The following is a 72089-nucleotide window of genomic DNA, read 5'->3' on the forward strand; positions in this document are numbered from 1 at the left end:
AGAAGTCCATTTTTACACCCAATAGAGTCAACTGTTTGATATTAAAACTGTCCTAAAAAAATACCTGTGTATAGAGTTATTGGTTTAAAACACAATAAAATGTGTTTAAAATTCTGTTAAAACACTGAATAGTTTTTAACTATAAAACCTGTCCTTAAGGTACATCTCGTATATATACAAATCAGATAATTAACATTACTTGGAAGAGTTACAATTAACATTGTCAAGTGTTTGAATGTTAGGCATTGGAGTTAGAAACAAGGGGAAAAAATCCCATCATTTTGTGGGAATATGATTGTGTAGGTCTTTAATAATATTGAAAGTAATATATATTATTTATATTTTTATAACTATAGGTTTTAATAACTAAGTTAAGCTTAGAAACACAAATGTGGCACTAAAAGGACAGGGAGAGGAACTGTGCTTGTATCTTCCTTATCCTTTCCTCTCAGTCTCCCCAGTCTGAGAAAATGGTAAGTCTTCTAGTAGTTTAGGACAAAAACCATGTCGTGATAACTCATGCTTCCTCTTCTCTCACATCTAAACCCTGAGGAAATTGTTAGGTTCTGTCTTCAGAATATACCCAGAATGTACTGTTTCACACCAGTTTCCCTGCTATCGCCTGTCATTTGTAGCATGAATTATTACAATATTTAATCCTTAAGTGTTCATTGTTTCAATTGTTCATCCATCTACCCATCAATTACTAATAAACAACTTCTTAAATCAGACAGTTTTGGGTACTTAAGTACACAGAAATTTCCCCTTTTGGCCTTTACAAAATGAATACCTCTTATTCATCCTGAGGTAAGGAATTATTTTCCAAGTTGAGATTCTAATGATTTGCTTCTAAACCAAACCAAACTGGAGAACTCAATTAATGTCATTAGGAATATTCTGACAGATAACTATCAGTAAATGATTTTTGGCATATAACTCAATAATAAAAATAAATGAACCACTTTGCTATATTACATTCTTTTTGCTATATTAACATTCTTTTTACTCCCCTCAACTTAAATGAACAAAATATTTTGGCCTCTATATCTCTAAGAATGAAAAAGAAAAAGAATTCATGCTGATCTTTCAAATTCTAGCAATAAATAATATTCATTCATGGAAACTTAAGCTAAATAATAAAAGCCCAATCTCATTAAGAAACACATTTCAATATTTTTATAATTCATAATTGTGATTTATATTTTGATCAGTTCAGACTTAACTTTTATAACATTAGGATCACAAGATATGCAATAAATTTAAATATACACCTTTTTTTCTGCAAGAAAGTGATAACCAATAAGACTTTCATGCCTAAAACCACATTACATGAATAGATTTCCGTAGGTGAGAGTTTCTCAATAGCACAGCACTATTGACATTTTGGGCTGATTAATTCTTTGCTGGAGGTTGCCTTGTGCAATGTAGGATGGACTCTTTTCACTAGATGCCAGTAGCCCTCATACCCTAGTGACAACCAAAGTGTCTCCAGATACTGCCAAATATCCCTTGGGAGGCAACAGCCCCTACCTGAGAACCACTGCTAAGGGGATAGAACAGCAATACAATGTGAAACTTTGACTATTAAATAGTTCACTTTTTAATAAATAGATGATGGGTATCAAAATAGTGAAATTTAATTTCATTGCATACCCTTAAAAGTGATAGATTTTATAAAATGACATTTACAATGCACTAAAAATTATATTATTTCCCATTATTTAAATTTATGGGGAAGAACTTTGGATGTTAGCTTATAATCCAATAGCCAAAAGTATCCTGTAGTTTATAGGAGATGTACTTTAACTTACTGATCTTTTCCAAAGCCCAATAAGGTATCTTTAGAACACTCTAGGTTTATCTCACAGAGCTCTTAGCCTTTTTATTTCCTTTGAGGAGTGTACTAAGTTCTTGAATACTGTCTTTCTTGATAAAAATCTAGAAAAGTTAACTGAAAAGATTTTCAGGGCTTTTAAACAAATGTAAAATATTTAGACAAAAAAGCAAATACTTTTCAAAATTCAACCTGTATGGACCAGTAATCGTTTTTATTTTCACTCTTCAAATGATGCCTATATAATTCCAAGGATTTGGAGGTTAAGAATACTTTAAGAACTCCAAAGATCTTCTCCATACATAGAAAAAGTACCCCTTGGTCCTGTTACCAGTCACCTAAACAGTCTCTTGGTATGCCCCAATTAGTTTAATCAGTTTACTGGCAAGTTTGCCAATGGAATCATTCACTCTAACTATAAATATAAAAATGTATGTAGTGTTTTTGTTTTAAAGCAATTCCACATAAATTATGTTTTTCTTGAACACATCTACAGGACAGGTAGAAGAGACGCTAGAAGAAATAATGCAGTTAAGTAATAACTTGCCTAGTTTACATTCAGCAGCAGAGCTGACATCTCCAGACTAAGCACACCCAAGTCTTTTCTTAAGAAATCCTCATTTTAAATTCTGCTCATAACTTTACACTGTATGGAGTTTTGGGGTGCTTGAAAACAAGATAAACCAAATTACTGCCAAAAGTGGCAGGAAGTCTTTAGTTTTAGCAGCAAAATTTCTTCAGACACTTAGACAAGGCTTGAAGACTAAATCTTCCAATTTGTCTGTATTTAAGGTAATATCATTTAAAAATCACTTCTTTGTTGAACATGTTGAATTGCCCAGATTTTTTTTTGTTTTAATTCTTATATTACAAAGGCCAAAACATTAACCTCAATAGTTCTTGTAAAGAGGATGGCTCTTTTACTATCAAATAACTGAGAACAAAATAGAAAAGTGAATTTGATAGTCCAGTATAGATGTTTCTCATTAAGCCCCTGTAGAATTGCGTTACTAGGGTCTTCTAAAAATCTGTTGAGTCTCTAAAATAAATTCGGTTAAGAGCCAGGTCCTTAATACCGTATCAGGAACCACCCATCCTTCAGACTAACAACTGCTCATTTTAACTGAGAAGTAAAATGATTTAAACTCATTTTATTATAGCGCTGAAACTATAAAGCATAATTATATATTCGCAGCTACTGCTGAAGAGTCCGAGTCGCCTAAAACTTGTAACAAAACAAGGCACTGTAGTTTAGCATTTCCGAGTTATTTTTGCAGTTGTGGCGTAAATCTGAGCCAACGTGCCTGTGTGGAGCACCAAGAGGCCCCGGGTCCTACGGCGGTACAGCCACGCGTCGTGGCCGGTGGGGCGGGCCAGAGTACGCCGGGGAGGAGTAGGTGGACCCGCCCTCTCCGCCCGGACCCTCGGGGGCGGCGCCGGGAAATGTACTACGTCGAGTGGAAGGAAACAGCTTCAGGGACAGGTTGGGAGGGCAGGCGGGGAGCAAAGCAAACCTGCCAACTGCTCAGCCTTGCTTCTTCCCAGCAGTTAGCGCAGCACTCCAGGCGACACTAGGCCGCGTCAGTTCCCTTATTCACCCTACTTTCCCTTTGAGGACTTCGATTTTTCCATGCTCATTCAGGAAAATTTAAGATGCCTACACAGATATGATATGACAAAGATGAAGTCTCCAACCAGTCCCCCACAACTCACGCCTTTTCCACGTTTTCACCGCAAACCCGCCTCCAACACAGAGGCGCCCGGCCCCCTAGGGACGCGAGCGCCAGCCAGATGAACCCCGCTCCCTGGCGCGCGCTCCACCCATATAAGGCGCGCGGGGGAGGGGGCACGATGCCCTGCCCAGTTGCCTCCGCCCCGCGTGTGCGGCATCTGGCGAGAAGGGGTTGCAGTAACCTTCCGCGAGTCATTTCTTCTTTTAGTCTCCGGTAAAGGACCGTTTCTACAATGGCAAAAGCCAGGCATCAGTAATCAACAATCACAAAAAATCAACTATTAGTAAAAGCATTTCACCACCAGAGCTCGCGAGTTTATCCCTCCTGCAATAACGCGAGCTCCGCCCCGAGGAGACAGCCCCAAAGCCACCCCCGCGAGCCTGCGCTTACGCTCTCCGGGCAGCGCGCGTCCCGCTCGCTCCGCCCCGCTAGCCCCGCCCCACACAGCCCCTCCCCCGGCCCCGTCTCTGGAGAGTCAACGCGTACGAAGTGGGGAGTGCGGCGTTTGGGACTCGCGAGCACCTCATCCTTCCCACCTTCCTACACTGTTGCTACTTTTCGGTGTGAGACATTCCAGCTTCTCTTCCCCTTCCGTGAGTTCCTCCTTCCATCTCAGAGACCCTGCTGGCCCCACGGGCGGCCACCGCTGCATCTCCCGCGCCTCCAGGGTGCTGTGCGCGTGCGCGCGGGGGCAGACGCGGGCGCGTGGCCGTCGGGTCCCCGCGCTCCCTCCCCCTCCCGCTCCTCTATAACTTGGCTGGCTCGGGGGAGGCGCCGCCGGAGTCGGAGGGCGGGGAGCTCGGAGGAGGGAGCTCGAGAGTTGTGGAGACTAGTGACTAGCAGAAGTAGCAGCCTGCTCTGGTAGGCTCCTGGCCGCTCCTGGTCTCTCTCACACGCCTACTCCGCCTGCCCCAGCCCCGCGCCCTTGCTCCTTCTCTGGTCCGGGGCCTCTGCCAGTCGCTCTCCGGACTTCGGCGCGGCGGGGGCGCCCCGGGGGTGCCCTCGCCCTCCGGGTGCGGGCAGAGGGCGGCGGGCGGGATGTGGCGCCTGGTGCCCCCGAAGCTGGGCCGCCTGTCCCGCTCGCTGAAGCTGGCGGCTCTGGGCAGCCTGTTGGTGCTGATGGTGCTGCATTCGCCGTCGCTGCTCGCCTCCTGGCAGCGCAACGAGCTGGCCGACCGGCGCTTTCTGCAGCTCAATAAGTGTCCGGCGTGCTTCGGTACGAGCTGGTGCCGCCGCTTCCTCAACGGGCAGGTAGCGTTCGAGGCGTGGGGTCGCCTGCGCCTGCTGGACTTCCTCAACGTGAAGAACGTCTACTTCGCGCAGTACGGCGAGCCCCGCGAGGGCGGCCGCCGCCGAGTGGTGCTCAAGCGCCTCGGCTCGCAGCGCGAGCTGGCGCAGCTCGACCAGAGCATCTGCAAGCGGGCCACCGGTCGGCCCCGCTGCGACCTGCTCCAGGCCATGCCCCGCACCGAATTCGCGCGCCTCAACGGCGACGTGCGGCTGCTCACGCCGGAGGCGGTGGAAGGCTGGTCTGATCTGGTGCACTGCCCCTCGCAGCGCCTGCTGGACCGCCTGGTGCGCCGCTACGCAGAGACCAAGGATTCGGGCAGCTTCCTGCTCCGTAACCTCAAGGACTCCGAACGCATGCAGCTGCTGCTGACCCTGGCCTTCAACCCCGAGCCGCTAGTGCTACAGGTAGGCGTGGAGCGCGACCGGGGGCGTCCTCCCGGGAGGGGCTGCGCGGGAACGGGAGTCGTGAGAAGTGGCTCCATCGGCTCTCGTTTGCTCAGTTTGGCCCCGGCCGAGCTATGCCAGCCTGCGGGCGTGGCAAAGGGGCAGCGCCGGGGAGTGTGCCAGATTGCGGAGGGTAACCCGGCTGGTGGAGAGTCTTCTCTTGTCACCTAGACCCGGGCGCTTCTCGGATATGACTGCGTATCCCTTCAACGCCAGAGGGAGCGCGTCTCGTACGATCCCAAAATGTCTCTCCAGCGAGTTTCTTCAGCTCTCCCCTCTGCCTTTTGCTTTTATCTGCCGGGGTTGCATTTCCACGGCCCAGTCTGTTCGCAGGTTCTTGGACTTTTAGTTCTTTTTAGTGTTTCTTCACCGCGTTTATTCTCCCTTTTAGTGCCCTGCATGGCTGGCCTAACTTCGGCCCCAAAGTCTCTTTGTTTTATCCTTTAGCCTATTTACCTGGCAAATCATTGAGGCTCCTAATTTGGGGACTAGCTAGGGAAAATAAAGGGCAGAGAATGGAGACTGTGGTCAGAGGTGGAGTTAACTGATGAGTCTTGCTTTAGGCAGAATTAGGAAGAAGAGAAAGTTAAGTTTTCGTTGCACTTGAGTCAGGGAGGGTTTAAGGCCAAGACGGACATTTTCATCCTGATCCTGTGACCTGCCCTATTTATCTGGTATTTGGCAGCAGAAAGGAAATGAAATGTTAGGCCAGGGCGAGAAACGGAAAGGAGGATTCTCACCTCTCCTCTAGTTCAGTCATTGGTTCGCTCTTGACTTTATTTTGAAAATAAACGTGCCTTTTAGGGGACTAGGTTGAGATCTTTTTTACTGGTGACAGCAAAAAAAGAAAACAAAACCTTTAAAAAAAAAAAACTGTTTACCTTTGGATTAGTTACTGAGTTACCACACGTTCCCACCCGGCTTTAGTGCGGTGTCCTTGGATAGTGGTTACAACTGTGGGTTTGTGATTCCTTCTGATAACCACAACCCTGTTCCTTTTCCATACCAGTTTTGCTGTAGTATTTAAAATACAAGGGAGGAAATAAAAAAGACATAAAATCAATCACAAGTAATTTTAATATACTTCATGCCCTTTCTACGCTGCTAAGAATGTCACCGATAGCTGGGGGAGTTTGTACAGGGTTATTTTATAAAATCTGAAGCGCACGTATAGGAATGTGCAGTATTCATTTATGTTGCTTTCTTTCCTCAAGTTCCGCTGCCCAACTTAGCTAAGAGAAACCAGCTTCGTTTGATTGCTTCAGCCAAATAATTTTAACAAAAATATTTTGCCTCAAAACTTTAATGTGGGTCTTGGTAAGTTTTAAGGTATCATGGGTTGTATGTAATGGGTAGAATTTAAAGTACAGATTATATATTAAATACTCCTCTCGTTAACAGAAAATGGTATATAAAACTGGCTAAACATCTACTGAAGAAATTATTTGGTAGTTTTAAAGCTAGTCATTCTCTAAAGCTTAAGGTCATATTCATGATATATACATTTGATCTGACACCTTTTTTTTGTTTTGTTTTAATTTAAGCTACCTCTTTGAGAAATGTTAGCAAGAATGGTTTCTGGAGAAGGGTTTAGTGTGTAGTTTGCTGAGTAGTCTGTAAAAATCTCTGGAACCCAAAAATTTAATAAGGGGCTATTGTAGTAGTAATGCACATTTTCTGCATTTATAATAGTGGCTACCCATTTAAAGATTTTTATCAGGTAATTCTGAGTATTGTTGTACTAGAAAGAATATTAAAACTTATATTTTAAGAACATTATGCATTATGTGTCAGTAATTTATAAACATGGCATTTGAATCCTCGAAACTTTGGCATTTGATTTGTACTAAAGAAGATCTTTATTTGGGAAGCTTTTCAGTTTTTCAGTTTGAAGTTGTCTTGGCATATTCAATTTACTTTATAGCTGAAATAGTCAAGAGTGCTCATGCCTTCTTATTAACTCTTCCTCAAACTTTTTCTTCCTGTTTTTATCTTTAGTGATAAACAACTTTTGAAAAAAAAAAACCCGTATATTCTTGTAATTTAAATTTAGTGACAATTGCTCTGAGGGAGTAGGTAAATGGGTTACAGGTAGGATAAAAGTTTGTTTTTAGTATGTGAGGAAATATATGTATCAACATTGTTGACTGGCATTTGTAAATTGCATTTTCAGTTTAGGCAACCCAGTTCTATAGTTAATTGCATGGTGCGTGAAATATGAAATACAAATTTGGGGTCTTTAGTACCAGTCATATCGATATGTTTATTCTTTTTACTTGATGAACAAACAAGTAGAATAAGAAGACATATTTTTTATATAAGAGATCTTCATAGAGCTGTTACTTTGTTTATGGAACCACTTCATCTTTGGTAAAAACTAGTGAGTTAATAAGTATGAACAAGGTAATAGAGGTTTGATGATATGAAACCACTAAAATAAAAGGAATCTCAAAATTCTGTGATAAGTACAAAGATCGTTGCACACACTAAGTCAAATCATGTTCATCATTTTTTGTTAGCTAGACAAAAGTATAATATTTTAATATTTATACAGGTTTCTATAAAACTTAGTGGCTGTTTATGTTAGTTTTGGGATATTAATTGATTATGGTAGAAAAACTCACTCAAATATGACTCTCTTTGTACATATGTGTTGGTTCATGTATTTTTAAAAATATATTTGAGGATATAAATGTGTGTTTTACAGTTTAAAGAGGAACTCATATATTTTTTTTTCCCAGGAGAGGGAGCTACTAATTGAATTTTTGGACATTTGGTGACAAACTAGATTTTTCTTATCTGTAATTGTTCAAAAATTAACTACTTTTGAAAATAAGTCTTTTGAGCTGACATCATCAAACTGTTTTTAACACAAGTTCCAGTGTGGTAAACATGTTTCCAAAATAAACATTTAAAAATCTCCTTTGATAAGGTACTAATGAAAGAACTGAAAAATAACATAAATTTAACCCATTAAACTTGCCTCTTCTGATTTTAAGAAACAATAACAAATTGAAGTTTCTGTTGTGCTGGAAAGGATGCATGAAAGGTATTAAATGTCTGTAACGTATATAACACACATACCTTATCTAAGGATATATGGATTTGTAATATAGAATTCCATTTGAAATGGTATGAAAGCACAAATCTCTTCCCATTGTTGGATAGTTTTACTGGCTTACAGAAACTTATCTAGCTCTAAGGAAAGTTGTTCAGTAGTAGAATTACCTTCTGAAAAATTTTGTAAACATCAAGATAATGTGAGTACCTTTATCTTCTACCTTGATACCTTCTTTTCATCCTCACATTTTTACTTCACCAAGAAGCGTATTTTAATTACAAGTATGCCACAGCCCTATGAAAAAAAATTGGGTAGAGGGACTGTTGATATTATATTGTGTAATAGCATTCTTGGAATATTCAAAAGTTGACGTGTTGAAATATTTGGCAGGATGGCAAGATGTATTCTGTTATTGTATTGGTAAATTTTCTACTAGTGTTTGTACTTACCAGTTTTTGAATTTATAAAGGTTGTGTGTGAGAGAGGAAAAAAACTGGATTTCCTGAAGTCCAGACTATATCTCTAACTTTATCACCTGGAGATGGTGAAGATGGTCTTGTTTATGGAAATAAAGAAAGCTCTTGATTGTTTAGTTTTACTATTATATTTATAGAATTTTATTTGCCTTATGTTTTCTGAATCATGGTTTTAAGAGAAATTTCTTATTTTTTACAGTATCATTATTTAAGCTATGCATTTGGGGACTTGGTCCTTGCTAGGAGTATGGATTGGAGACCAGATAGAATAGATAGATAACCCTGTTTCACACTTATATTCCTACCCTCAAATTTTTATACACATGAAATCAGATTAAAACAAAACAAAACCCAGAGACTGCCTTTAAAGAAAAAAAATATGGAGGTAAAGGTTTCCAAAGATCTTGTGGACGCTATAGCATCTATAAAGGATATTCCAGACTTTGTCTCAGAAGTTTCTTTTTAAGCAACAGCTTAAGGAGCCATCTTCTTCTTTCCCACTGGTTGTTGCTGTAGTAACTACATTCTCAGATTTAGAGACTTCAGAGATAGTTCTGACTAGGGAGTTCTGAGAAGAGCACTTTTTTCCTAATAAATTCATGAACTTTAGAGGATTGCCCCCCCCTTCCTTTTTTCTGAGTTTCCATCAGAGGTTTACTTTTGACACTAGAACATCCCTTCATGAAAAAGCAAACAAAAAATAATTCTGTGTTCCTCAAGTCCAAAAAAGGATGCTTGTATTTTGGAAAGGCTGTAGAAATCGACAGTAACCCTTAGGAAAGCACTACTTCCAGATCAGTAGAGCAAAATCATTTGACACCCTGGTCTGTTTTCTGGATTAATCCATATCTTTTGACTATTATTAATTCTGAGATTCTTTCTGTACTTTTGTGTAGTTGTGAACTCTTTTTTTTTCTTATTTCCATTGCATGAGTCAGCACATGTTCCTCCAGCATGTTGGTGAGGAATAGAAAGCTTACTTTTTAAGGGGTGTGCTTTCTGGATGTGGTGTTCAGTTTTTCAACAAATCTCCAGACTGGTTTTTATAATCTGTTTTTCTGGCTTATTTCCTATATTGCTATCATTGCTGCTGATTCTTCACAGAATGCTGACTTTTTTTCTTTTCACCCATGTGTGTTATATTAATAGGGCCTTAAAATGTAAGCCCTACATTTTTTACATATACAGTGAACTTTAGTAAATGATTATAGAATGTCTTAAGATTGTAAATTACTAGTGTAAGATGAAAAGAATAGTTATTCATCCTGGTCATAAACCCTGAAAGGCTTTACATTAGTTATCAAATCTTTTATCCAACTTGTATGTCTTTTTTAAAAATAGATTCTTGATGTGAAATTATCTGTGAAATAGTTGGAAACTCTTTGGACTTAAAAGTCCTAGACTTTGGTCAGAAGGACACAATTTTATTTGTTCATTTTTGTAAATAGTCTGTTTTAGGGCATTTGGATGGAAAGGATCTTTCTAGGCAGCAAGTATCTTACTGTGTAGGAGATATGTGTATAAATTATTAATTATAATATAGCGTAATAAGCCCTACAAAAAAGATACGTACAGTCTATTGGATGACTTATTCAGGGAGGAATATCTGTGTGTATCTTCATAGGAACGGATGCCAGGGAAGATTCCACAGAGGAATTGAGTTCTGAGGGATAAATGGGATTTTGCCCATAAGCGGGGTTGGGGGACAGGAGGAGTGATGGATGCAATATTGAGATAGCATTCTATACTATGGTAATTAGATGGCATTGAGCAAGTCACTTAATGTTTAAGAGCCTGAGGTTTTTAATCAGCGAAAAGGGAATGTTAATATTTATACAACAGGATTGTTTTAAAGATTAAAGGAGATAGGATTATTTAGACAATACACACAAAATATCTTTAATTCTAAAATTTTTTTGCAATATATTATTTTGTAAATCATTTTATTCTATTTTTAGACAGCTTCAGTAGTTGCAAAGTTCTTTAGTACATTATATTGACATATATATAGACATATGAGAAATACATAAATTTTATTTACTCTTCCTGTGGCAAATGGTCACACACGTCATCACCCCCTCCCCCCCTTTTACATATGCATACATCATAAATACCTATGTGGCTGCTGCTTCAGTGTAGTTTTTTTGGAATAGTAATTAAAAGGGGGTTTACAGATTTGTCTTATATGAAGTATGATAAATAGAATGAATATTGTAGGAAACAAGATTTAAATAAGGTTTCAGTGATACAAAACAAATAGTTTCATTTTTCTCTATAAATCATTACAGTTTAATAATTGTTTTGTATATTGGTAAATTGAAAATAGAGGTTAAGTCTGGGTTATTTATAGACATTTTTAAACTCTGAGACATAGTCTTAAAAGATTTATTTATCTGAGGTAGGTATGATGCTTTAAGGTCTTCATATTTTGCCTTCATAGTGCTCATTGTATGTTTTAACTATGAGATGGAGACTTGACAAGAATTGTGTGGCATTGCTCAGTAGTGCCAGGAGCTGATCTGTATGCCCTTGGGATACAGTAAAGTTGACAAGATGAGGCAGTTTGTGCAGCCTTTGCTTTCTGGGGCATTTTCTGGACAGCAAACAAATAAGATAATTTCAGATTTTACATCCTATTAAAAGAAGAAAGCGGACTTCCTGGGATAGAGAATTGGATTGGGTATAGAATAATTAAATTGGATGATCAAGAAGAGTGAAATTTTAGTTGAGGTGTGAAATGATGAAAAAAAAGCCAATGGTGCAAAGTTGTGAGGGCAGAGTGTTTTTAGTTAAGAAATAGGAAGGAAAAGAAAGAAGGAAGGAAGGAAGAAGGGAAGGAGGAGGGACAGACAGAGACAGGCACAGGCCTCAAAGCAGGATCAAGCATAGGAGTAGGGAAGCATAGTAAAATGTAAAATTATAAGATTAATAGAGGAAGTAGGCAAGCACTATATCCTATATAGTCTTATAACCATGCTTAATAAATTTAGGATTTTATTTTCAGAGCAATGGGAAACAATAGAAGTGTTTTTAACAGGGTCTGGTTTATGGAGAAGGGATTTTAAGTGATAAGAGAGGACTCAGGCTTTTGCACTAGTTTATGGGAAAGAGCTTGCTGATTTGGGTTAAGATGGCTGCAATGGAGGTTACAAATAGTGTTGTCAAACCCAGTATATTTTGGAGAAAAAGCTGACGAGACTTGCTGAAGGGTTAAGGTATGAGGGAAAGGGGAAAATAAAGAATATCTCCTGGGCTTTGGTCTGAGCAACTATTTAGTGAGATTCCTTATTATGATGAGGAGATTCAGAGAAGGAATGGCTTTAGGAAACGGAAACCAGGCATTTTGACTGTGTTAAATTTAAGGTGACAATAGGAATACAAATCTAAAACCAGGTGCCAGGTGTTTAATGGAGAGAGATAGTATGATACTAGCAGATATTTTTCTATTCTGAAGGATTGTGTTAAGGCTGTGTTAATTCCGTTTGCGTTTTAAAGTAATCAGGGAAATCAGTACTGTTCTATTTGGCAGACTGTTTAAAGAAATCAGATATTGACTAAAGAAAGTAGGGTAGCATTCTTAGGTTATTAGATCCAAAAGAAGCTTGTATCTTTTTTTTTTTTTTTGAATTTTTGTTTTATTGGGAGTAAATGTTTGAGTATGGTGTTTCTAAGTATATATTTCAACTTAGTGGAGCACTGTTGCTGGTTGTGAGAGTAGGTAAGAACGGGTTGGTTAGACTAGTAAATTCATGCATATTTAGAATTTGTGGCCAAGCGATTCTTTTGGGGGGTGAGGGGGAGAGCATTTCTTAAGTTATTTATTTTAACTGATGATTTATTTCTATTACACTTGGGTTTTGTTTTGTTGTTGATGTGTTTTAACATTAGTTTCCAATTTTAGATACAGCTGTTAGATACGATATTCAGTGAAGTAACACAACCTTACTATTTTCAAAGCATTGCTTAATATTGTTGGAATCTAGGTGGGTGGAAAATAGCCTTCAGAAAATCACTTAATAAAATAAATGGAACATATCCTATGACTCGAAAATCTTGGGATTATTAAGATTCTATAGTATTTGCAATGTACTTTGGCCACTATTTAGTAGTATAAGTTAAGAAACTAAGGTGTTAGAGAAATTTAGCAAAATTAGGTAACCATTAAATTATCCCAGTAATTTTACTATATTCCCCCTCCAGACAGTTCACAAAACTGTGAACACTTTAGTCTGTCACCAGTACAGTTGACTAATCTCTTATGAACAGCTGTTATAACATGCATTACTACAATGGGATTTTGTTCCAATCTGGGCTTTTAAAAATAATTTTGAAACTTAAATTGAACCTTTAAGCATCTTCTATGGCTTTTGATAACATTTATTTTCTAAAAGTGTTCTCAAGATTAAATTTGTGTGTGTAGAAATTCCAGCTCTGTAGAAGCTATAATCAGATTTTAGTTGTATGTTTCATTATTGATAGATTTTATTTTTCAAGTCAACTTCTTTTTACTAGGAATTTCCTACTTTAAACAGTGTTGTAACACATCTCTTCAGGCAAAATGCAATTATGTTCCTTTTAATGGAATGTCGTGAGGTAATAAATGACTATAAAATAGTTTATATTTCTTGTATAAAAAGAATTATAATCTCTTAAATTTAGTATATGAACCCTACTTTCGGTCATGTAAGGAGGAAAAAAAGATAATAGAACACAAGCATTTTTTAATTGACCTTATTTTAATCTATCAGTCGCATGCTTTTCATTGTAAGTAAAAGAATAAAACCAAAAAGGTACTATTTTATATATTTTTACTCTCATACTTTCTATGTCTCCTTTTTTCATGACTGCATTCTGATGTAATAGAATAAAATGACCTTATTAATTTGCTAGAGCAATGTCTATTGATCATAGGTTATTGCATATTGTAAAACTTGTTTTTTAGAATAACATTATGTACCACAGGATGTTGGTCAATTCCAATATGTAAGATGTTTCTGAATGTTAAGACTTTAAAATAAATAAATAAATATATATACACACATATATGTACACACACACACACATATATATAGCATCTATCTTTATCTACCTATAGATACAAATAGATAGATATGGATAGATATATAGATTTAATTTTTTTTCCATAGCATGTAGACCATGTTGTGTTATTTTTTGTGTAAGTGCCAACATGATCTGATCCCTCCCCCTCTCCAGACTCCATTACTTAAGTCATTTCCTCCTCATCCATTTTACTGCAGCTGCTACCCACCTCTCCCTTACCACCTCCTTCCCCGCTCCCCAGTTCTGAGAAGATAGTTTCTGGCCCTAACATATGCCTGGAAAATCCTCACTGCCCCATTCCCAGTCTATCTAATATTGTACTCATCCTTTAGATCTCAGCTTAAGTAGCAAGCATTTCCTTAGAGGCTGTCCTTTACCACACAATCTAAAATAGGTCTCTTCTCTTTCTCCATATACTCTACTTTTCAATTTTTAACAAATTCTATAATTTATAGTTTATGTTTATTTAGTAATCATCCAACTCAGACTAAAAAAGCTTCCTGAGACTAGGGACTGTGTTTTATTTACAACTGTTTTTTTACCATTTCATGGCGGAGTTAGGCTGCATCTAGGATTTTTTAATTCAGGAAATTCTTTTTCATTCCATAGCAACTCTCTCACTGCTTTTTACTCCAGCTCCTTAGAGTGGTCAATGAAATATGAGTTAGCCTACAATTTCTTATCTGCAATTCTAAATTTAAAAACCTGTAGAGAATAGGCTTTGTCAAATTGAAAAAAAAATGTAAAAACACATAAGGTAATTTGTGTGCTTTATCCCACTTAAGATGAATAACCTTACATTATTTTTGCAGCATAATCTGTTTTTTTGTGAGGTGCTACCCCAGACTACTGGAGATGTTGCATAATGAGTGTGAAATATATGCACTGTTATCTTTCCAAAATCTGAAAATTTCTGAAACAGAAGGATATGAGATTGTGGGGTTGTATTAGCCTGACTTTACCTCTTACAATCTTGCGAGTTTAGGCAAATCATTTAAACTGTGCCAATAATAGTGAACTAGATTTCCAACTCAGATATCGTCAACTCAAGAATTATTAAATTTTACATCCCCTTTATTGGTCATATAAAATATGATACTTGGTTTTTGATCAATAGATAGCTGATAGATTACTTCAGCGCTTAGAATTTATTTTATGTTGTTTACATATTATCAATGAAGAGCAAACTACAATGCCACATTTATGCATATACATGTTAATCAAGTTTTAATATTTTTGTATTTTTAGTACTCATGGATGCCATATATATTTCTCGTAGCACTGAGCCTTTTTAAAGTCTGGTATCTTATATATTCCATTGTAAATTAGGAACTACTAGAAGACAGTGAAGATGTATTTCAAATTTAGTGGTTCTTGGCTATATTTGGAAGGAGTTCATTATTTGTAGCTGCCTTTCAGTAGGTGATATGAAAATAAGAACACCTCTTTATGAATATCTGGACTTTTTAATCAGATTTAAGTAGGAAATATAAAATGTTTTGATAAGCAATACTTTATAAAGTAGTATTAAATCAACGAAGTACATTTCATACTCTTTTCTCTTTGATCCTTGGATTGCCCTGTTGAGTATGTTGGTACAAATATTATTCCAGTTTTATAGAGAAAGAGAGTAAAGCTCTAAGAACTTCTGGCTTTGACAGGATCACACAACTAGTGAGATGCAGAGGTGAAGGTGGACCTTAAAATTTAGCCTCATGATTTTTTTAAGTCCATTATTCTACTTTATACTATATTATCCTTTAAATACAGACTTTTATAACACATACTGTAAAGAATATAAACTATCTAAATTTTCTGATATCGATTATATACATTTTATGTCATCTTCATTTTATTTTCTCTTAAAATGGAAGATGACTGTAGTGGTTTTGTTTCTGAAACCTTGACTTTAAGCTACTGTTATTGTGTATAATATTGTTATTAATATTACTTGAGTTTTATGATATCCAAAAAGTAGCTTATGGTTTTCTGTTTTTAAAACAAACAAACAAACAAACATGATTTATCTTAGTTTTCATATTCAAAATGCTTTTTGTTTTATAAATTAACAGCGAAGGCATTTAATATTTCTTTAAATCATGTTAAAGAAATATTAATTTTTTAATTCAGTTAACCATGTGGGACTTAAATACTTAAATTTTCATTTTTAATTTTTATATTGATAGTAATACTCAATAGACATTTTCTTTTAAAAAATACAGTAATTTTACAACTTTTATGCTGTTGTATAATCTGGAACTAATATTTAGTTTTAAAAACTATATATTATACCATACATTTAAGCCTGATGAAAATCTCCGAACAATTAATTGGAGTGCCTCTAATCCAATTAGAATTTAAACCATTACACATTTAAAGTCTCCTTCCTTCAACCAAAAAATATTTGTACATATTTTTTCAAATGTAAATAATTAATTAAAATGCACACATTTTATTTCAGATTGCTTAAGACTATTTGCCTATTGTCCTAGGCAATTTGTAAATCTGATTTAAGATTTGGTTTAAAATTTTAAAAGTGTGGACTTCAGAAGTAAACGTCTAATATTAGTTACTGTGTTTTATTCACTGTAATAGTTTGGTAATCAGGAACTTAGAAGTTATGTATCTTATTGCTTGATATACTTAAGAAATCTAAGCTATAATGTCTTAAAATTTTGTCTCTCAAACTCATTTTGACCATGGTAATTTTGATTCTGAGCCAGAATTGTTTAAATACAAATTATAAATGTGTTGGCTTTTTTTGAGCATTTTCTTTGTACTACAGTGTGTTCAATAGAATTCTGTTCTCATTAATAGGAAATCTGACTATTTTGATTATACAATGAGAAATTCTTGTCATGTGAGCAAGTGGTATGAATTCATTTATTAAAATTCTTCCAAAAGATTAGGTAGCAAACTATATGAAAGAATTGTAGTGCTCTTCTTAAAATGAAGCATAACAGAATTCAGTTAACATCGTCAGAAATCACTATATGAATATAAATTTGCTTAAGATGACATTTGTTCATATATTTTATCCTTTTCTATGAGGGACTTGGGTAATGAAGTGTATATTTGACTGTTGTTTGCCACAGTTGGAAAGGCTCCAAAAACAAAGAGGCATTTGTACATGTGCAGATGTTGGCAGGGTTTCCTTTTCTCCTGTTGTCAAAGACTATTTTATTTTCACAAAGCTATGTTTGTATCTGTTCTACAATATGGCATGTGAATAATATACCAAAAGTGTATGGAGGAGTGTTTTGTTTTACTTTTTGCATGATAAAATTAGATAATCTCCCATATTTACTTATTTTCAGTGTTTTCACTTTTTATGTCAGGGACTTTATACATGAATACTTTGGGAAAGAGTTAAATCTTTTGTAATCATTTCGTGTAACTAAATTTTCAAGGTCATGGAGGTATTTTAAGTTGGAGGAAAGGTTGAAAATAATGTGGTTAGCAAGCAGTTTTTTCATTTCACATTGGACATGAGCAATTTCACTTTTCCCAATGCCCAAAGGAAAAAAAAAATTCTCAGGTATAAGATTAAAAATATGCCTTCTCCTAATTGCTAAAAGATCAGTAGATATTGAACTAAAATTGAATCAATTCACTTACTGTATTTAAAGATTCATACTATCATATCTAAGTGTTTAATTTATATAATTAGTGTTTTATCACAAAGCTACATGTTAAAATTTAAAAGAAAAAAGATATATACAAACAAGTACAGTTATTGTGCATTGACAGTTGAAAAGAAGCACAAATGAAAATAATTTTAATGAAGTTTAGTTCTAAAAATTCTTTTTAAGTTGCTAAAAATTTTAATATAAGACTATTGAGCTTTGTCAATTTTACAAAAGCTCAGGGTAAAATTAATATTACTTATTTTCTTAAGCGGTCCAAGAAAGAAAGCCTCATCTTCAGCCCTTTTAATGTATGTGGATTATTCAATTTTTAGCAATAGAAATAGGCTACATTTATATTCTGTAATGTTTTGCATTGTTTCCCCTGCATTGTTTGTTTAAACATCATCTTATAATTTTTTCCCCCAATTTAAAGAAGATGCTAGGCTGAAGGAATGGCTTTTTTAAAACACACCTCTTCTGATCATCTAAGAAATTGTTTAAAATATTACTTCCCATCTTTTTGCACCACAATGGCAATGTTGCAGGTGGGCATTTTAGCACTGGAAAGTACCTTAGATAAAGCCTATCATTTTACTTAAATTGAAATGACTTGTTCATGGCATAGAAGACTTTGTTTTGGGATGTTAATCTCCCCAGTAGTTATAAAATTTATTAGAAAACTTTACTAAGATTAGGAATAATTCTGAAGTTGGGCTAAAGGCGAACAGAAAATGTGGCAGTAAAAGGGAAACAAGATTAACTTGGAACTAAAGGGACTTGGAGTGGAGGTTGCACTGATAGGATGTCAGATTGCTCTGTAACCAATCTTTGAGTGTGGGCTAAAAGACACTTCCTGAGAATCCTTTGAATTCCACCCCTGCCTGCTTCTTGACTAGGTGAGTCCTCTATTAAAATTCTCCCTTAGGACCCGAACCACTTCTTAGTAACCAACACTCATTAAATTCATAATTATTTGTTTGATATTTGTCTTCTAAAGTTTTTCATCTTAGAGACTGTTTTCTTCACTTTTGTTGCCAGCATAGCCCAATGCCTGGTTCCTGATAAGTACATGTTGACTAATAGGCCTGCAGTACTGTCCATTCAAAAGAAAGGATTGATTGATTATACCTTCTTAAGTCAAAAAAAAAAAAAAAAAAAAAAAAGGAAAGCATAAATACTTTTAGATTTGGTAATAAAGAAGATATCTTAGTCTATAGCCATGCCATCCTGAACAAGCCCAATCCCGTCTGATCTTGGAAGCTAAGCAGAGTCGGGCCTGGTTAGTACTTGGATGGGAGACCACCTAGGAAGACCAGGTGCTGTAGGCGTAAAAAATAAGGGATTGCAAGCTGACAAGGTCCTTGCAATCTGTGAGGTCAACCAAAGGTTGCTTCGCCTTAAAAAAAAATAAAAGGTATCTTGCATTTCATTGATCAATTTGGTTCTGAGATTTGATAAGCAAGACTTAGTCTATTTTAGCTTTATAATGTAAAGTTACATATTTAAATTTTTTTTCAGATCCACAGTAATGGTATGGATTAGAAAATAAATGAGGTTTCTCTCTGTTAAACTATTGACTATAACAAGAAAATCCAAGCTCATGCCCAGTAGCAATCTCTAGAGAGAGGATTTGGGGATAGACCTAGGATATCTTCTTCAGAATCTCTTATAATATTAAGATAATTCTTTTGTAGAGTTTTCCATCTGATGAAGGTTGGCCATTTGCAAAATATCTTGGAGCTTGTGGAAGAATGGTGGCTGTAAATTATGTTGGAGAAGAACTGTGGAGTTTCTTTAATGCACCATGGGAGAAACGAGTTGACCTCGCTTGGCAATTAATGGAAATTGCAGAGCAGCTTACAAACAATGACTTTGAATTTGCACTCTACCTCCTGGACGTCAGCTTTGACAATTTTGCAGTTGGTCCTAGAGATGGGAAGGTAATCATTGTGGATGCTGAAAATGTTTTGGTTGCTGACAAAAGGTTAATTAGACAAAGTAAGTATACAACTTTTAGATTTGTTTTTTGTACACTTTTTTCTGTCAAACTAATGTTTTTTTATGAAGCATACTTTTAATTCCTTTCTTAGATTTCTTCCATGCACCTTTGTTTTATTTGACCAGTGTTAATAAATAAATACTGATTTATTATACTTGTACACATAGTCACAGTTTCTTCATATTTAGTGAGATATCCTTTTGGTTCAGTCAGACACAAATGTATAGGCTGAGTGTGTATGTATACATATCTTTTTCATGTGGTCTGCTATATTCTGTGGTTTAGGAGTCTAATGCAAAATTAAGTTTATATATACTAGTTACAGGCTACCAGAGAAATTGTAGTGCTCTCAGAGAGACCAGATTTTTTTGTGGGATCTCTTACAGTGATTTTCTGTGTTCCATTGTTCTATGGGCTACCTACAGTGATTTTTTTTTTCTTTTAACCATTTGCATGATTCCTAGCACTGCAAATCTCTAACTTTGGTTGGACATTATTACATGTCACCCAACACTTTGCTCTCCATTTATTTTTGAGCTCTTCACAGTGTAGGTAGGCGGGGTGTCTGAAGTGTTTTGAAAATGAAATGCCAAAGGAATTTTAAAGCACAGGGGGCAAAGCCTTGAGTTCTATAATTAATCTACATAGTAAAAAGAAACTAAAGGATTGTTGCTCTATGGTGAGGGTCTTATATTTTTAATTGCCTCCTCTCCTTTCATATGAGGATCTGCTGATGAACAGAGGCCAAAAATTTGTGGCTTCTGGAAATTCAGTGAATATAACAGCAATGTATTATGTTGACACTCTTTGCTTGATCTTAGCTTGATTCTATTAAATACTCGATTTTACCAGTGCCTTGTTCTGATTCTGTACTCTCCAAACTACTTTCTGATTATTTCTTAACAACCATGTGGCTCCTCCTACAGGGACTGGACACCTTGCTGGAGTGCTTTCTTCCTGCCTTTGCTCTTCCTACATTTGTAATGTTGCAGCAGCTTATACTATACTTTTCTTTTTGAAGTGTACAATCCGGTGGTTTTTACTATATTTACGGAATTGCACAACTTGCTTAAACTTTTAAAATATTCATTCTAGTGTTTGTAAAAAAAAAAAAAAAGGTTGTAGTTTTTTTGATGTGGACATTCCTGGAATACATGTTACAGTTTTATATCAACTAATTCCTGACTTACAAACAACCATATAGCTTCTGTATTCGTGCATTTCATATAATGAGCATCGCTCCAGAGCTTTTTTAGCTCTGTCCAGTTCTTTTCAAATGTCTCATGGTAGAGCTGTCTAAATAGCCACTTTGCAAAAGACCATATCTATTTATTCACCTTTTTTCCTAAACTTTCTCTAGTAAATGACCTTTATTTTTTTCCTTCACCAGGAAATTGAGGTTTTGATGTAGCATCTCCCTCAGTGTCTCTTTATCTTCTAAACCAGTAAAAAACAATACACATTCATCCCTCTTTTTCAGACAGAGTAAATCCTTCTTTGATAACTTGTTTCATCAGTTATCTTCTTAAACTTCCCACCTTCCTTAAAATCCAATTTCTCATTCCCATAAACAAGTTTGTATAAAACTCTTTCCTGCTTTCCCTTGCCTTGCTTTTCAACTCTTTTTAAAAGTATTGCTCACTCTGTCTCTACTTCCTCAGCTTCCATCTGTTTTGTCAACCACTAAAACCTGACCTTAGAAGTCTCCTTTACCATTAGAAACTACCTAATTGCCCAATTCCTCAAGTGACTGATTAGTAACAACTTTCTGAAATTCTTTACTCTTTTGGTTTCCTTCCACTCACATAGTTCCTTTTTTTTAAAACATAAATCTGATCTTATTGCTCCCTTGCTTAATGCTTTTAATGACTTCCCATTATTCTTCTGGTAAAATTGAAACTCCTTGCCTAGAGCATAATCTGTTTGACTTGACCTATTCTACTTCATTTTTAACATCTCTCTGTCCATTGTTGCCCATGATGCTTCAGCTACAGTGGCCTTTCGGTTTCTTGAATGAACCTTTTTACTTCTGGGCTTCCCTTGTGCAGTTTTTTCTTCCTAAAATGCCTCATCTCTCTTCCATATGCCTCTAGCTACGTGTCCTTCAAGCCTTAGCTTAAATATTACCTCTAAGAGAGACTTGACCACTATATCTAATGTTAGAGAGGATTGATTCTTTCAAAAACCTTTCTACTGTTAGAAACTGCTATTTCCTTCAAAGCATTTCCCACAATTTGATAGATAATGTTTGTCTATTTACTCACTTAATGTCTATTTTACACATGCAATTGTAAATCATTGAGGGTAGGAACCATGGATTATCTGTTTTGTTTACCATTATATACCTTTCCTGCCATAGGATAGGCATTCAAATAATTATTTGCTAAATGAATGTTTCTTTCACTAACCTCTCCTCTACCAACCCCTTAAGGTTTTAGGTTCTGCCCTTGGTCTTTTTTTTCCCCTTTGCTTTCATCATGCTTTCCAATACAATTAAGCTGTTCTCTGGCTACATCAAGCCTTGTATCCAGATGCATTCTAAATATGCGTATATTATATGTCTACCTGAATATCTCATAGCCACTTTATATTTATTCTCTTTATATAAAAGATTAACAATATTATGTTAGTGTCTACCTTGTCATTCAATTAGAATCTTAAACTTTGCTCATACACTTAGCTGTGAAATTTTGTTTCAAATGTTTCTATAATCTGGCTTTTTATTTCTGGACCTCTATTAGTTGCTGTCATCATGTTAGTCTTTCCAATGTTCAGCCTAAAGTTGTCTTTCTATAAAACAAATCATGACCATGATCGCACAAGGTACAACCTATTCCTTTAGCCTCATTTGTATCCTCCCCAGATACCTGCTCACACTCTAGCCACAGTGAACTTATTGTTTTCTGATCCAGCTGGACCAATCTCTTAAGTCCATGCCTTTGCATACCATACCCTGGGCTTAGAACGCTGTTTTCCCTTATTATTTTTTCCAGGCTTGCTTATCTTTTAGGCCTAAATCAGATGTTCTCTTTGTAGCCTTCTACAGCCCCAGGCAGAAATGGTGCTTCCACTATACTGCTGTAGCATCATGTCACAGTACTGTATGACACTTCATATGATGGAAGGTTTCCCTCTAGACCGAGCTCTTCAGTGGTAGGGACCTTGTCTGAGCTTTCTGCCTGGCATTGGTGTACTCTCAATAAATGTTTGTATATAAATTAATATATTTAAATGTTTAAAATTGTAATACAATTTTAAGAATTAATACTGCTGTGTTAGTGAATTGTATATTTTGGGAAGCAATGAAAACTCTTAAAATGTATTTTTCTTTCTGCTTTTCCCCCTTTTACAGATAAGCCTGAAAATTGGGATGTGTGGTACGAAAGCAAATTTGATGACTGTGATAAGGAGGCTTGCTTATCATTTTCAAAAGAAATTCTTTGTGCTCGTGTCACTGTGGACCACAATTATTATGCTGTTTGTCAGAACCTTTTATTTAGACATGCCACCTGGCGTGGCACTTCTGGAGGACTCCTTCATGATCCACCAAGTGAAATTGCCAAAGATGGCCGGCTAGAGGCCTTGCTGGATGAGTGTGCCAACCCAAAGAAGCGCTATGGCAGATTCCACGCTGCAAAAGAACTGCGTGAATATCTAGCACAATTAAGTAACAATGTGAGGTAGTCTATGGTGAACCTTTCTTTTCTCCATTTAAATAGCACTGGCTAAACTAAACCACCAAAAACTATCTAGAAGAAAGAAATTTGGAAGTAATACATTCAGAGGATGATAAACTTGCACTGATAGATCCTATGTTAACATCCATCAAAATAAGACATTACTTCAAAAATCATATGATTCTGCAAATAAGTTTGTTCTTACACTTTGGAGACTTGAGCTGTCATTGAGTGCTTTGTCCGTCCCCCCTCTTCCCCCACCAATGCCTGAGTGCATTAATGAATATCGTTAAGCTATTGGAAATGAATCTGATAGTTACATTGGCTTGTGTATCAAAGGGTATTTGGTACTTGACTTAGTTTGCATTGCTATCATGATTTTATGAATCTCTTGCATTTACTTTGAAGGTCAAGTTAGATTGGCCTGTTTTATAGGCCAATTTTCCTTCTGATATGTAGGGTTTTTTTTTTCCATTTTTATGTTTTTCAATTTTATACATTCAGGTTACTATAGGAGTTCATTTAAATTTGGACTAATTTTCATTCAGTGCTATGCGGTACATTTTAACTGTTAGGGCAAGATTCCCAGGTTTACTGTGTTTTTTCAGAAAGCTGAATATTTTATTATGTAAATACTTCTATCCCCACTTTCTGTGGTTTCACCATTGCATGAGATCATTTAAGGTTATTTAACAGTTACATCACTCATGCCAGTAATTGTACACTAAACATGAAGTTTGGCATATGTTGCAAAATGTTATTTTGTCCTTTAAAAGGCTTTAAGAAGAGAGTACACTAGCAATCTTCACCTTGATGTTCATTTTGATTGCGAAAAAAAAAAACCCAGTATTTTTAAAATGCTAACTAGTCCAAGATAATAATGCATATGCCAAAGAAATATTAAGCCTAGTCCCATGGTTAGATTTTAAAATTGGTCACCTACTCATTCTTACTGCCCCACTTCCAGTACTTTAACAATGTTGTTTTTAAATTCCGATCTCCCTGGTTATTTTTTTATGTTGAAAAGTTAAGCTACCTGCTTAAAGATATCCTCTTACCTTTTATTCATCAGTAGTTTTGCAAAAATTAACATGGTAGTCGTCATTTGAGTTTAATAAGGTATCATAACTTTTTAATTGACGGACTAGTAATTTTTACTGTACGCAGACATTTTAGCCAGTCTGCCCAACTTGGTCTTCATTACTCAATTTTTAAACATCAAAACATCTAAATTTACGTATGTGGGTAGAAATTAACAAACTTGTGATATTGTGGCCTATTTTAAAAAGTTACAATATATATTGACTATCACTAACAGTGGTAATTTTCTCTTTGAAATCATCACTTTTGTTTATGGCAAAGTTTGGTATAGTGTGCAGTATTTAGTTCTAGATTGACCTTATTCTTAATCACAAAGTGATCAAAGTATGTACAACCAAAGCCAGCCAGGTTTTGTCTTGTTTTGTTTTTCATTCATTCAGCAACTATTTATTAAGCATCAACTCTGTGCCAGCCACATTACTGGCTTCTACACAGTCTGAATAAGACATGGTTAAGTAACTTTACAATAGTTATCAAATACTTTAATGTAGGTATTTCTTAAGTTGAAATAGCATTCATTAAATTAGGATGATGCTTTCATGTTATTTTACTATTGTGTTGGATATCGTACTTGGACCATCTATAACTGGGTTGCTATAAAAAGAGCAGGATGAAATTAATAAAGATAATTCAATTTAAAACTGGAAGAAGGGTAAGATCTCTCCATTATAAAATGGATTACAGTACATTAACTTTTATACATCAGTATATTACATATATCAACTAGCCCTCAAACATTTAAGTGCTGGAAATTTTACTTAAGCCGACTTTTTACAACTTTAGAAACTTTTGAGGGGAGTAAGTAAAATTACTTGTCATTTGCCTCTTACTCAAAACTTCAAGTAAAATACACATTTTCAAAACGAAGCACCTTTTATATTGATAAGTGTTCATTACAAACCTTAGAATGCTAGTCACAGAGGAGTTGTCTTTCTGTGGTGTAGCAAACGTTTATCTTACTTTTTGGAAGAGTGTGATTGCAGGACAGGAAGTGAGAAAACAACTGCCAGCAGTGATTGCTACTTGAAGTAGTTTTTTATAACTACCATTCCCCCCATGCGGTTATGTGAAATTTCTTTTATCTTTGGACAAGGTGAAGAGAAGATAGTAAATGAATTAGGAATTTAAAATTACAGGGAAAAATATATATGTGAAAAGCAATAAATATTTTGTTCACTTTGCTATCAAGATGTTCACTATCAGATATTTATTATACAGCAGCAATTTATATTTTTAATCATTGCCCATTAATAGACGCAGTAAAATATTTTTGAATCAGACATTTGGGGTTTGTATGTGCATTAAAATTGTCTTTTGTACTGTAAGTTACTGTTTAATTTGAATATTTTATCCAAACTGTCTCCCTGTGCCTTTACAATATAAAGTTGTTTCTACAACTTTAATGATCTTAATAAAGAATACTTTAAGAATCACACTTGTCAGACTTTTCAAATACCTAAATTTTTCTTGAGTAGAAGTGAGGTTATGTAGATAGGTTATTATTTTTTTTCCTCTTGCATGTATTTTGATATAATTTTCAGAAACTATCCGGTTGGATGTGAACTGGATTGAAGTTGTTTGTGTTTAATTCTTTTTCAATAATAATGACATTTTCAACTTTTACTATTAACATGGTGTTAAAACTATTAGTTTTAAGTTTAATTATTAGAATTGTTTCAATGTATACAAGAGAATAATGAACAGTAGTATAACTGGTTAATACTAACTCAAAAGTTAACATGATGTGGCTAAACTTGTTTCATCTGTACCCCAACCTACTTGACTCCAGCTTATTTTGAAGAAATATAAGAGATATATCATTTGATTCAAATATTGTACACATTAAGCATTTTCTCCTCCAATAAAACCACAATACTATTTCACATCTAAAAAATTAACAGTAATACTTCAACATCACTAAAGTAGGAAAGCTCTCAAATGTTGTTTTCTCAAAAGCTCAAGATCCAACTACAGGGGTTCTAAACCTATAGACAGGGAGTATTAGATATTATGATAAGCATAATATCTAAAATGGATAGAAACATATTAAATATGTAAATTATGCATTCAAAATGATAATAGTAACCAAAAACCAAATCAATTTAGTCATCTTTGGAAGGATATTGAGGAATTCTGAAAACTGGCAACTCGGAGAGAAAGCATTCTGCCTTACCCCAAGGTAATCAAGTAATTAATTAAAGGGGGAAGAATATGTAGAAGTATTCCAGTTAATAAATACAAAAAAAATGTTCTTAGAATATCACTGTTTTGCAGTTCCTAGTTAATTGACAAGAGCTAGGCAACCATCATCAATGGCTGCTAAAGCTAATTATTGAAAAGCTGTTGAGGAACTTTGTATGAAAGGATAGGGATGCCTGGACCTGAACTTACTGGTCAGTCTTAATGATGTGCTTTCTAGTAGAACTCTTTGAAAAGTACCTAGTACCACCTATGAAGTATCTTGCCAGAAAAAAAAAAATTCCTGAATCTGATCAAGCCCCCAGATCAATTAATGCACAAAGGAACATATTAAAGGAGCACCACGGGATGCAATCAACAAAGTCCACAACATGGGCAATTTTACAGGGTAAATGACTTGGTTTTGTTTAACAAATTGCAATGAAAAAGATAGGGGCCCTTTTCATTAAAAGAGACTTAAATGTAAATGTTATCTATCCCGGTTTGAACAAATCTACTTAAAGTGGAAACAAATTTGAACAGCTGAAAAATAAGGTGACTGGTTGGGTTACTTCATCTTTAATTTTGCACTTGCTTTAATATGTGGAAAACACCATAAAAGTACCTATTCTATACTGTAGAATATTATAGCTATAGTTGATTATACTAAGCTGTATGTCTAAGTTTTGGATAAGAATATTTTAGTTATTTTGCTTTTGAAAAGTATTTGCCCATGGTCACAAAAATAGTAGATCTGGGGCTCAACGTTGATTTTCTGATTGACTACAACATTCTACTATACTATGTTTTAACTTTTAAGACCCAGAAGCATATAGTTGAAGGCAATATCATATTAATTTAACTGTAAAAACTTTGATATGCATTTCCTCAGTTATTAAATTAGGAGAGAGAAAGATTCCTGAGGGCAAGGAGAGGTAGAGAAATTCCAATGAGCTACAGACAAGGTGAAACAAAAAGTAAGAGTTAAGAGAGAGACACGAGGAGAGGAGGGTAGAAAACAAAAATTTTTAAAAAAGTAAGATCTCTTTCCTTTTGACCTCAAAACTTTAGGCCCCTCATGTATATATATAGATTTTTTAGATTGCTCTTTCCATTATGAGTTTACTAATATTCTGTTTCCAGTGTGGACGAAAAAGGGGCCACCTACTAAACCTGACCTAAACCTTAGGGGAGGCCTTCATGGTAGGCCCTACAAACTCAGACCAAAAGTAATCACATAGGATAATGATCTGAACATATAATTTCTAACTAAAAACTGATTGTGGAGGGTAGTCACATCCTAGGGCTTTAGCTTCCTTCACATAGGTCAGTCTTCACCTTAAGTGAGCCTGTCTTTTTTGTATCTAAGAAAACATCTATGAAATGTATAAGAGTAATCTCCCTTCCCAGATCCCTTAGGGCACAACCTCCCGCCAGAGCAGAGACCGCACAACCCCTTATTTTTATCTCGTTCCCAGTATGCCATCTCTGTGAGCTGTAAATGTTAATTATTAACTACCCTGTACCCACCAATGTAAAAGAAGTAGGTGTCTCTTTATGTTACTTTTATCCAATCTCAGTGATTTCCCCACTTTGCTCTCTCTCCACCCACTTAGTGTACCACAAGTGGATTTCATGTAACTCTCCTTACCTTTCTTCCTTCGATTCTAATGTATAAAATAAGCTGTAAAACTGCCATTTTTCAGAGCATTTTCTCAATCTATTAAAATTTACTTCCTGGCAGTTGTCATGAGTTTGGCTCAAACTCAAAAATTTTCTAGAGGTTTGGATGATTCTTACAATGACCCTAGGGATCTACCTCAGCCTTTTATTTTCGTTTTCTTTATCCTATAAATATTGTTGAAACTGTAGTCCATGTCTTGTACTCTAAGTTTTAAGAATATAGACTTGTAAGAAAGTCTAGTTTGTAAGATGACAAACCATTAAAAATAAGCTCAACACTTATTCAGTCAGTTGTTTATCCTAAACAAAATTTAGGATTTTGTTAATTTTAGCTTTCCTTCTCTATGCATATCTCAGATGTTTAGGTAACTCAGAATATTGAAAGAGGTCACCTATAGGCTGTTAGATGAATATGCAACTAGCAAAAGCAATGTGCTTTCAATAGTTTAATCCTGGAATGAACCCAATGCCCCTCTAATGTCATTAAACACTCTCACTAATTTTTAATTTTTCTTTTCGTATTTGAAAACATTAGTTTTTGTAATGTGTTCCTTTTTTTTTTGCCTACTCCAATTACTTAACTATACTTTCAATATCCTAAGGACTTCTGAAAGTTATCTTCCCATTTTTTTATATACTTTTGAATTTTTGGTTGGTGGAGAGTCATGAAGAAAACACATCCACCCCAAATTATTTATTTTCTGAGACTCACTTCAAAAGGTATGTTTTCAGTTGTCTCATCAACAATTCCAAAACTCAACATTTAGAGTTTTTTTAATCAGTGCCTTTATAATAATACCATGTGTTGATTTTCTTTGATTTCCTCACTATTATTGGAACATTATATGTATTTTTTGTGGTCCTTTTATGTAGTGATTTTAAGACATAACATTTCTAAATATTTGGCAAGTAGAATAAAGTAAGAATTAGGAGAATTTGCAGGCAGAAGATTTTAGTATTGGTGTACTCCGAGATACAAAGTTTTGAAGATAGTTCATTCCTATCTTTCTCTAGCACTAATATTCTTTACAAAGTCATTTCCTATTCTTAAAGACATAAGTAGAAATCTCAAACACTTGTTCTCCATGGAAAAATAATGTTTCTCTGATGTCATTTGAGAAAAGACAATTAAAAAGAAAAGACAGGAGGCAAAGAGAGAATACCCTCTAGATGGATACAGACATTTTCTTTGCTCTTCTTGATGCCTACCTACAACAAACAAAACTTTTGAAAAGAAATACATGCATATATGCCCATTAAAATTACCCTTCTCCCTCTACCCCATCTCTTTTCTCCTTCAAATAAGTAACTGCTGTTAATTCTGTTTGTGTCGGATTGCATTCACGTAAACATACATATAAGTTTTTTTATATAACGGAGATCATACTAACTGCCAGCAGATCACAGGTCTTCAGTTGGAGTTACACACACACACACACACACACACACACACACACACACACACACACACACACACACACATGGTTTTTCTGCAGTGGGCCTCAGGGCAGCATCAGTGACTACTTTATTCTTCAGCCAGGTTGTGAAACATTTTAAAGACCCAGATAAATTAAATGTTTTTAAATTTTGACCAGTCCTTTGGTATTACTGAACTCTACCGACTGTAGCACAAAAGCTGCATAGACAGTACACCATGGCGTGATTTGTTCCAGTAAGGCTTCATTTAGAAAATAGGTAAGTTTGACCCATGGGTTGCCAGTTTTTGCCAGTCCCTCTTCTAAATTATTACACACTATTTCCATGTCTCTGATATAAATATAAATATAAATATATATATACTTCTCTAGTTAATCATATCCAATTTTTCACTATTAAATTATGAATATCCTTATACAAATAACCCTGTATGTGTTTGACTGCTACTGTAGAAAGTGAAATTGTCAAGTCAAAGGTGTACATATATAAACATATAAATATCTCTTCCAAATTTTCTAAAGACCTTTACCAATGTATATTCCCCAAAACAGTGTATGAGAAGGGGCTTCTTACCACCTGCTAGCACTATTATTAATTTATTTATTACCAATATTCTGTGCAAAATACTATTTCCCTCATTTTTATTTGCAGCTGCTTAATAATTAGTTAATGAGGCTTGAAATAACTAATAACACCTTACCTTCCTGCCTAATTTAGAATAAATTATGAGACAGATGCAGGAATCAAGAAGATGGAGACTATCACTTATGCTATTGATAAAGGTGTTGAACAGCATGACCTCTACCTTTGATAAAAAGTTTTCTGAATAATTATCCTAGAATTAATTTTCCCCACTTTCATTACAGACAGAGTTAGAAAACCTCAGACCTTCTGCTATTGTCAGTCTCTCCTTGGAAAACACACATGGAGAAACAGAGATTTTGTGATTCATAAGACAGTTATGTCCCAAAAGGAAAGAGAAAGTGGCTGAACTGCTCACGTCTAGTTCCCTTTCCCAAACTCACCAGTTAGATGAGTCACTGGGGAAGGGGAAAAGACAGTTGAAGAGTGTCACTCTTAGGCAGTCCTTCCACCTGGAAACATGGGTAGGAAGAAAGTGTCTTCTACATTCCAGCTCTAGACTTAGGCTAGACATATTTCCAATAAGTTTGATGGCCATTTCATTTTTTTGTTTGTTTTTGTGAACTGCTTGTTCTTTACCTATTTTTAAAAATTGATTTGTTCACATTTTTCTATTGCTTTGTAGGAGTACTTCATCTTATTGAGGGTATTAATTTTTGGTTCTTTGTTGCAATTACTGTATTCAATCTAAAGTGCCAAGATATTTGATATATTCAAGGGGGGAGAGCTTAAAAGAAACACATTGAGTCTTATCACTTAAGATTTTTCTTTTATATGTATTGAAAGAACTTGCTTAGACTTTTTTGTATGTACTTTTTTATTTGTACTTAAAAAGGAAAACATAAGCAAAATAGATGGTCTAATGTATTCGCAAAACATTTTATATTCAGAGATAACCCACTCTCCTGACTGACTCATTTTTCTGTTCAGAGCCCCCACTGTGTATATCATCCTGTGTGTCATCAAGAATATTGGTGCAGCCACATTTCTCTAAAGAGTGCTTCCGTACTGCCTCCAGATTTTTTTTTCAAGTCACAGCTGCAAATTTTGTAAGTTTTGATGCCGGCACTTTCTTGAACTTAGCAGTAGATGTAACAAGGTTTCAGACAAAGAAAAAAAAAATAGGAGCTGTATTTTCTTCTTTAAATGATTCTTGAATAGTATGATGACTGAGTGTTTAGGGTTAACATCTTTCTAATAATTAGTGGGAGTAACAGCTAAAATTTGTATATGTGCAGGCAATGGTTCCACTTCACAACTGCTGCAGCAAACTAAGACACCAATGATTGTAAAACAAATGTTGATTTCAGATATGTTAAAATTTTAAGAAATGTTTATATTATAATTGAATTAGAGTGCTTTTTAAAAGTCTGTTATGCATTTTTTTTCCTTTTTGCAGTAAAATATATAAAACAAAATTAGTCGTTTAACTATTCTTAAATTAACAATTCAGTGGTATTAATTACATTCACAATGTTATGTAGACATCACCACTACCTATTTCCAAATTGTTTCATCATGCCTGAAAACTCTGTACCCACTAAATAATAGCTCCTCATTTCCCCTTTTCCCAGCCCCTGGTAATTTCTAATCTACTTTGTGTCTCTATGAATTTGCCTATTCTAGATATTTTATTTAAGTGGAATCGTACATTTGTCCTTTTGTGCCTGGCTTCTTTCACTTAGAATAATTTTTCAAGGTTCATTCGTGTTGTAGTATATATCAGAATTTTATTCCTTATTTCGGCTGAATAATATTCTGTTTGAATGTATATACTATGTTTGTTCATCCATTCATCTGTTAATGGATACTTGAATTGTTTCCATCTCTTGGTTATGGTAAATAATGCTGAAATGAACATTGGAATAGAGGTATCTATTTGAGACCCTGTTTTTAATTTTTGGGGGTCTGTACCTAGGAGTGGAATTGCAAGGTTACATGGGAATTCTACGTTTAACTTTTTCTGAAACCTCCGAACTGTCACATATCTTTTAGCTCTAATATCTGATTGATGCTGTAGAGGTGAATAGAAAGTTGTCCATTATTGTTCCAGAATGGGTAAGGGAGCAGTAATGAGTGAACTAGGAGCAGTTATCTTCAACAGTGTCCATGCAGGTTTATGTCTTATAAATGCAAGAACTACCAGAGATTCTTTCATTATATCTTTAGAAAGAAAGAGATTAGCTATTATAAATAAATCTAAGGAGTAAGGCTATACCCGGAGTTATTGAAAAATTCATCTTTTTTGAGAAACCACCGATATGATCTGGGGCTTGGGAAAGAAAGAAGCTAGTATGAGGAGACAAGGAGAAAGAATGAACAATTAATTTAGAGGGATGCTAACTCAACACCCAGGCTGAAACACTGGATGATATTCCAAAGAATTAGAAAACCTAGACATGTCTTTAAGAGGTTGATTTAAAAAAGGATTGTCCATACACGCAGTGCAATACTATTTAATACTTTCTGACACTGAAAATGATAATACAGATATCTATCAATTCACATGGAAGCAGGTGAATCCAGGTTTAACGGGTCTTGAAGCTTATACAATTTAAAGATTGACAATAATAGTAATAATAATAATAAAGATTGACAATAATAATAATAAAATAAAAATAATAAAATAGATTCAGATACTTGGAAGGGGGGGTCTATGTCTTTCCAGCCTCCTCTCTAATCTATGACAGTTTCTCAAATTTTCCTTGGTGTTTAACAACTTGGATAGTTTTGAGGGATACTATGATGTTTTTCTCATGATTAGACTAGGGTTATGAGATTTTGAAAGGATGACCACCTAGGTGAAATGCCACTCTCATCACATCACACCAAGGGTTCATGTTACCAGCATAACTTACCTCTGATGATGTTAACATGGCAAGCGCTGCCTGAGGTAGCGCTTGCCAGGTTTTTCCACTGTGAAGTTACTTTTTTCCCTCCCTTTTCTTATTCTATTCTTTGGAAGCAAGTCCCTAAGTATAGCCCATACTGGAGAGGTAGGGAGTTAAGCTTCATCCTTCGGATGCGGAGTATCTACATAAATTATTTGGAATTCTTTGGTATGGGAGATTTATCTCTCCTCCCCCATTTATTTATTTATTCGGTCATTTATTTATGTCAATACAGACTCATGGAGATTTATTTTATATTTTGGGTTGTCACCCAATATGATATTTTTATTTTTTGCTCGAACTGTTCCAGCTTTAGCCACTGGGAGCTCTCTAGATTGGCTCCTGTGTCATTTTGACATGCTCACATTGTTTTATTCAGCATTTCCATACTCTCTGTCATTTGAAATGCTCCAGATTCATTTTATATATTCTCTGCTCTGGCCCAAGAATCAGCCATTTCTCCAAAGAGCACTTGTTCCTTAATTGGAGAATGGTATAGAAAGCGAGATGTGGGCCCTTGGTGTGCTTGTTGCTATAGGAATGTCATTGCTCCTAAGCTCTCTTAGTGGACACAGCAAGGGAATATATGTATGTATATTAACATACATGTATGCATATGTATATATACATGTCTATGGTTATTTGTGTACCTATCCATCTTTATCTATGGTAAGCTAAACGTGATTTCATACCGATATCTCCAAATCTAATCCGGGACCGCAAGGTTTATTTTAGCCTTCCCTCCTTGTTTGTCTGTAACCTCCTTCTTCAACAGTGAGAAATCTGGCTCCCACCATCTGCCATGCCTTTGTTTACTTGCTCAATCTCAGTATACGTATAGCAGTGTCAGAATTGGTAACCCATTACCCCCACAGGAAACAGCTTTATCAATCTAAGAACAATGTTTATGTACCTTTCCTGTTATTTTTAGTCTTATGGTTTCCAGTCAAAATATTATTTTCCAAAGTTACTAAGTTTTAGCATCTCTTCTTTAAATACCAGATTTTTTTTTTTTTTAATTGGGAGCTAGCACTCCAGGTGTAAGGAAAAATGCATTAAAGATTGTTTGTAAGATGGCCCAATAATTCTTCCCATTTTGTCTACGAGCACCTTTGCAATGTGAATTCTATCCTCCTTCCATTGAGAGGTAGGTTGTTGCCCCACTCTTCAAATCTGGGACTGACTTTGTTATTTGTTTTGGCTGATAGAATGTGGCAGAATGGTGTGACTTTGAATCTAGACCTTTAGAGGCTTTACAGTGTTTGCTCTTGCCCTCCTGGCACTGCTGCTGCCCTGTGAAGGAGCTTGAGCATATCACCTGGTGACAGGTATCCCAGCTGACAGGCAGTACCTACTGCTGGATATGTCTGCAAGGCCATGATATACTATCCTGCTTCAGCAGAGCCAGCTAAGCTCAGCTTGTATTGCTGACTCACTGAACCATGAGCAAATAAAATGATGGTTCGTTTACGCTTATATTTTTAAGTCATTAAGGTTTTGAAGATTCCTGATGCTGTCTAGATCTTTAGAACTTCAAATGATAGCCAGAAGTTGTATTTGTGTAAATAAATGGCTGATGAGAACTAACTCACAGCATTTCTTCAGCCATCATGGCTTCTCTGCTGTCTTTGTAGACTTATTTTTAAGTTCTACATCCAGTTTTAAAATGGAAAACTTTTCACATTTCTTGTTTATTCCCATCTTTTTTTGTCCTTTCTCCTGCCTTAGTTTATATATAGGTTATTATGTGTTTGGGGTTTTTTTTTTGTTTTTTTGTGGGGTTTTTTTGGTGCTTTTCATAATGCTTTGGCTATCATTCTCTAGTATCAGCCTAGTCAGCTGGGACCTGCTAAATCAGGTCAACTAGAACAGTGCTGATGCAGAGCTTCTCCTCTCCAGTTTTGGAGATTACTAAAGTACTCAGAGCACATTCTCTAACACATGGACTGCCACCCTGAAGAAACATCAAAATGCAGACAATACCTGGATCGTAGATAACACTTAAACACATGACAAGGCAGCCATGAAGAGAAATGTGTGCGTTACTCTTAGTAGAGATAATTAAATTAACCTGAAGGGATTACATCAGAAAACTTTAAAAGCTCATAACTAATTATTTTTTAGAACTTAGTGCCAAAAGGAATGTTAGAGGTTTAGTCCAGTCATTTTTGAAATTATTACAGAGGAAAACTATTTGCAAACAAAATCTCCTATGTATTCCTACTAGATAAGGCAGATGCATGCACACTCACTCTGACTTCAGTAGCCATCGCCTGTGCCAACCTCAGAGTGACTCCGAAAGAGGCACTTCCTCAGAACCCTATTGCTTTAAAAAATGCAGTTTAAAAATCATTCACTGAATCTTGTTTCTTCATTAACCAAAAGTGGTTAATGTCACTACAAGGCAGTAGTTGGAGCACTTAGTGACAATACTTAGGCTGGAAACTGGTCTTCTGCCTCGGTTTGAGTCTTTCTGCACTGCATATCCTACTTCTCATTTCATCTCTTCCCACTTAAGAATCTTTCATAATTTATGTCAATATCACAAATATTCGAGGATATCTTACCCCTTTTATTAACATTTATTTAAAATGGATGTGCTTTTTATACTTATCATGGTAGGATGATAAATATTAAAAAAGGAGTTGTAAATAAAATAAACATATAAAGCAATATTTAAAACTAAAAAAGATTTAACTCATTTTTAATGGTAACTACAATAAAAACCTAAGTTGAAAGGTATAGAAGCATCTTTAAATTTTTCACTTGATTCTAATTTTCTTCTTGTGATACACACTTATCTCATATACAAAATCAATCGATTTTGAGAAATGATTTGTTCACTCTTAACTGAATTCATAAAACTAAGTTCTGAATTATAAGTATGCTGTTACCGTCTCTAAAATCTAGATGAATCTTGGCAATCATGGGGATAATTGCTAAAAATCTCTAGATCTTTAGCAATACTTTTGTTATTCTGACAAGCTGTTCAGGCTGTCAAAAACATATCTAGGTAACTTAGTTCCTCAAGAAAAAAATTGTCATAATTTTGGATGAACAAACTCTTTAAGAAAACAGTTTAGGAGTTTGGATCCCACTTGAAATTCTCCATTTTTTTCTCCATAAGTGTTTTTACTAAACTAGTACTAACTTTTAATTAGAAGCATTTATTCACTGCCTTTTTTTGTACATTTTATAGAGATGAAAAGTGATGAAAAATACTATGCATTCAAGCTGTCAGTTTTTAATTTATCTTTCATATATGGTTTTATACAAATTCTAAATCTAAGTTCTGACAACCGCTAAAAGTAATAATCATATCTGCTTTGTGTTCCTTTTAAAATACTCTTAAATCGAATGTTAGAAAATGACCCATCAGATAAGATTAGCTTTTGAGTTTACATGCCACATCAGGTTATATATAGTGCTACTGGCAAAAGATTTTATGGGTCTACAGATCTTTCAACTTTGTTCAAATTTTTGGCAAGATTTTTTTCTGTATGTGTGATATTTGTTTCCTCTTGGCAAATTTCTGACAATTTGATGCTTCTAGAAATATACATCTGCTATGTGATTCTCAATATTTGCCTTGCACCATTTTATTTTTTGATGTTAAAAAGTTAGATTGTATCAGGCCTTGGGCTGAATAAAATATGTGCTTATACGTGTTGCCACATTTTGAGAGGCTGTCCTTTCTTCGGAGAGCATTTCTATTTGTGGACAAATGTATTTCGAGTTACATATATGAGATATTTGATAAAGAAAGAGAGTTGTGAGCACAAGAACTCTTACTTCATCTACTCACCACCTGTCTTCAACAAGACCAACGAGAAATGCTGGAACAGTTTTCAGCCTGTTTCAAAAAATCATTCATAAAAGAGAGAAACCCTAATCTGAAAAAGTGGGACACATTTGTTAATTTTTTTGTCTGGTTACATTTGAAGTCTTAGGAAAACAAGTTTATTTTTTACCCCTTTAAAGTGATTTAAAAGGACACCAGTGTGGCTGGTATCATCAGAGTTAATCATTAGTCCAATAGTTTAAGTTACAAGTTTTGGAAAATGGTGAGGTTTCTCCCTCTTTTCTTTTGAGAACTGCCTTGTAGATAAATGTGCATGTCTGGTCAGTAGTGAGGTTGCCTGAAAGAAAGAGAATGGTGAAGACATTTCTTTGATCACTACTGAGAAAAAAATTTCAATTGTGTGCTTTACTCTGCAGGATGCAAGGAGGCAGTCCTTAACAAAAGTATCTGATGTGATTTCTCTATGGACTCCATGGACTTAAAAGAACTCCTTCTAACCTACTGTTTTATAATCCAGATTAAATGGCATCGGTACCCACATTTTAGCTCCTTTGCTGTCACTCCAGGGATGAGTCACCATGAATAGTGTCTCTGTTGTTGAGGCTGGGTCAAGCCTGGAGGATAATGTAAGAAAATGCTTTATTCTTAAGGTTGAATTAGCTCTTAAAGGTTGAATTAGAGATGGTCTTCTGAGAGCTACTACAATGTCTACCTATATGTCTTCATCTTAGACAATGGTGCACCAAGGTTAGGAAGGCTGCACCCTCGAGACAAAGTCTATGTTTACTTCTATTAAACATGATTTGGCAGATAAGATTTAAATGTTGCTGTTTTGCTATGTTAAAAAAAAAAGTGACACCTATGAATAAATTTAAGAATATAAATTCTCAGAGCATATTTACGCATTTAAAGATAATCCTAAAAACAATTTAATTTGTCTGCTGAATCATAATTCATACTATTAAATTTTAAAGTTGAGGGCATTTACCAAGTTTTAGAGAAAGGAGATATGATTTGGATGCCAGGGTATTTAAAATGGATGCTTATCTTTACTCCTAATGAACTGAATAATTATGGGAAAATCACTTTGTTTCTTTGGTTCTCAACTTTCTCCTCTTAAAAGAAAGTAAGATTTAAATTATTTCTAAGAATATCTTCAGCTGTAATCTACTATAATTTTGTCGATATAAATTTATTATATTCTTCAGAATATATTTAAACATCACATTTAAACATTCTCAAAAATTCCTGTTCTAAAATAATAACTACTCTATGTTCTAAAATAACAAATAATGTATCATTGGATAAGTCATATTGAACAAGTTACTGAAAAGTTATAAATATTTTTAAATATTCTTTCAAGAAATATCTGTTCTTTTAAGGAAATGGAAGTCTGTCAGCATGATGGGAAGCGAACACTTATAACTATAGTATGAGGCCAGGTGACCTGTATTAAAAGCTTGCTGGAGGATCAGATGCATTCTTGTAAATCATAGTGGGTCACAACAGACTTCATGTGAGAAACATGTTGGTACAGATAGTAAGACCAAGGGTAAAGTTCTTATATCTATTTTTCCATACTTTCCTGTGAGAGATTTTAGTATCTAAATGAAAAGTGCTTACTTTTATAGACATTAGTGTGTGCGTGGTTGTGCTCTTTGTTGGGATGGGGTGTAGTGTTAATGGAGATGAATGTGGAGGATGATCTTGCTGCTATATAAGTGCTATTCTCTAAAATTTGGTAAAGCTTTTTTTTTTTTTTTAATTTTAGAAACTGTCTTTAAAGCATTATAAAATTGTGTTTTCTTTGCGCATTCTTCTAAGTGTCTAAACACCTATGCATTCTTTTAGGTCCTAAACTCATTAAGATTCTCATCAGGTTTCTCTCAAATATTTGTAAAACAAAATTATCTTCACGTTTGAAATAGGACATGGATGTTCCTCTGTGGAAAAGATGCATTGAAGAGACGATGCCCCTTCTTTGGTTTATTTTTCTCCATGGCACTTTTTATCATCTATGTACTATATAGTTTGGTTATTTGTTTTTTTATTGCCACATGAAAAAAATGACTGCTAGGATCTCAGCCCAGTGTGCCAGGAGGCATTTAAAAGAGAATGGGATAAACAACTAATAGACTGGTCTGTTGCTTTGTAAAAATATATCTATATGGGATTGCCTATTTACTAGATTATTCCATTACACACCCACTGTGGGCCTCAAACATGAAAATATGTACACATCATATCTCCAATGTCTTATTTTACACACTTGAAATTAGAATTTCCATTAGACATCACTTTGTCTAAATGTGGCTTATTTTTTAATTAAAAATATTTATTGAAATAATTAAATTTAGAGGAATTACTTAAATCATCTTAGAAATAGTAACTAAGGATCATTTGTTCATATTAAGACAGAAAGTGACTTAAGATCGAATCTTTCCAACAAATGTTTATTTCCAGCTATCTTTTCTTTTATTGAAATTATTCCTAATAAGCAGGAATGATGAAGGCTACTATGAAAAGAGAATTAATGTTCTCAGTAGACCTTTTTCTTACCAGGAATAGATGCTTATTTTTTGTAAGTTTCCAATGTCTCTTTTCCTACAAGGTTTTAGCATCTATCCCTGATTTTGTTTTCCTTTTATATTAGTACATGAGGTTAAAATTGATGTAGTCTATAATACTACTAAATACAATGAACTAAATAAACAAATGGGAAGGAAAAGATGACACTTCTTTTACATGTTATTATCGATCGAAGAATAGATCATGGGTGTTTTGCTTTGATGCACCTTATTAGAAATGTTCATGGTATCAAGTCAAATATTTTAAGAAAGTTTGTTAAAATATTTATAAGAAAAAATAAAACTCTAATGTTAAAGTGAACATTAAGAAAAACATACAAACATGACAGAAGTAGGAAAATGAATACATTATTTCAAAGGGCACAGCCATCAGATGAAAGATATGATATAAATAGCAGCTGAGCAATTTGAGAGCTAGACGCTTCCAGTATTTTATTTGAAAAATAATATAAACCACTAGCATTTAAGAATGACAGACTGTCTAGTGAAACTTCTCTACCATCAGGAAGAAAATGCATGGGAAAACTAGCCAAGTGTGGTCACACATCATTATATTAAATTATCAGGTACATAGCTTAGAACTGGCATTAAATAGAAAATAGAAATACATGGTAGAAGGAAAAGTGGAGAGAGTGTTATGGTTCATTTTCTTTTATTATAAGTAACAAGAATAACTCAAGCTAGCTTATATTTTTAAAAAAGTATTTATTTTGTGTCTCATACTCTGACAGCATGAATATAGGTAGGCTTCTAGAAGGGAGTGAATTCAGGTACCGGAAAACATCAGTTTCTCCCCATTTCTTGTCTCAGCATCTTCTTCTAAGTGTGGTTTGAACACAGGTCTTACTCCTGGCTGAGAAGACACCCAAAGACCATTTCTACATAGATTTGTATGATAAAGCTAATGTGGTTCTTGGAATGTTGATCATTAGTAGAAGGCTGGAAACTAGGATGATGACCCTCTTGACAGAGCTGCAAATCCTTAGGGCTTTCACTCAACATGGGAAGAATTTCAGGGGTAGAACAAATGTGTCATAGTAGGTCAGAAAGTCAGTGTTCATGAGATCTGATGTCTGGGAGGCAAAGGCTCCAAAAAACATTGAGGGGCTTGGCCAAGATCTTACAGAGCCTTACCTTGCCCTTCGTGCTCTTTTAATTGGGAGAAAGTTCTTCCTGGGCTCCTTGTGTGGCTTGCATTTCTTCTCAGTCCAAATGTCACCTACTCAGAGAGGCCTTCCTGACAATTCTATTTATAGGAAACACATCAAGTTAGCCTTACTGTTGCCTCTTCTATTACTTGAAAGAGTTTCTAGGCCATAATGCAGGGACGGGATATTGAGGCTGAGAACAGTGGGCAACCTGAGTTAAAGAAATGCTGCTAAGAGTCCAGAGAGATTATGGTTGGTAGGGTTCACAGGGCCAATGTTGAAAAGAGATAGATGCACAGAGAGAGAATTTTGGAAATCTGCAAAGGGTCTCCCTCTAGCATTCAATAGAGTAGTAATCCATATTTTACTAGAGATAATAAAATATGGTATTCAGATATTGCCCAGAAGAAGGCCTGATTATATTGGCCACACTGGAAAACCCTCACAATTCATAGGCCATTGAGTTGAATTCTCAGAAGGGTCTCAGTAGAAGACTTAATTATTTCTAAACTAATTTTTCCCAAGTATCTTAACTGTGTTCAAAAAGAAAGCACAAGAATATTTATTTAAAAATATGTATACTTCAATAACATAAAATTCAAAATGTCTGGCATCCAATCAAAGATTACCAGTCAAAGAAACAGGAATACATAGCCCATAATGATGAAAAAAAATAAATTAGTTAAAGCTGACCCAGAACTGAGTTAAGATAAGGACATTAAACCAGTTATTAAGCTATACTTCATATGTTTAAAAAGCTAAATATAATATGTTTAAAAGATTCAAATCAAACTTCTGGAGATGAGAACCACAAAGACTAAGATTTTAAAATATACTGAATAGGATAAATAGCAGATAAGATATTTCAGAAAAAAAGATTAGTATGCTTGAAGACATAACAGTAAAATTTATTCAGTATGAACCATTGAGAGAGGACAGAACATAAAAAAAAGAGAAGAGTATCAGTGAGTTTGGGGACACCATCAAGCAACCTAATATGCATGTAATTGAAATCTCCGAAGGAAAGGGGTGTAGAAAAATATTTGAATAAATAATGGCTGAAAGCCTTTCAGATTTGTTGAAATATCAAATCAACAAATACAAAAGCTCAATGAACTGCATGCATAAGAAAAGTGAGGAAAACTACAAGGCATATTATAATTAAATTACTTAAAAGGAGTGATAAAACGAAAATCTTAAAAGCAGCCAAAGAAGAAAAGAAAAAAACAACTATATATGAATAAATATAAGATTGCCAGCAGAAACAACACAAAAGGATATCCACTCTAGTATGGAGGTTTTTGCTTCCTACTTTTCCTTTTTTGACATTACCCCAGAAATGCCACCTCATTATAGCTTCATAAGGCTGGAAGTCTAGGTTCCCCACTCAAAATCTGCTTCAATCTAGTTAGCTTGTTAGTTTGTTTGTTTATGTTTGTTTTATATATAATTCTCAGAGTTTTTAGTTGTACTTCATTGGAAAAATTTTTAAAAAGTCTGAATAACTGATTGTTGACAAATTGCAAAGGTAGTTCAGTGAAGAAAGAGTAATCTTTTCAACAAATGTTACTGGAATATTTGGAAATACACATGCAAAAGGAAAAATGGACTTGATCACACTGTATAATAAAATTTACTTAAAGTGGATCATAAATCTAAATGTAAACCCTAACACTGTAAATCTTCTAGAAGAATGCATGGGAGAAAATTTTTTTGTGGTTTTAGGCTAGTGAAAGATTCTTTAGATACAGCACAAAAAGTACAATCCATAAAAGAACAGGTTGATAAATTGCACTTCATCAAATGTAAAATCTTTAACTCTTCAAAATTTTATTCTTGACTGTCAAGAAAATGAAAAAACAATCCATAAGTTGGAGAAAATATTTGTACAGCACATATCTGATAAAGGACTTATTTCCAGAATATATATAAAAGTGCTCAATACTCTATAAGAAAACAAGCAAGTCAATTTAAAAACAGGCAAAGGATTTGAAGACAATTCACCTAGTAATAAAATCTAACCAAACTAGGTCCTCATTTCTACATGGCAACAATGGATTAAAGTTGAGTAGCAGTTGCCACTTTAAATTAGGCATGCTCTTTCCAGTTTTCTTCAGTCCAACCTGTTACTTGCCTGATTCTTATAGGTGTTTGAGTTACCTGATTGATATCTGCTCTAAGTCCATAAGGAGAAAGAAAACTATTTTCACTTACCAGGATGTTTCTGTCATTGTCAAGTTTGTATTTTACATCATTATTTAGAGTAGAACTTGTTGCCTGTCTTCTATTCTTGCTTTTCTGCTGCTAGACTCAGCGTTTACATTGGGATCTCTTTGGTCAGCTTGCATGGCTACACATTGTCCACAGTGACTTTGAAATTATTGGTTGTAAGGCCTTGATTAAATACTTTTTTTTTTCTATAGACCTTTCTTATCTTTATCTCTACCAGTTATAATAAAAAGAATGACATAAAATAACATGAACTCTTTGATAAAAAAATTATATGTTAAACGTAATTCATCAGATTCAAATCAAACTCCTAAAATTGTACTGAAAATGGAATTTATTTTATGCGTCGTTTCAAAATGATTGTTTCAGCCCATATTGGACATTAAGCCTTCAGTGGAATTTTTGATTTGGAATTAATTACATTGATATCTAGTGCTGCACTCCTCACACCCTTCAACTTCCCCATGGGAGCACAGGATCTAAGGCCTCTGAAGATAAGGTTCCTGTGTTGGCTTGCACAACTTTATCAGTGTTTTATTAATATGTTCACTCTAAAATATGTACCAAGAATGGATGGTACTTTGTCATTTTTATTTGGCATTGGGACTTTCATTTTCTATCAATTGAACAGTGAAAACTAATCTTTAGTAATAATATTCTTCAAGTTGCATTTTTACATATTTCAGGAATTTTGTTTGTGTTAAGAAGTCTGTATTATACACTTGTTTAAATTTTATCTAAACACTCTCATAAAATATTAACTGCTAATCTATATTTCAAAAACATTTTTTTTGTTTGTTTAGAATATTGTTTATGTCTCTGAGAAACTTTTTCAGAGGACAAGCCTGGAGTAAATCTTTGTGACAGTTGTTGTCGTTCTAAGGGAATATTGGGATTGGAAGTAACAAAATTGTGGGTGGAAATGAAAACGTCTAATAAAAACCTGCAGAGGGATGGTTATAGCAGCTTCATTCATATTTGCCAAAACTTGGAAGCAACAAAGATGTCCTTCAGAAGGTGAATAGATAAATAAGCTGTGGGACATTTGGACAATGGAATATTATTCAGTACTATTGTTCAGTAAAAACAATTGAGCTATCAAGCCATAGAAAGACATGGAGGAAACTTAAAGGCATATTATTAAGTGAAAGAAACCAGTCTGAAAGAGCTACATACTGCATGATTTCAACCATATGACATTCAGGAAAAGGTAAAACTATGGAAACAGTAAAAGAATCAGTGGTTTCTATGGATATGAGGGTGGCAGGAATGATTAGGCAGAGCACAGAGAAGTTTTAGGAAAGTGAAACTATTCTGTATGACACTACAATGATGGGTCCTTGTATTACACATATGTCAAAACCCGTAGAATGAACAACACCAAGAGTGAATTGAGTGTAACAAATATACCAACCTGGTGAGGATATTGATAGCAGGGGAGGCTATGCAGAGGTATGGGAAGAAAGTATATGGGAACTCTATACTTTTTGTTCAGTTTCTGCTCAGTTTTGCTGTGCATCTAGAATTGCTCAAAAAAAAAAAAAGTTAATTAAAAAATATTTTGGTGGGCATTTGGAATTGAGAAGTCATTTGACAATTAGAAATAACATGGCCCTTGAATCAGACAGACATCCTTTGAATCTTTGAGTCTACCAATAGTTAGTCTGATTAACTTCCCTGGGCCTCAGTTTTCTCAAGAACAAATTAAAGAAATAATGTTTACTTTTGCAGGATGAATGTGAGGAGTAAATGAGATAACTTCCTACGTGCTCAATAAATAGCAGCTGTTATTTTTAATACCTTTGAGATTTGGGGCTAAGGGTTAAGTCTTCATACCAGTGGGAGAACAGGAGGCATGCCTATTGCTGGTGAGCTCCCAGGCCCTGGAAGCCTGAGACAATAGATAAACTTACACCCTTTTCAGAAGCAGTATATGGGAGATGGAGAGAAAATAAAATCTGACCAGTCTCAAGTTTATTGTATTTAAAAATTTTACTTTTCACTTTGGCAGTGATAATATAAGACCTCCTTAGATAAACTGATGCTATAACTAATATACTGTGGATACTTTTAAAAGTACTGGAAATGATCTAATATTAAAAATGACACAGAAAATCTTTATTTCTTAATGAGTTTCCTATCTGAATATTAGGAACTTGACTAATATTTCAAAAAAAAAAAAAAGCAAAATATGTGTATGAAAAAATTACTAGGAAGAGATGGTCTCAGTATATTGGATCCTAGTAACTAATCTTATTGAGAAATTAAACTTGTAATTAGGTGCATAAATGGAGAGCAACAACAGGGCACGTATCTTGAAAATTATGAAAAGAGAAAAATTATGGCATTTGGGAGGAGTGAGTAACCATAAAAACTGTCAAATGGCTTCTTCTCCATTTTCTCCATTACCTCACACCAAAAATCCCCACTTAAAAATAATGTCCAGTGGCAGAACTTGTGGGTCTGATACAATATCCATTTCTTAAACCTTCTTTCTTCCTAACAATTTCTCTGGTGTTCTTTTTTTTCTTTTTTTTAGTTAAATATATCCCTTTGCCCCTTCCAGGCTATGGGCTTCAGGTAAGAAGACAATTTTCCCCAGTTCTAGGGATTGGTGTCACTGACCTAAGTAATCTCTCCTTTTTTGCCAGTGATTGCTTCAAAAATGGGCAGGTGAAGTGACTCAGTTTGTGCCAGTGGAAAGATTTACTAAAGGCTTCAGGGAAAGAAATTTCCTTGCTCTTAAGAAAAAAGCCACTTGAGAAGGATATTCTCATCACGGATATGCAGATGAAAATCTCTGAATGGCCACAGCTCTTTTCCACCATGCAGAAACTAATTCTAAGGATGAAATTAATTCACAGTGGAGGATTCAGTGTTGGGAATTACAGAGAAACAGGACTGGAGTAATTGGCTTGATTCAAACCTGAACTATGCCTTTCTCTGGCATTCTAGGTATGTGAGCCAACACATATCCTTATCTGAGCCACCTTAAGTCAGGTTTTTATTTGCAGCTGGAAGAATTCTAGCTAATATTAGCCAACTAATGAACTATTAAAAATTAAAAATGGTTATTTCCAACACGTTGGCTTTTATTAACATTGTGCATGAAAATTTAAACAAAGATGCGGTAAGATCTTTAAGATCATGGCTCAGAATAAAGAAAATCAGAAATTTGATACCTTGAAAAAAAGAGTTCTGAAAAGGCAGCTGATTTGCCCGTCCAAAGCTATCACCACTTGTTTTTGAAAGATTAAACCGTTACACTTTATTTTTTGGTTTTTAAAAATTATTTTATTTTTTAATTAATTTATTTTTTAATTAAAGAAATGTTTTAAATTTTTTTCTTTTTTCCCCCGTCTACCTTTCCCCTCCCCCTCCAAACTGTTACACTTTTTAAAAAAATTTATTTATTTATTTAAATTAGTTTCAAGTATACAGTACATCGATTAGACATCTATATTGTTCATAAAATGATTCCTCCAATTGCTCCCTCTCTCCTCTGGCCCTCCACTTAGCCATCATATTAATGCTAACTGCATTCCCTGTGCTGTGCTCCCCATCCTCGTGCCCAACTATCAGCTACTAATTTGTACTTCTTTAATCCTTCACTCCATTCTCCCAGCCCCCAAACTCTCCTCCCCTCTGTCTGTCACCAAATTCTCCACTATTTTTGTGAGTCTGTTTTTGATTAGTTTGTTCTTTTTGTTCCTTAGATTCCATATATCAGTGAAATCATATGGTATTTATATTTTTCTGTCTGACTTATTTCATTTGGCATAATAACCTCTAGGTCTATCCATGTCATTGCAAATGGTAGGATTTCATTTTTTTTAATGTCTGAGTAATAATCTGTTGTATATCTTAACCATAATTTCTTTACTCAATCATCTGTTGGTTGGCATTTAGGTTGCTTCCATATCTTGGCTATTGTAAATTGTGCTGCCATGAATATTGGAGTGCAGAGATCTTTACAAATTATTGTTTTGGTTTTCCTCGGATAAATACCGAGAAGTGCAATTGCTGAGTCAAAAGGTATATCCATTTTTAATTTTTTGAGAAACCTCCATACTATTTTCCATAGCGGCTGTACCAATTTGCAATCCCACAAACAATGTATGAGGGTTCTCCATATCCTCGCCAACACTTGCTATTTTTTGATTTATTGATGATGGCCATTCTGACAGGTGTGAGGTGATATCTCATTGTGGTTTTAATTTGCATTTCTCTGATGATTAGTGACCTTGAGCATCTTTTCATATGTGTTAGCCATCTGTATTTCCTCTTTGGAAAAGTATCTGTTCAGGTCTTCTGCTCATTTCTTTAATTGGATTGTTTGTTTTTTTGCTGTTGAGTTGTATAAGTTCTTTATAAATTTTGGATATTAACCCTTTATCAGATGTATCATTAGCAAATATCTTCTCTCGGTCGGTTGTCTTTCTTGTTTTTTTGATGGTTTCCTTTGCTGTACAAAAACTTTTTAGTTTGATGTAGTCCCATTTTTCTTTTGTTTCCCTTGTCCAAGGAGATATATGTGAAAAGAAATTCCTGTTAGTAATATCAGAGAGTTTACTGCCTATGTTTTCTTCTAAAATTTTTATGGTTTTGGGTCTTCCATTTAAGTCTTTAATCCATTTTGATTCTATTCTTGTATATGGTGTAAGAAGATGGTCCAGCTTCTTTTTTTTTTTATATGTATCTGTCCAATTTTCCCAATATTATTTATTGAAGAGACTGTCTTTACTCCATTGTATATTCTTACCTCCTTTGTCATATATAAAGTGAGCGTATAGGCGTGGATTTATTTCTGGGCTCTTTATTCTGTTCCATTTATCAATGTGTCTGTTTTTATGCCAGTACCATAATGTTTAGATTACTGTAGCCTTGTAGTATAATTTGATATCAGGTAGTGTGATACCTCCAACTTTGTTCTTCTTTCTCAAGATTGCCATGGCTATTCGAGGTTTTTATGGCTCCATATAAATTTTAGGATTATTTGTTCTAGCTCTCTGAAAAATGGCATTGATATTTTGATACGGATTGCATGGAATCTATAGATTGCTTTGGGCAGTAGGGCTATTTTAACAGTGTTGATTTTTCCTACCCGTAAACAGGGCATATGCTTCCATTTATTTGTATCTTCTTCAATTTCTTTTTTCAATGACTTATAATTTTCTGAAAACAGATCTTCTACCTTCTTGGTTAATTTGATTCCCAGGTATTTTATAGTTTTTGACACAATTATAAATGGGATTGTTTTCTTAATTTCTCTTTCTGAAAGTTCAACATTGGTATATAAAAATGCCACTGACTTCTGAATTTTTATTTTGTAACCTGCTACTTTAAAGCATTCATTGATTGGTTCTAACAGTTTTTTTTGTGGAATCTTTAGGGTTCTCTCTATATAGTATCATGTCATTGGCAAGTAATGAGAGTTTTACTTCTTCCTTTCCAATTTGGATGCTTTTTATTTCTCTTTTTTGTTTTATTGCTGTGGCTAAGATTTCCAATACAGTATTGAAGAGGAGTAGTGAAAGTGGGCATCCTTGTCTTGTTCTTGATCTTAAGGAAAATGCTTTTAGCCTTTCCCCATTGAGTATGATATTAGCTGTAGGTTTGTCATATATGACCTTTATTATGTTGAGATGTGTTCCCTCTATTCCCACTTTGCTGAGGGTTTTGATCATAAATAAATGCTTTTTCTGCTTTTATTGATATGATCACATGGTTTTCATCTTTCGATTTATTAAGGTGGTGTATCACATTAATTGATTTGCGGATATCAAACCAACCTTGCATCTCAGGAATAAGTCCAACTTGATCATAGTGTATGATATTTTTAATGTATTGCCGAATTTGGTTTGCTAATATTTCATTGAGGATTTTTGCATCAATGTTCATAAGAGATATTGGCCTATAGTTTTCATTTTTTGTAATGTCTTTGCTTGGTTTTGGAATCAAGGTAATGGTGGCCTCATAAAAGGAGTTAGGGAGCTTTCCCTCTTCTTGAATTTTTTGGCATAGTTTGAGAATAGTTGATAATTCTTGAAATGTTTGGTAAAATTCTCCTATGAAGCCATCTGGTCCAGGACTTTTGTTTTTTGGGAGGTTTTTGATTACTGATTAGATTTCATTGGTGGTAAATGGTCGGTTCAGATTTTCTATTTCTTCTTGACTCAGTCTTGGGAGATTGTATGTTTCTAAGAATGTGTCCATTTCTTCCATATTTCCATATTTTCCCATTTGTTGGCGCATTGTATTTTTGTGGAGTCCATGGTTATTTCTCCTCTTTCATTTCTGATTTTATTTATTTGAGTCCTTTCTCTTTTTCCCTTGATGAGTCTGGCTAAGGGTCTGTCAATTTTGTTTATCCTTTCAAAGAACCAGTTTTTGGTTTCATTATTCTTTTGTATTGTTTTTCTAGACTCTATTTCATTTATTTGCACTCTGATCTTTATTATTTCCTTCCTTCTATTTACTTTGGGCTTTGTTTGCTGTTCTTTTTCTAGTTTTTTTAATTGTAAAGTTAGATCCTTTATTCAAGCTTTTTTTTTTGTTTCTTGAGTTAGGCCTGTATTGCTGTGAATTTCCCTCTTACAACTGTTTTCACCGTGTCCCATAAGTTTTGAGTTGCATTTTCATTTTCATTTGTCTCTAAGTATCTTTTGATTCCTTCCTTGACCTCATGAATAACCTATTCATTGTTTAGTAGCATGTTATTTAGCCTCCATATGTTTGTATATTTTCCAATTTTTTTCTTGTAGTTGACATCTAGTTTCATACCATTGTGATCAGAGAAGATGGTTGATATGATTTCAATCTTCTTAAATTTATTGAGACTTGATTTGTATCCTAACATGTGGTTTATCCTTGAAAATGTTTCTTGTGCACTTGAGAAGAATGTATATTTTGCTGCTTTGGGGTAAAATACTCTGAAAACATCTATTAAATCAAATCACATTTATTGATTCTTTGCCTGGAAGATCTGTCCATTGGTGTCAGTGGGGTGTTAAAGTCTCCTACTATGAGTGTATTATTATTGATCTCTCCTTTTATGTCAGTCAATAATTGCTTTATGTATGTAGGTTATCCTATGTTGGGTGCATATGTGTTTACTAGGGTTATATCCTCTTGATTTATCGATCTCTTTATTATTATGTAATGTCCTTTTTTATCTCTTATTATAACATTTGTTTTAAAGTCTATTTTATTTGATATAAGTATTGCTACCCCAGCTTTTTTTTCATTTCCATTTGCATGAAATATCTTTTTCCATCCCTTTACTTTCAGTCTGTGAGTGTCATTTGATCTGAAGTGGATCTCTTGTAGACAGCATATGCATAGATCTTGTTTTCTTATCCATTTGGTTACCCTATGTCTTTTGATTGGAGCATTTAATCCATTTACATTTAAAGTGATTACTGATAGATACATTGTTACTGTCATTTTATTATTCATATTTGTTATTTCTATTTTCTTTTTTACCCTTTCTCTTTTTACAGAAGACTCTTTAACATTTCTTGTAATGCTGGCTTGTGGGTGATAAATTCCTTAAGCTTTTTTTCTGTCTGGGAAGCTTTTTATCTCATCTTCCATTTTGATCGAAAGCCTTGCTGGGTAGAGTATCCGTGGTTGTAGATTTTTGTTTTTCAGACCTTTGAATATTTCTCGCCATTTCCTTATGGCCTGCAAAGTTTCCATTGAAAAGTCAGCAGACATTCTTATGGGGCTACCCTTGTAAGCAACCAGCTTCCTTTCTCTTACTGCTTTTAAGATTCTCTCTTTGTCTTTGACTTTTGACATTTTAATTATGATGTGTCTTGGTGTAGGTCTGTCTGAATTCCTCTTGTTTGGCACTCTTTGTGCTCCCTGAACTTGTATGTCTAATTCCTTTGCCAGGTTAGGGAAGTTTTCTGTCATTATTTCTTCAAATAGAGTCTCAATCTCTTGCTCTCTCTTCATCTTCAGGTATTCCTATGATTTGGATATATTTATGCTTCATGTTGTCCCAGGAGTCTCTTAAACTATCCTCATTTTTTAAAATTCTTTTTTCTTTTTGTTGTTCTGATTGAGTGTATTCAGCTACCTTGTCTTCCAATTCACGGATTCAGTCTTCTGCTTTGTCCAATGTACTGTTGAATACTTCTAGTGTATTCTTCATTTCAGTTATTGTATTCCTCATTTCTGTCTGGTTCTTTTTATGGTTTCTATGTCCTTTTTAATGCTTACTATCTCTCCGTTGAGGTTCTCATGGTGCTCATCCATTCTTCCCATAAGTTCGTTGAGCATTTTTATAACCATTATTCTGAACTCTGTCTCTTGTCGTTTCATTTGTGGTATGTTTCTTTTTTTCTTTTCTTTTCTTTTTTCCATTTTATTAGCCTCTCTGTGTTCTTTTCAATGTGTCAAGAATATTTGTTTCATCTCTCAGCGTTAGCCAGATGGCCTAATGTGGAAGATGTCCTGTGTGCCCCAGTGGTGCACTCTCCCTGATCCCTTGTGGGTGAAGTGGAATCAGGGAGACAAAGTCTGTTTGACCAATATAGCCTCAGTTTTGCTGCAACTTCTGTGCCTAGTCGTTTCCGCTGTAGACACAGATCACAGTGAGACCAGCTACTGTTAGGGGCGCTCCCACAGACCCCTGTGCTCCCCAGACACAATATTGCAACTCTTGCAGGCAGCAAATGTCTGCCTGCCTCTGATTTCCAAGCAGTGCCCCCCCTGTGCCAGCCAAAATTTGTTGCCTGTGTGGATTAGGAGATCAGGGGAGGGGAAGAGCAGGGCTGTGGCAGTTCATTGTCAATGGGCCGCCTGGGGCAATTTGTGGGTAGGGTGGGTGGGGTATCGGAGAGACAATGGCAGTCAGATCAGTACAGCCTCAATCTTTCTGCAAATTTGGTAACTGTTTTGAGTTCCCTCAGAAGACCCACATCACAGCAAGACCAGCTGCTGTCTGGGACTAGTCTACTGGTCCCTGATATCTGCCCAAGTTCGTGTTGGCGGCAGTGATCTGCCTGACCCTATCTCTGAAATGTGGCTCACAGCAGCTGGCCACTGTTGCTGGAATTAGAAATGCCGTTCTCAGATCAGAGGTTCCTAATGGCCTTGTGGGAGGAGTCTGCACAGTCAAGCTGGTGAGGTATGTAGATTGCCCAGTAAGGGGGCCTGACTAAGGCACAATGGTGGCTGCCTTTCCAGCCCTTGTTCAGAGGTCAGGCAATGGAGACCTTTTCAGAAGGAATCCCATGCAAGTCTCTGAACCACTGCCAGCAGCCTGAGTGAGCATCTGCAGGTCAGAAAGCCTTTGCGCAGACCTTTAAAGGTACATTTAGGTGTTCAGTCGCCCTCCATCTCACCCAGATGAGCAGAATCCTTTCCAATTTCTACAGTTAAAATTATTGGAATCTCCTCTTCCCTGGGCTGAGGAGCCCTCATATGAGACCAGAACCCCATTCTCCCTCATGAGAGCTTCTGCAGCCTCACTTTCCCTCCCAGCGATCTTCCACTACCCGCGAGTTTGAGTCCAGCCAGATTTGGGACTTCGCCCCTCCTACTGGCTTTGATGTAGCTCCTTTATATTATCAGATTGTAGGTGTTATGATCAGCTGGACTTCAAGTGATTCTCCACATTGATTATTTTATGGTTTGATTGTAATTTCAATGCAGTATTGGAAGGAGACAAACCCTGCTTTTACCTAGTCTGCTATCTTCCCTCTATCAAACCATTACAGTTTTGATTCATTTTTTCTTTTTGACAGTTTTGTGAATTGTTATGTGACCTCACACCTATTTGGGTTAGAGACATAGCAAAAACACATGAATAACTATGTACGAAAACTGGAACAGATTCAATGTGACTTAATCATATGATGGAAAATGGGAACTAAGTAGTATTGACAGTTATAGCAAAGATGATGACACGGTATTTTTTATAAGTGGGTTTAATGCAACTTTGAATCTAGATGCAATAGCATTTTAAGACTAGGTTTGTGAACAGGTATTTTTAAAAGAGGGAATGTATTATCAAATTGTAGAGATAGAAAATGTGTTATCAAATTGTGAAGCTGGAATCTCACTGATATTTTCCATGATATGAAAACAACCTGTCTTGATTTTTCAATGTACAAGTAATTTCTAACATAAAGGAAGACAGCACACATTCCCTAGATATCCTGAATTGACTTTCACATACTTTAAATTTTACTTGTAAACCTTCTTAATGTGAATGGGATTAGAATGTAATTGATGTTGAATAAATGTAATATGTCATTCATGATGAAAATAAATGTGTATTTTTTTGAATAAAATGAATGGATGAATGAATGAAGATTATTTTCACATTCCTTTCAGTGACCACTTTAGCTACTGGCCTACACGAGAAGTTCTATAAGGCTAAGATGCTGGAGTCCACAAACCAAACACTCATGAAACTCTTCATATTACTTTATTATCATATTTCACTGTACAGTCGAGTTCCAGGTTCATCTTTTTGGATGCCTATAGAACATTTTCACATGCACATACCACTGTCAGCTCAAACTCAGATATCCTAAATCAAGCCTTCTTCTCATCTGGATCTTTTTCTGTCAGCCCACCCCTCTTTTCAGTTGGCGCCATACCTTTCTCCCAGTCACGAAGAGATACATCATGAGGCATTACTGAATTATTCCTCTCCATTATCTCTCTTATTTAATTAACTGTGGAGCCCTGTTTATTCTTCCTTTACAATGTCCTTTCCTTTCTAGTGCCACAGCTATGACCCTTAATGGACTTGTTGTTATAGGCATGTCACTTTTTTCCCAGATTTTATTTACCCATAATTCAAACCACATTACACACTTTTGCCAGATTAATCTATCTAAAACATTGTTTTCATTAAGCCTTTTTCTGGCTTGAGAACTCAGATCAACTACATTGTTTGAAGTTTGAATCCAATTGAATTTGATGGTCATTCAAATTCAATTTTATCATTATTTAATATTACTTATTAAAATCATCTCTTAAATATCTTCAGAATACAGTCTCTGCTATAACTAGATTGGTCTCTGGTATGTAGTAGGCAAATTCCCAATGTAATGCCTTTGCATGATACCTTTGCACCATTGGGTAGTTTAGTTTTAAGATTGATTACTTTTTTGAAAATAGAATTATCTATATGTTTATATTTTAAAACATGAAATTTTAGAAATTCTTTGGAGTATGAAAATTATCCTTGGCTTTGAAATATGGCAGCTCTAAATCAACATTTTTATAATGAGCAATGGAAACACTGTATTAGACCAAATGATTTAACAAATTAACTTTTCCTCAAGTATAAGTTCAGTTATTTTAAAACTTTTTGTTCTGCTAAATAAAAAATATTGTCATGTTTCATTCATGCTGCAGAGCTCTGATGGCTTTGCTGTGTAAGCATCCAAGTTCCTCACGCTACTTCTTTTCTAGGGAGCTTGTGTGCCTTTGTGCCTCTCAACGCATGCTTTCTGAAGTGTTCCTTCTGTGCTAGGCTATTGCATTGATTCCTGTGTTTTTGCCAGTTCTTAAACTCGTCAACAGCCTTGTGCTGCAAAAGTTTGTGTTGCTACATTTCCCACTCACTTTAAATTCTGGGCAAAAATCTAACTTTTTAATGTTCCTTTGGGAGGGTACTTAAATATTCCTTTTGAACTTTGAACTCTGGGTATACACACTTTATGAAAGTGGCTAAAAATTACACAATTTAAATAAAAATTTAAATGCATGGCTATAACCATAATCAACTGTGTGCATTTGCTGTGGTTGTCATTGGGAATCATTTGCATAAATAATGGAATATACAACTAGATTCACTGATATTTTAGCCACATTTCAGAATGAAATATTGGATATGGCCACTGGCTGGCTCTTGGATTTTGTATTTTTAGTGACATTATCCTTGGAAATTATATGCTTAAGGCAAGTTGAGGGAGTGGATTCATTACTTAATGATTAATTTAGTAGATTGAAATCTCAGGATGTTTGTTCTTGAGTTATTTTTGCATTAGAGAAAATATGCTCTTCTAAATATGGATTATTAAAAAATGCAAAAGTCAGAAATATTAGAAAGATAGACAAAGAAGGAGGTAGAAACAGAAACATTTATTTTTCACAGTTATAAGTAATCTACTTTCTCTTTTAGAACTGACTTTGATTGGAAAGGAGTATGAAGTGTATTTTCTTCAAACTGTTATATAAAATTTTATTTCTCAATGAGTTCCTAAGCTAGAAGGCAAAACAATGTTTTTTTGGGCCTAAGTGTGTTGCTTGATCTTGCAAAGCCTATTTCATGGTTGGCTAGATTCTAATGAAGATGGTTGGCAATGAGATAATATTTATATATATAGAAAATAAATTTACAATAGAGGGCAAAAAGCATGTAAGCAAGCAGTACTAGCTTTAAAAAATTTATAGTAAAACCACATGAATATTTCTGGTTTCTCCAAGAGAACATTTTCAATACAAACACACACACACACACACACTATAGATATCTCATGCACATATCTCTGTAATCATATATATGTCCTTTTACTCGTAGGTACATGAACACTTCGGGGTATCATTGTGGATGATTCTCGCTATCTAGTTTAAGCTTTAGGATTCTTACTATCCCAAGAACTATTCATCAGCTTGCTTCTTTCTTTGAAATCAATTGATAGCAAATGTTGAATTTATTTGCTTAAAGCAATTCCTGTGCACCAGTTAAGTGATTTTTATATTTCACCATCTAAGAACAGTATATATATAAAAAAAATCTGTAGTGTCTTTTAGTGACTTTGATAGCTGTGTTAATAACATTTCAGACTGACGATTTGCAGCAGGCTTCTTGCTCGAAGCACTGCAGTAAATTATTGCTGCATTGCAGATTATAGTTTAATTCCTTAAAAATGCCAGAATTTTCAGGTCCTTGTTAATATTTGGGCTGCAGAATCCAAAACTGCACTTGGTTGGCTGCATCTTGGAGAAATTATTCTTATAGATGAAACTTAATGTGATTCATAAATAGGTTTTGCTCCAAAAAACATATAGTGTGAAACCTTGATTAGTGAAAATTCTGGCAACTAATCTCTTTTATGATGAAATTAGCAGTATTAAAACTGTGGGAAGTAAAGCTTTGAATGTGGTTAGGCTTAACAAATGGCACTACACAGCTGTCACTTGTCCCATCTAAATATAGGCAGACAGGGATGCAATGAGTAAAATTGTGAGGCTTTCAAAATATTTTTCGCTTCCTTTTTGCCTTAACCCTCTCAAATCAATGCCTTTCTGTTCTCTTTACTCTCAACTTTGCCCATACACAGGAGACTCTAGTAACTTAACTTTTATCAGTTTGCCTAGTTCGCCGAATAATTTTTAATGAACAAGTTACAAAATAGCAATCTATGCCCTGAAAACTTTTTTTTTGCCCTTGCAGTGTTTTGTTTTGTTTGCTTTAAGAAATTAGTTACCAACATTTAAAAATGCAAACATTTTCCATAAAAATAAAGATCAGCAACTCTCTCGAAATATAAGAAACTTTTGCAATATTTATAACCATTCAGACTTCCCCTTGGTGACCCTCGGTTAAAGCTGGGTGATGTCTGTCCCCTACAGACTGAGCCTATCTCCTCCAGTAAACCCCCACTTACCCACTTCCTTAATTGCTTTACTCATTTATGTCACCTGCTGGTCCTGATGGGCACTCGTTTTGATTCTTATATTTAATAAATTTCTTACCCTAACTAGCACTTATGAATTTAAGTTTTATACCTGTTTATTCAAGTTGTGAAGGAAAAGATTCGGTTTCCTCTTAAAAGAATATCAGAACTTGGGATGCAAAGTTGTAAGAGACTCAACTGATGAGGTCTCTAGGCTGTGAAAGTGAAGTTAAGTTACTCCTGTTAGAAATAAAAGAGGAGGAAAGACACTTCAGTTTTTTCCATAGAATACTCTTCGCAGTCTCTTTCCCTTTCACCACTCCTCTGAGTCACCAATGGCAGCTACAGAGGTGGCTGGAACTGGATAAAAATCTGTCCTTCATTACTGAAACCTACGTTGTTCTGCCTTTCAACAGTTCAGCTGGTGAACCTTGTGCAATCAACCCTTTCTCGAACCTTCTACCCATCTTCACTTCAGGGTTAATATTGAGTTTCTTCCCAAATATACTTCAGTATGAAGTATTTACTTCTCTACTAAATCTTAGGAAGCCTATTTTATGTTTTCCAGCAGATTTGATGCTATTTTCTTTAGAATTTTGTCATATTGTCTATTACATGTCATATTTTTTACCCTCCTACATGAAGTTCTGAAGCTAAGTTCTGATCTTTTACTTTTTTTGTCTTGCTTATAAAATATCTGATGAATAAATGTGTCATTGGAATACATTCTCTTCATTAATAGAGGTAGTACTGCAAGTCTGTGTTAACATCCCACTGGAAATAAGCCTCCAGGAATGCTCATATTTTCAACAGGTTTTATATGCTGAATTTCACCCTGATGCATTCTTTCAGAGCAAAGTAAGAAAAATACATTTTTACGTTTAGATTTTATTTTAAAGCTGCCCATTGTTTTTATACACAGTTGTATATACTGCTGCCTAAGGTTGCTTCGTAAAATTGCTTGTTCTAGAAACCTGTTGGGCTTTTCTGTTCTGCCCCAAGTTGGGTCTGCAGGCTGAGCAATGAATAAAGACAGGCCAGCCTGAGTGCATTCCTTCAACTCAACTCAAGATGAGTTCATGTATGATGCTTTCCATTGTATCCTTTTGGATGTGTGGTAATGAGATTTTACTAATCTAATATTTGTCAGGGCATTAGTGTATGAAAATAATGTCCTGAAAGGAGAACATTTCTTTCTCATATCAACTTAGAGACAATGGCATAGTTATTGAAGCATGTCTATATAGTGATTGCTCAGAGTCAAGCCAGGCCTTCTGTGCCTGGATGACTATAGAGACCCCAGTGTAGATTTGGGAATGTGAACTGGGAGGTCACAGAAGAGCATTCAGAGGATACCAGGGAGAGGAACACGTGATAGTGAAAAGAGAAATAGCATGAGCTTGATGCAAAACTCTGAAGGAAGTTTGAGAGATATTCTTCTAATTAATCTACTTTTTCTTCCTATTTTACCTACTTCGTAAATACTAGATATTCTCAAGAGTTTTATCCATAGTCACACTCTCAGTGGAAACCTAAGTTGATTCAGGGAGGTCACTGGGTCTCAAAAGCTCTGAGAGGCCCACTTGAGTAAAATTTTTACAAGTAATGATGATAATCATTAACTGAACAATTACATTTAGAGGCCGTTATGACACCAATTAAATTGCATTAAAATAAAATTTAATTTTTTGGCTGCATTTTCTTAAACAATATAGAGTCTTGATATGGCATCCAAGGCCACCTATGATTTGACCTTAATTCATTTCTCCAGGTTTACCTTTTGCTTAAGATTCTTGTACTCTGTGTGCTAGTAGATTGCTGCTGCTTGTTTTATATATATATATATATATATATATATATATGTATGTATAAAACAAGCAGCATATATATATATATATATATACACATTTATTTATCTATTTACTCTATTATGTATCTATCTATCTATCTATCTATCTATCTATCTATCTATCTATTATCTATCTATCATTTATCATTTATAAATGTATATCTACCCTTGGTTCCTGGCAGAGAGCTCCTAAAACACTATAATTTCCTAAGTGATAAGCACTAAGAGAATCTTTTGTTTTAATATTTGATCTTTGACCTTGGTTCCTGACACAGAGCACCTTATTCCTTTAGAATTTCCTTAGTGACAGAGTGTCTTTTGTCCTAATGAGATGACTCTTGGTGGGCTCCTGGAAAACCTCAGATGGAAGTGCTCATCAGAAATATCAAACCATGATTAGATGCTTGGAACTTTCAGTCCTACCCCCCATCCTCTGCAAAGGGGAGAGAAGTTAGAGATTGAGTTAATAATATATCATGCCTATTTGATGAAGCCTTCATAAAAATCCCAATAGTATAGGGTTCAGAGAGTTTTCGGGTTGGTGTACACATCTACATTCAAGGAGGACGGCACATCCCAATTCCACAGGGACAGAAGTTTCTGCAATGGGAACTCTTTCAGAACTCCCCTTATACACCTATTCATCTGGCTGCTCATTCATATCCTTTATTACACCCTTTATAATAAACCCATGAGTGTGTTTTCCTGAGTTCTGTGAGCCATTTTAACAAATTATCTAATCCAAGGTGAGGTCGTGAGAACCCCAGTCTGTAGGCAGTGGGTAGAAGTACAGATGATAACCTGGGACTTGTGATGGGTGTCTGAAGTTGGGGCAGTCATGTGAGACTGAGTCCTTAACTTGTGGGATCTGATGCTAACTCTAGGTAAATAGTGTCAGAATTGAATTGAATTGTAAAGCACACAGCTGATGTTCCAGAGAATTGCTTGATGTGCGAAAATGCACAGATCTGGTGTCAGAAGTATTATAAGTGTGTCAATAAAGAAAACATAGAAGTATTTTTTACAGACAATGGGAAAAATACCCTTTTGTGCATTTCTTCTTATTATATGCCACCCACATTTGGAGACCCGGCTTAAATGTCACCAACTCCATGAAGATTTCAAGCTCAGCTCATCAGAAGTAATTTGTCCCTCTTTTATTTCTCTACTGTATTTTAACATCTCTATTTTATCACAGTTCATTTGTCTTATATTTATAATTATTTGTGTTCCTATCTTAATTCTCGCAAATGATATATACATATAGATGTAGATATATAATCTCATAAAAGATTTTATATGCTTGACCCTTGAACAATGCAGAGATTAGTGGCACCAACTCACCACATGAAAATTTACATATAATTTTTGACTCCTCAGAACTTAACTACTAATAGCCTAGTGTTTACCAGAAGCCTTACTGATAACATAAGCAATAGATTAACACAAATTTTGTATGTCATATGTATTAGATACTATATTCTTCCATTAAAGTACACTAGAGAAAAGAAAATGCTATTAAGAAAATCATAAGAGAAAATACATACATATAATTTATGCATTCATTACATATGTTTTTCTTTTTCTTTTTTTTTTTTATATTTCCAGGCTACACGATTCATCTGTAAGTTTTTTCAAATTGTCATAAATGTTCAAAAAGTTTTCCAACATATTTATTTTAAAAAAACCTGTGTGTAAGTGGACCTGCACAGTTCATATATATAAAGTAGAAGAAAAGTGTTTTATTTGGGCAGAAAATTTAGAATTGGTCTTTTGAGAATGTAGTAGTGTAGAGTAAATTATGACAAAAGTATATATTTGAAAACAGTTGGAACAAATTCATGTTCAATGTGAGATTCAGGGCATAAGGAAGAACTAGGGCTGAAAGTATTAGTATCAAGCAGTGTTCTGATTGGCTCAGTAACTCTCAACTTGTGTGTGTTTCAGTTCAGGGAAGTATATCATTTTGTGTAATATAATTTAAGCACTATAAATTCAGGTATGATCTCAGGCATAATGGATACTTATGTAAAAGGAAAGGGAAAAATATCATAACATTATATATATACTATGAGGAAAAAAATATATAACACAGATAAGTAGAAAAGTTTAAAAAAGTTATCTCAGAATCACTCAGTCTTAGTCCATTTTGGTTGCTGTAACAAAAATGCCGTAGACAAGATAACTTATAAACAACAACAATTTATTTCTCACAGTTCCAGATACTGGGAAATCTAAGACATAGTTGCCAGCTGATTCGGTGTCTGAGAGCCTGTTTCCTGGTTCATAGTGGTCATCTTCTTGTTGTATCCTCACATGGTGGCAGGGGCAAAGATGGGGTCACTTTATAAAAGTCATTAATCTTGTTTATGGAGGCTCCACTCTAAAGACCTAATCACTTCCTAAAGGCCACCTCCAAACACCATCACATTGGACATTAGGCTTCAACATATGAATTTTGAGAGAACACAAACATTTAGTCTAAAGCACATACTATCCACGTATAGTCACTATTAATATTTTGACATTTTATTTCCAATCATATTTTTATACTAACATGCATAATCACACATTTGGAGGAAGATAAAATTCTCTCACTTGTTTTATATGGTAACAAGGCTCAGAAAGGGCAGATCTTTTTTGATTTTTAAAAAGTTTTTATTATAAAAACTTCAAAATATGTTTAAAAGAAGTCCTAATAGTATTTTGAATCTCCATCACCAGCTTCAACAATTATCTCATGACAGATCTTGTTTCATCTATACCCTCATCCATTTCTCCCCTCCTTTTATTATTTGAAACAAATCCTAGATACTAGTCTATATTTCTAAAAGAGAATTCTTTTTAAAAAACATCAGCACAAAGCATTATCATAAATATAATTAATAAAACTCCTCTTGCCATAAAAATCCAGTAAGTGTTCAAATTTCCAAACGTCTCATAAATGTTGTAGTTTTTTTGTATTTACAGTTTTACTTGAATTTATTTAAACTATTTAAAGCAGGCATACATATATTTATTAACACGATTTTAAGCCTCTTTGATCTGTGAGTTTTATATAGATTTCTTTTTTCCCTTGTGATTTATTTGTTGTTGAAAACATCAGAGTTCTGATCAAGATAGTGGAGTAGGTAAATGCTGCGCTTGCCTCCCTTCACAACCACGCCAAAATTACAATTAAATTGCAGAACAACTGTCATTGAGAATCACCTGAAGTTTAGTGAACAGAAGTCCTATAACTAAGGATATTCAGAAGAAACCATGTAGAGACTGGTAGGGGAGGTGGAAATATGAAAAGGGCTGGTCCCATACCCACATGTGGCAGTTAAAAATTGGGAGGGATATCTTGGCTGTAGAGGTCCGATCTTGAGGTGCAAGAAGTCCCAGTCTGCAACCATGCTTCCCAATCACTTCCTAAAGGCCACCTCCCCAGCCGAAATTTTCAGTGCCAAGGAGAGAAGTTCCCACAACTTATGGCCATGAAAACCAGAAGACTGTAGCTAAATGAGATGGAGGGTTCCTGGAGTCCCAGGTATTCTTCTTAAAGGGCCCAGGCGTGGACTTAGTACCTGACAGACTCACTCACTCTGAGATCTAGCTGTGGCACAGCAGCTTGAAAGATGCCAGAGACATATGGAAAGGAACTGACTTGTCTGGCTTCAGGGTGAGGGCTGGACAGCTTTCTCCCAAACAGAAGTGCTGGCAGGAGCCTTTGTTTCTCCTCCCACCCAGTATGCAGACACAGACTGCCACCATATCTGAGTCTCCATTGACCCATTATACTCTTTAACCTACTCTTCTGATTTCCTGAGACCTTGCCCCACTAAACTTGAGGACGTACCCAAGCCAATTCCACTGGCTTTTCCATACAAATAACCTGTTTTGGCTTATACTGAGGACTTTCCTAAAATCTCTCAAAGGTTCACAAAATCTGAACAAGCAGCACCTGCCCTTGATGTGCCTTGTATCTCTTGTTAGGTAGCTTCAAGCTAGCCACTAGCAGCAGCAGGCCTCGGTTCACGGCTTAGTTTATTTTAGGCACCTCCAACCCCAGCACAAGTGGCAACCACCTGCAAATCACTTTGTAGCTCATTCCAAATGGCCCTGGGTAGGGAATAGGCAATGGCTGACCTTCATCTTCACCAGGGCCCCTCCCGAGGGGCTGGACACCTGAGGGCCAGCTTCAGACTATACCAGAGCACCACCCAACCACATCCACAAATGACACACCCAAAGAGAAGACTGGGCAGGCACCAGAGCCCTGCTAAAATTAATCCTGCTTCACAGAGTCAGCCCCTGCAAAACAGCAATTCTACTGTAGCCATGACCAGTCCTCAAGCAATCAGCCAGAGGGTCATTCCTCTCATTGACATGTACACAGCAGCCAAGGCTCAACTACAACAGGAGAGCACACACAACCACAGAAGGAACACGCCTAGAGCACCCAGCCCAAGTGATCAGGAAGACTGTGTCACTGGGCCCCACAGGACACCTACTACATAAGTCTTCTTTACAAAGACAGGGAAACATAGTAGTAGCTTTACCTAATATCTAGGAAAAACACAGGAAGGCAGCCAAAATGAGGGTACAAAGAAACATGTCTCAAATGAAAGAATGGAACAAAGCTCCAGAAAAAGAACTAAACAAAATGGAGACGAGTAATCCAGTAGTGAAGAATTCAAAATACTAGTTATAAGTGGTCAATGATCTCAGTGGGAACTTCAACAAAGAGATAGAAAACATTAAGATGGAGATAGAAAACATGAAAAAGAGCCAGTTAGAAGTGAAGAATACAATAACTGAAATGAAGACTACATTAGAAGGAATCAACTGTAGATTACATGAAGCAGAGGATCAAATCAGCAATTTGGAAGAGAAGGTAGCAGGCAACAGTCAGAAGATCAACAAGAAAGAAGAATCCAAAAAAGTGAGGATAGTTTAAGGGGCCTCTGGGACAACATCAAGGATAACAACATTCACAGCATAGGGGTACCAGAAAGAGAAGAGAGAGTAAGAAATTGAAAACCTATTTGAAGAAATAATGATGGAAAACTTTCCTAACCCGGTCAAGGAAATAGACCTACAGTGAGTCCCAAACAAGATAAATTCAAAGAGGCCCACACCAAGACACATCACAATTAAAACGTCAAAGTTTAAAGACAAAGAGAGAATCTTAAAAGCAGCAAGAGAAAAGCAATTGATTACCTACAAAGGAACTTCCATACTGTCATTTGATTTCTCAACAGAAACTTTGCAGGCCAGAAGGGATTGGCATAAAATATTCCACAAGGCCAGCCCTTGCAAAATAAAAAGCAAGGACCTACAACCAAGATTACTCTACTCAGGAAAGTTATTATTTAGAATTGAAGGGCAGATAAAGAGCTCTCCAGACAAGTAAAAGCTAAAAGAGTTCATTAACACCAAACCGGTATTACAAGAAATGTTAAAAGAACTCGAAGAAGAAGAAGAAGAAAAAAAACATCAAAAATATAAATAATAAAATTGCAATAACTACATATCTATCAACAATTACTTTAAATGTAAATGAATTAAATGCTCCAATCAAAAGACGTAGCGTGGCTCAATGGATAAGAAAACAAGACCCATACAAATGCTGCTTAGAAGAGACTCACTTTAGATCAAAAGATACACATAGACTGGAGTAAGTCAGACAGAGAAATACAAATTCCATATAATTTTACTTATGTGGAAGCTAGAGAAAAGGATAAAACAGACAAACAAAACATAAACAAACATAGATACAGAGAGTATTTTGATGGTTCACAGATTGAGTGTGGGGTGAGGGAATGCATGAGGGGCCAGAGGGGATTAAGAGGTACAAATTGGTAGCTACAAAATAATCATGGGGATGTAGAGTATGGAATGGGGAGTATAGTCAGTAATATAACTATGTAAAGTGTTAGATGGATATTGGATTTATCGTGGTGATCATGTAAGTTATACAAATGTCTAATCACTGTGTTTTTTACGTGAAACTAATATATTGTATGTCAACTGTAATTAAAAAATAAAAAAATATATATTAAAAAACCCCACATTATCTGTCTTGCACTTTTCTACAGCAAGTTATTTATTAATTTTGAGTTAAATAAAATCTCAGAGCTTACTGTTATCTATAATTTAATGTGAGAAGAAAAAGAATTAGAATTCATAGCAGATATAATTAGTAAGCCATGTACAGTGTTTGAAGGATAATTTTTGTTTATTAAAGTTTTATTGGCATTAAAACCATACCCATATGATTATAAAATTTGAAACACAAATGCATGAGGTTTTTCCAGAAATTAATTTCTAAGAAGGATCGAGTCCTTAAATGGCATAACACATACTATTGTATTTTTCTCTAAAAGTGCTTGCTGAGAAAATTCAGTGTCATGGATTTAAAGTCAATAATAAGCACAGTTTTTGCTGTTGTCGTGTGTTATAAGTTTACATAAAGAAAAAACAAAGCAGCATGAAAACAAATAAAATCAACAAAAAGAAAATAAATAAGCTAATATCTGAAAAATATTATTGTTCTGAAACTCTCAAAGGTGTTGCACATTATGTTCTTTTTTTAAAAAATTTTTTTTAATTTATTTTTTAATTTTTTTTATAATGACATTGGTTAATGAAATCCAATAAGTTTTAGCTGTACACTTTAACAGTAAGGCATATATATAATATATATATATATATATGTGTGTGTAAATATATATATTTAATATATATTAAATATATATATATATATATTTACACTGTATGTTCCCTTTCCATAGTTGACACTCTTTACCCCGTCTACCTCCCCCCTCATGCCTACTCTCTGGTAACCACTAGTCTATTGTCCATGTCCATGAGTCTGTTTGTTTGTCCTGTTCATTTGTTGCTTTTAGGTTTATATCCCACATATAAGTGATATCAAGTGACTTTCAACTTTTTCTGTCTGGCTTATTTTGCTTAGCATGATTATCTTGAGGTCTACCCATGTTGTCACAAATGGCAGTATTTCATCTCTTCTTATAGCTGAGTAATATTTCATTCACAGCTTCTTTATCCAATCATCTATCATAGGACACTTCAGTTGCTTCCATTTCCTGGCCACTGTGAATAATGCTGCTATGAACATCAGTGTGCAAATATCTTTTCGGATATGAGTTTTTAAATCTTTGGGGTAAATACTCAGTAGAAGGATTGCTGTATCACATGTTCTTGGTCTTTGTTTTTTTTTTCCAAGAAAAAGGACACACACGTGCTAGTTCAAGTGACAGTGTTTTGTTGTCAGGATACATGGGAAAGAGTGGAGGAATAGAAGGTTCTCTGTGCAATCCTGGAAGACTTGGAACAACCCTATGGTCAAAACTCATTGGGCATAGCAGTGGTCCTGCAGTTGACCTACAGAATTCCTGGAGATTCAGCAGTAGCTCTAGAAGTTGTATCCCTCAGAGCCAGCATCTTTTCTGTTGAGGGGGCTGTACATGACACTGATCTATTGAATACCATCACTGCTTCTATTGCTCTTGCCTCTATTAGTTGACTTTTCTCCACTCTCCTTCTCTAGACAGTATTGCTTTTGATTCCATGAGACTCCTACCACCTCATGACTTCTAAAGATGTGTAGCTTCTTCTTACTGCTTTCATTCTAAGTATCTCTCCATTTTTGATTCTGTTATGTGTTCTGGTCCCTCTGTACTTTGCATTCGAACACTTTGATTCAGTTACTTCCCATTGTTCTTTTCTTTCATGAGTGCCAGGTATGTTTTCAATTTTTTTTCTTTCTGGGCAAATTTATCTCTTTCTATATTTCTTAGCTTAACTAGTGATATCAATGATCCAAACCATGAACCTGTAAGTCATCCTTTCTCTCATCTGAACTAACCAAATTGTCACCAATTCCCATTGATTCTGCATTATGAAGTGCTGCCAAATCTGTCTTCTCGATCTCTTTGGCTATTTCCTTATCATCTTCCATTAGGATTATTAAAATATTTCCCTATCAGATCTTCCTATTCAAATTTCTTCCTTTACTCTAACCTCCACATTTTGCAACCAGAGTGGTTTTTCAAAATTATAATTTTAAAAAAAGTATTATTTGACTTGTTCTTAAACTTGAAAAAAAACCTATTCATCTCTGGAATAAAATATAAACTCCTGAAAGTGCCCTAAATGATCTTCATGAGTCATCCCCACACTCCTTTAGAAACTTATTTCCCACCAGCCTTCTCTCATGGGCACTGTTCTCCAGCCACTAAGAATTATCGTCAGTCCCACAAACAAATTATATCCTTTTATTCCTCTATGCCCTTTTGCTTGCTGTTTCTCCTTGAAATATTGACACCTTCTGCCTCTCTTCTCTACCTATTAAAATTCTACTGCCCTTCAAGGCAAAACTAAAGGTCATCTTATCAGTGATTTCCCAAAATAATGGAGCTGTTTACCTGCAGTGTTTCCTCAATATTATATATGCACATGTCAGACAACGAATCACATTTTTCTGTCATTATTTACTCCTATGGCTTTTCTACCACTGCTGTGGGACCTGTTTTAGAATGTGTTCTGTGACTTCTCTTGATCTCCCCTCACGTTTACAGGACTTGACACACAGTAGGCAAACCAGCAGTGGTGTTTGTTGTAGAATACTAACCGTGAAATTACTCTCCTTGCTGCAGTGTTTAAAGTTCTTTGTTTCTGTTCAGGATACAATATTGTTGAGGCATCATTTCTGAAACATTATCATGCTGAAATACGCATAAAATAGAATTGCTGCAAGTGGCAACTCTAGCTGAAGAGGAAATCTATTGTTACTAAACTTCATAAAATCACTTAACCAGCAGCTATCACTAGAATTCCTACTTGAGAATAAAGGTTTCATTTTATTTTATTTTTTTTAATGGGTAAAAAGTTACTGCTTTTGGATTAGAAAGGAAAAACAATGCCACAGAAATTTTATGTTCGTCTGAGAAGCATCATCCTGCTTTTAGCCCATTTATTCTTTTTCTCCTGTGTAAACAGATAAAAGAAAGACTTTGGGAGTCCTGAATCTGCGGGAAATAATTCAGCAGCAGGTTATGAATGAGGAAAGTTACAAAAGTTATTACTTGACCTTAAATTGGACCAACAATTATAAATTTCTTCAAGAATTTCAGTACTAAGTTGTTTTGAAGTCTACCTCTGAACCTTTCCTCTTCACCCCTATGCCATATGCCTCCCAAGTGACTGTCTTATTATTATTACTCAGAGGTGGGGAGAGGGAAGTTGGTTTAAAAAGTTGAGATTCAAAAAAGGTTTAATTTTTTTAATTAGCTCTTTTATTTTTCCCTGTAAAATTACAATTTGGGGTCTTCAAATAGCTGATTTCACTCTTCTTGTGATTTCACTTGAATAACTACTAAAAAGTCAAAAGTAAACAACAAACAGAAACTGAAGCATGATTTGCTTTATGTTCATTAAACACAGCTTCCTTCGGTTGTAGAGCTAGGTTTATATTTTAATTCTGTGACTCAACTACCTGTGTGACCCTGTGCAAGTTACAGAACCTCTCTGTGCCTCAGTTTCCCCATCTATAAAATTGAAATTATAAAGATATTTACTTCATATCAACTTCATTAAATAAGTTACTATTTACAAATTGCTTAGAATGGTACCTGAAACATAGCAAGTGCTATGTGAGTGTTTATAAAATATGTAAGTACTCTCACAGGAGCGGATAGTGTATTTGAAGGTCATCTGTTAAGTAAACTCTAATAGAAGAAAAATGGTTGAGAACTGCAGCTTTATTTTTTCATTTTTAAATTTTTAAAGAACTGTCACATATATTTTCTTGTTTTATCTTTACCACAATACTCTAAGGCAAAGAAATGATAAAAGCATTAACACTTGAATGACTTGCCCGAGGTAATATAGATAATTAACAGCAGGAAGAGAGGTAGAACTAGAATCTCTTGGTTTTCTAGGGTCATCTACATTTTTAAAAAGTTGGACTACATGATTAGAAATCATTATGTGATAGTAGAAAATATTTATTGATAAAATAAGACACTTTAAATGTATACAAAGGCAGTTAAAAAATCACTTTATCCAACTTTATCATACAGAATACAGTCTGATTTCTGATTATTGATTCATTTTGATCTAGTCGGTAAGAATATTAATTTTTAATATTGTGAAATAGACTTGTGTTATGGTCAGAGTTGCTCAGCAATTATTAGGTTCTTTCAATAATTATCAGGAGCTTCTCGTGATTTAAGATCATTTAGGCCATGCCTGTCTCCCACAACCCTATACTCATGGTATGTTACAATGACAGTAAGTCTTAGGCCAAATTCTACTAAGGAAACTATCACTTACTTGCAAAGAGTTACTATAGAAGCTATTCTTGAATCTTAATTAAACACCATACTCCCTGTCATCAGACACTTATTCAATGAGATATTGGGTTTTATTCTCAGGCTCTGCCATGGATACAGGAAAAGATCATAGATTTAGGATTTTGGAAACATGGCTTTTGTTTTTTGTATAAAATGTGCATGCAGGAGGAAACAAGGGAGCATCTAACAGTCAGAAGCCAGACTCCTCAATTCTGAGGACATTAAAAGTGACTCAAGTACACATTTTGAAAAGAAATTTGGATATACATTGAATAAAAACAGGGATCATGGCATTGGTTTGGAAGAACAAATAACAATGTGACATTAGAGGGCTCATGAAGTTGGTTCCAGTGAGTAAATTCAGGATTTTAAAAAATGAATTGAGATTTAAAATTTTAAAGCATATACTATACATTTCTGTTGATTGTAGAGGAACTGATTTTGTCAACATATTCTCACCTCTTTGGATATAAAAATCCATACATTTATACCTATATATTTTTTAGTCTTTCTAAGCACTATCATTGTTCACTGTAAGAGATACTTGGGGAAGGTGAAAGTAGTAAGAAATAGGTTAGAAGAAACCTCTTGGTAGGCAGCAGCAAACCACAACTGTGAGTGAGGTAAAGTTGAATGAATCCTATAGCCACTATTAGAGTAATGGCTTTTCAAATTTATAGCACAGTCCTGAGGTTGTCTTGTGTCTCCAGGCAGTTCTTCCATACTCCCTTGTAGTAGTGTTGTGTTAGGGTACTTCAAGAAACACAGTCATTTTGATTGGCTCTGGTGTGACTTTGATATACCTCATAAACTTTGAAAACTTTCTTGCTTTTTGGCCAACAAGATGATCTTCATTTGCTTTGTACCTTCCTGCCCTGGGAAAAGTACTATTGGAGGCCATAAAATTTGGTGTTAGGGTATATTTTCAGAGTGACATTCAGAGCAAGAAAAAAAGTGTTCTTTTTGTCTTTTGTTCTGTTTTTTTTTTTTTTTTTTTTTTTTTTTTAATTTTGTAAAGCAATGAGGTAATCTTGCCTCATGGGCATATTTTCCATGGGAAATTTCTAATCCCAGTCTATCAGTAGGATGTTCCTAGTTTAACTCTTGATTTTAAAATATTGCCTCATTTATTTTATTTTATATACATATAAAATAACATATATAACATATATATATTATTATATATAACATATCTTACAGGATTCTAGATTTCTAACACAATTAACATAATTTGTTATTTACTTTACTAATAATATCTTAGTTCTAAGATAAAAACACAACATTAATACAAACAATAAACTTACCAGAATAAAATCCAAACATTTCAACGTATTTCTTTTTGTTTTTAAACTTCATTACTCTAAGGATTTGCAATCAAATTGCTTTGTTCAGGAAATTATACAGCCTTTGTTTGGCTATATAATTACAATACGATGGATAGTTTGGTTCAATTGTTTCCATTCGCTTTCTTTTTGAAGGACTTGGCATATTATCAGCTGACAATTTAAATTCTTAAGACATTGGAATCTTTTAACTGCTGGTCTTTTCTTGGTGGCTATTGTTAGCTAGGAAAGAGAAATGTCTGCTCTAGCTGAGATAAAATAAAATGCAATTAGCTCAGTGTTTGAAATTCTGTACATCATCTAAAACATCCTTATCTCCAATGAAAAATATAAACTATATATGTTAACATATAAATAAGTATTCCTGAATTTCTAGAATATCAGACTTTCTATATAATTTTATATATCTAGTTATATATATATATATATGTGTATATATATATATATATATATGTATGTATGTATATATATTCTTAAACTCTGCTAAATCATCTCCTGATCTTTCAAGTCTTTAAATTTATTCACTTCCTTTACTGAACTACAATTTTTTTCATTTTACAGTATATAACGTCCTTTTAAGAACTCATGACTTATAATTGTTATACCAATATCCCATGACTCACACTGTTATACCAAGTTTATAGTATACAAATCCAAATCTCCCAATTAGGATTATGTTGATGTAGTACCATCAAAATCTTTAATTTTGCTCCAGAGAGCAAAACCTCATTTGTTACAACTCGTGATTATCAAAGAACAAAGCATGGCTATGCTTTTCAGGTTTTGCCCGGAATAATGGGTCAAAATCACTTACTTCACATGTATCATTGATATCTTTAGTTTAACAACTGATACAATAAACACAGCCTTTTTTCAAAAATCTTTTGATAAATACCGATAGATATTATATTAGGACTTATGAATCCAGACTTATAAAATCCAACTAAAATTTTTTAAAACACATCAAGAGTATATCAAAATAAAATGTAAATTATTTTAAAATAACTGTAAAATTGGAAGATTTTATACTTGAGAAATTCAAGTGGAAACTTTTCTATAGAATTGTATAATTCTCAGATTATCTGGGTTCTGTTACAATGGTATTTGTAAAGAACACCCAGATTTGCAATTATAACACATTTCAAGTGAAAAAATGAATAAGCTGGACAAAAAGATAATTCACTTCCTGGGCGGGACATAACTTGATAGCTCGAGATTTCATTATGCAATTTAGAATGGCATGCAATTTAAAACTTATGAATTTTTTTATTTCTGGAAGTTTTACTTAACATTTTAAAATCGTGGTTGACCATTGGTAACTGAAATCGTGGAAAATGAAACTACATAAAAAGAAGAACTGCTGTACATTTCTTTTTAAATTGCAGTTTAAGATTTAATGATGACAAAATATAATATTAAATAGCTAAAAACATAATTGTGAGTCAAAGACATAGTTAATTCATTAATGAGGGAACTAGCAGGATGGCAAAACTTGATCAAAGGAAGATTCGTAAAAGAACACTAAAATAAGAATGCTAAGTTAGGTGCAAAACAGGACAATAAAACTTAAATCTGTGAGGTTGTATTTTCTATAGGGCAGACATTAATGTACATTTTTACCAGATCTAAATCATTTGCAACCCACTTTACACAGTATGAACTTTAATCACTGGAAAATATAAGTCAAACAAAGGTATAATCCCCTAGTCAGCTGACTCTTATTAACGTAGGGAAGAGGCAAGAGAACTAAATGTTAAATCAAGCTGTATTCAGAGACTGCAATATGGTGATCAGCCCTATAGCCAGACCTTGAGGAAACCTGCAGAGCAAAAGATTTCTGCTGAGATTGCTAACAAATCATTTCCTGCACACCGTAAAGGAAAAACAGAAACAGTCTTTAAGTGGTGCCCTACACGACATAAAATCATTCATTCCCTATATGACTAAAATCACGGGGAACCTATGGATCAAATTCTGG

At 35.0% G+C, this 72089-nt stretch overlaps 1 protein-coding gene and 1 pseudogene across 2 annotated transcripts; both read left to right on the top strand.

Annotated features, from left to right (window-relative positions):
• Positions 1-4012: 4012 nt before the first annotated feature.
• DIPK2A (divergent protein kinase domain 2A) lies at positions 4013-25740 on the top strand. Of its 2 annotated transcripts, XM_039876502.1 has the most exons (4): positions 4013-4160; positions 5125-5262; positions 19223-19526; positions 22880-25740. In XM_039876502.1, exons 2-4 carry the CDS (start codon positions 5212-5214, stop codon positions 23209-23211), a joined length of 687 nt encoding a protein of 228 aa, XP_039732436.1. In that variant the 5' UTR covers positions 4013-4160; positions 5125-5211; the 3' UTR covers positions 23212-25740. The 2 variants fall into 2 exon arrangements, with proteins under 2 accessions (XP_039732436.1, XP_039732434.1); XM_039876500.1 differs by having other exon boundaries at positions 4115-5262.
• LOC120613890 (uncharacterized) lies at positions 18738-18856 on the top strand (annotated as a pseudogene).
• Positions 25741-72089: the final 46349 nt, after the last annotated feature.

Source organism: Pteropus medius, unplaced genomic scaffold (genome assembly GCF_902729225.1).
Source record: "Pteropus medius unplaced genomic scaffold, Ma_sr-lr_union100, whole genome shotgun sequence".
Taxonomy (NCBI): domain Eukaryota; kingdom Metazoa; phylum Chordata; class Mammalia; order Chiroptera; family Pteropodidae; genus Pteropus; species Pteropus medius.

Excerpts from the sequence above, each read along its gene's own strand:
- DIPK2A (XM_039876500.1), top strand. The coding sequence starts at position 4,606 with ATGTGGCGCCTGGTGCCCCCGAAGCTGGGCCGCCTGTCCCGCTCGCTG. Across the intron at positions 5,263-19,222 it reads CCGAGCCGCTAGTGCTACAG|AGTTTTCCATCTGATGAAGG; the intron begins GTAGGCGTGGAG and ends ATTCTTTTGTAG. Across the intron at positions 19,527-22,879 it reads CAAAAGGTTAATTAGACAAA|ATAAGCCTGAAAATTGGGAT; the intron begins GTAAGTATACAA and ends CCCCTTTTACAG.